This window comes from Bos indicus, chromosome 4 (assembly GCF_029378745.1).
Source record: "Bos indicus isolate NIAB-ARS_2022 breed Sahiwal x Tharparkar chromosome 4, NIAB-ARS_B.indTharparkar_mat_pri_1.0, whole genome shotgun sequence".
Classification (NCBI taxonomy): domain Eukaryota; kingdom Metazoa; phylum Chordata; class Mammalia; order Artiodactyla; family Bovidae; genus Bos; species Bos indicus.
Genome location: NC_091763.1, coordinates 89,654,743 through 89,726,831, shown reverse-complemented (window position 1 = coordinate 89,726,831; position 72,089 = coordinate 89,654,743). Strand labels below are relative to the sequence as shown.

The 72,089-nt window shown below is 36.9% G+C and overlaps 1 pseudogene; it reads left to right on the top strand.

Moving 5' to 3' along the window:
- Positions 1 to 22,015: 22,015 nt before the first annotated feature.
- LOC109558120 (motile sperm domain-containing protein 1 pseudogene) lies at positions 22,016 to 55,029 on the top strand (annotated as a pseudogene).
- The last annotated feature ends 17,060 nt before the right edge of the window (positions 55,030 to 72,089 follow it).

Below are 72,089 nucleotides of genomic sequence, written 5' to 3'. Positions count from 1 at the left end.
TCTCACCAAATGCCCTTCTCCACTAATGATTCTCTTTCTTCCTAATATTTAGAGCTTAGAATTCATTCCTTAAAGTTAACTGAGCTTTTGATTAAACATTAGATTTACTTATGTACTGGATTTTCAAGTTAAAATGATTATTGAGACTAGATAGGTAACGTAAGTCAAAAAAAAAACAGGTCAAGTGTGATAAAATAGAGAGTACATATCCTATCTAAAGAAAGAAGCATCCAGTGGATTATTCTTTTGGGAACTGAGACATAGTTTTGGTAGAACTTGATTTTTCACAACTCATAATGAAGGTAATTCAATAAAATATTTCAATTTTAAATGCTGGCAACCAATTCAAATTTAGTAAGAAACAAACAACATACAGTACACAGGAGCATACTTGTTGAATTAAACAATATACATTTGTTGATATATTCAGTCTTGTTTCTTACTTTTGTGCTTATACAGACATAACCTGCAGAATGTATACAACTATATCACTCTTTGTCTCATCCCACCTATTAAAATGTTTGTTTTTCCACGGAAGCAGGGAAACTATACAGTTTCCTCTTGTCAACAAGGAAATTTTAAATTGTGTATAATTTTACCTTATTTCTCCAGGTCTCAACAGGAGGCATTTTGCCCCCTCAAAGACATTTGGTAATATCTTTGGGCATTTTTGGTTGTCATAATAGGGAAATGGATATGCTACTGGCATCTAATGAGTAGAGGCATCTACAGTTCAGTTTAGTTCAGTTGCTCAGTCGTGTCTGACTCTTTGTGACCCCATGAATCGCAGCATGCCAGGCCTCCCTGTCCATCACCAACTCCCGGAGTTCACTCAGACATACGTCCATCGAGTCAGTGATGCCATCCAGCCATCTCATCCTCTGTCGTTCCCTTCTCCTCCTGCCCCCAATCCCTCCCAGCATCAGAGCCTTTTCCAATGAGTCAGCTCTTCCCATGAGGTGGCCAAAGTAGTGGAGTTTCAGCTTCAGCATCATTCCTTCCAAAGAAATCCCAGGGCTGATCTCCTTCAGAATGGACTGGTTGGATCTCCTTGCAGTCCAAGGGACTCTCCTGAGTCTTCTCCAACACCACAGTTCAAAAGCATCAATTCTTCAGCGCTGAGCTTTCCTCACAGTCCAACTCTCGCATCCATACATGACTACTGGGAAAACCATAGCTTGGACTAGATGGACCTTTGTTGGCAAAGTAATGTCTCTGCTTTTTAATATGCTGTCTAGATTGGTCATAACTTTTCTTCCAAGGAGCAAGTGTCTTTTAATTTCATGGCGGCAGTCACCATCTGCAGTGATTTTGGAGCTCATAAAAATAAAGTCTGACGCTGTTTCCACTGTTTCCCCATCTATTTCCCATGAAGCGATGGGACCGGATGCCATGATCTTCGTTTTCTGAATGTTGAGCTTTAAGCCAACTTTTTCACTCTCCACTTTCACTTTCATCAAGAGGCTTTTGAGTTCCTCTTCACTTTCTGCCATAAGGGTGGTGTCATCTGCATATCTGAGGTTATTGATATTTCTCCCGGCAATCTTGATTCCAGTTTGTGTTTATTCCAGTCCAGTGTTTCTCATGATGTACTCTGCATAGAAGTTAAATAAGCAGGGTGACAATATACAGCCTTGATGTACTCCTTTTCCTATTTGGAACCGGTCTGTTGTTCCATGTCCAGTTCTAACTGTTGCTTCCTGACCTGCATACAAATTTCTCAAGAGGCAGGTCAGGTGGTCTGGTATTCCCATCTCTTTCAGAATTCTCCACAGTTTATTGTGATCCACACAGTTGATCCTGTTAATTATCCCACAATGTACAGGACAGCCCCATAACAAAGACTTATCTGGCCCTAAATTTCATTGGTACTAAGGTTGAGAAACCCTGGTTATATCTCCCCTTTCCCCCCAGTTCTTAATACTTTCTAAAATTTTTATGAAAGCTTAATGTATGAGAAATGGTATTGAAAAGCACTGAATACAAATGTGTGAGGGGAATTAAAGGGTGCTGGATATGAAATGAATAGTTCCCATTTTGTCAAGTGTTTTAATTTATTCCACTTCTCAATTAGTGGAACTACCTGAAACAGAGTTCTTCATTTTACTTAAATTTTATTTAAAAGCAAAATAAGGAAAATCATTCCTATTTCTTTTTCTCTACCTTAAGCCTAGATGTTTATTTTAAAGTCTTATTCTTCCATCATGTTTAGACCTCATGCAATTCTATTTAAATATTCATGCTCAGTTGCTCAGTCATGGGATTCTCCAGGCAAGAATACTGGAGTGAGTTGCCAACTCCTCCTTCAAGGGACTTAAATGTTCAACTTACTATTACTATTAATACCAATAGCCCAAGTAATAGTCTAGTGTTTCAGACATTTATGAATATTTGTAACATATAATAAATACTCAATAAATATTAGTTTTATTTTTCAGTTATTGTTCACCTGCATTTTCAGTGACTTTTAATAGTAATTTTATTTTTCCTTTTCTTAGACTTTCTGGTTTTTATTTATCTTCATATGTTTTAGCTAAAAGTTGGAGATTTATTCCAAAAGGTTTGAGCTAGACAAAATAAACAATTACATACTAAAACTGAAATATCATTGCAGTAGGGTAAATTAATTCATTCAGATATATTTTCCCATCTTCTGGGTTATCGCATAATTATTAGGAAACATAAATTCTTCTAATAAAGATATATTTAAAAGAAAATTTCCTGATGAGTCAGCTATCTGGATACCTAATTAATGTGTATAGACCCAGGAGTTCTGCTCCTTTCTTGAGCTCAGGAATCATTTAATGGGGTAGTTCCCTATCTTGAAGTGTTTTTTTGTTTTTTTCATTTTCTAATTCATAATCACTATAAATTATTTGGAGAAGGCAATGGCACCCCACTCCAGTACTCTTGCCTGGAAAACCCCATGGACAGAGGAGCCTGATGGGCTACAGTCCATGGGGTCGCTAAGAGTCTGATACGACTGAGCGACTTCACTTTTCCCTTTCATGCATTGGAGAAGGAAATGGCAACCCACTTCAATATTCTTGCATGGAGAATCCCAGGGACGAGGTATCCTGGTGGGCTGCCATCTATGGGGTCACACAGAGTCAGACACAACTGAAGTGACTTAGCTTAGCTTAGCTTATAAATTATTTGCTTACATTCTCCATAGAAATTTATACTGCATGGTTCAAGGATACTGGATAGAGTGTTTGTAATATTTTTTCAGGTTTCAAGAGACCACCAGAGTGAATCAGATTTTCTTAACAACTTCTGACAAGCATCAAATTCATTTAGACTGAGGAGTTAGTCACCTTGAAAATTTCAGTTCATCTTAATCTATGGCCAAATACACCACCAATTTCATTCAATTTATTTGCTTAAAAGTAGGGTTGAAGAGTTTTAACTTCTTTAAAATATCTATTGGTAACTAGCTATATTTTTGTTTCTCTTATGTTGGTTTGATCTGTTGACACTATTTCATTGGATGAGCTGAAATTTTCATTTTTGCCAGTTTGTTTAAGCATTATATAAATGCAGCATTTATGTGATTTCAGATTATATACTAACTAAAAACCCTAACTACAAACTCAAGACTAACTACAAATACTAACTACGAACTACAAACCCAAGAAACCCTCTACTTCAAAGTTAAAAGATTTCATATTCCTCCATCTTTCTAAAATTAAAAGATTTTAGATTAGAAAATTATCATATTTTAGCCATGAATAAAAGTTATGGGAAAATTTTCTCTTACTCTGTAGCAAATAAGGAAATGCTTTAAAAAATCAAGAGGTTTATATGATTATTTCATTAACATTAAAAATAGTTATACAAGTATATACAGACATGTGGGTACAGTGTAGAGAGTTATGTATGGTTCCAAATGATTGCAGCTCCTTAAAACTTCTGAAAGTATAGAACTCATGGAGAGTATAATCACATACTTCCTGAACATATTCAAGAATACTAGCATTTTTTTTCCTGTTCTCTCAAGCTCAAGGGGATTTATTTAGGACAAATAAATGAATATACTACTTTGTACCATACAACTTTTGTGGTTAACACGCTGGAAAAACATTTCTTTACACATAACATCACTTGGTTTTTTTCTTCCCTTCCCTTCAAGTGATGTCACTAATTTACAAAGCTTCAAGTAAATGTGTCAATGTGTATGTATATATGTGCAGCTTTGTTAATTCTTAAATTATTATGAGTATGCAAACATAGTAACACTGAACATTGAAAATTATTATTAATACTTCATTAACTCAGCTTTAGTTATCTCCATTTAACAAAATTATTCTAGTCAACTACTTTAAAAGTTCAAAAGTCCTAGCATTTTAATTCGAGGACTGACCCAGTACTGCCTTTAGATCTGGACAAGTAGGGCCTCTGTTCTAGGCCCTGCAATGCAGAGGATGAATGCCCTCTCTATAATCTTCTAAGTCAATCCTGGGTCCCTGGGTAGAGCCAGCAGTGCCATCTGGGCATAGTCCCCTTGACCAGACTGGTACCTACCTTGGCCATAGGGCCCATTTCTCTACTTGGGCATTCTCTAACCCTCTATCCAAGTACATGGGCTCAATCAAATATCCATTAAGTTTTAGAACTCACTTAGTCTACAGAATCTTCTCTAGTCTCCATGGGGTTGAGGTCCATGTCTGGGAAGACAGCCTAGCAAGAAGATTGCTCCAGGTGCTCAGAAAAGTGTTTATTCTGTAGGACTTCACAAAACTGAGCTACTATTATGATGAAGACACATTGACTGGGGTGACTTTCACTCACGTTGGACACAGAGTGAATTCAGAGTTACAGGCTACTATGGATCAACACTAACCCTTGGTGACATGAGTTGAATGTGTGGACCTATGCATTAGCTCTTGTTCTCAATTCAACTGTAGTGCCACCTCTAGTCTTTGGCACACAATGGTGCCAAGGTGGTGGCAGGTGACTTTTACCATATATGTCCCTGCTGCTGACACCTGAAGAGAACAGAACCCCTCTTAGCAGGCTTTGTGCCACCTGACAGGCATTAAAGTCCACAAAGTTGTAGAGACTTGCTCACAAGACCTATCCTTCTGACTGGTCTTTTTCTGATCAATGTAGTAATGTTATAATCTCCTGGATCAGTCTTAAGCTTTGCCAGACAGGGACAGTTAACAGCATTGTTAGCTTTATTATCATGGTATGCCAGAAAATATGAATCTGTGCATGAATCTTACTTTGGAAACTAAAAACTTAAAAAATGTTCTGGATTTGAACTGGAGGGGATAGTGCGTAGAACCTATGAAGAAAGTTCTTGTATAATGAGTAGACAATCAACAAATCCCTAAAGACATCTCTAACCATAATTCTAATGTATCATCAATAAATTACTATACCTCACAAGGGCCTGTGGATTTTGCAACATTTTTTTTACTCCAATTATTTGTGTAGACTGGGGCCTAACACACCTTAGGGGATGCCCCAGAATAGCCATCTCTATTGCTGGAATTTGACAGATACTACTATGTAATTTAAAATACTTAAAAATGAGACCACAGACAAGAAATAAAGAGACAAAGTGAAACATACAGAAGACCATTTTGAAGATAAACCTCACAAATTCCAAATTCATCTTTTATGTGGCTTATTAATAAAAGATTGAAATTATTAACCTTTTTGTTAACTTTTCTATGTATTTATATTGTAGTTGTATATCTGTGGCCTTTTTCTTTTTTACTAACAAGCACAGGTCTTGAAAATAACATACTCTGACCATGAAAATATTACTGGTGCCAGATTAGCTGTGGCAAAAAACAGCTGAAAAAAATTATAAAATATATATGGCAACTGTTTTCAGAGGACAGCAGGCAGGGAATAAAACACAAGTAAGGAAGTACATAGGTAAGCAGAGCAATCACCCTGGCTTTGTTCCTGGGGACACTTTCCAGATTGTGGTGCAGAGAGTTGGAACCCAAACAGAGCACAGGGATGCTGCTGAACTGTGAAGGCAAGGATCAGGGTTCCAAGGTGCCAAGCTGGATAGACCCTGTAAAACAGAATATTACAGGTAAAGAAGAGCTACAGAAATTCTGTATGGGCTCCATCACTATTAAAACATATACTAAGCTTTGCTAGTATACTTTTTCCCAGGATAAAGTTCCATAAGGTTTATTAGAGAATAGCTGCTGGGGAATATGATGATCTCACATCCCAGCCAAAACTTGGCCTCCAACAATATGTTAAATTTTTAACTGATTCATCTTATGTGCTTGTGTAGTTTCACCAATTTCTCCCATGCTCTGCCACAAACAAGCCACTGTGTATGTTGTTACTCCCAAGAAGAGCCATTTCTGCTTTGTATTCCATGTTATTTATTTGTTCTGCTGCTTCAGTTCTTTAACAGTCTCAAGAAGTTATGATTTTACAGTATATCCAGCCATGAATAGTTGTTAGAATGGATAAGACTCTTTTCAGTTTTACATATGCTGGGCAGAAGCAGAAATAACTTTCAGTTTATTTTCAACAAAGGTGCCAAAGTAATTAAATTGGGTAAAGGAATGTCTTTTCAGAAAATGATTCTGGCATAATTGAATATTCATATAGAAAAAAACGCAGCCTCAATGACTATTTCACATCATGTAGAAAAATCAACTGGGGGTGAGTCACAAACTTAAATGTAAGTTAAAGCTCTAAAGCTTCCTGAACAAGGATGCCACAAAAAAGAAAACTACATGCCAGTATCACTGATGAAGATAGACGCAAAAATCCTCAACAAAATTCTAGCAAACAGAATCCCACAATGTATTAAAAAGATCGTACATCATGACCAAGTAGGCTTTATTCTAGGGATGCAAGGATTCTTCAGTATTCACAAATCAATCAATGTGATACACCATATTATCAAATTGAAAGATTAAAACTATATGATTATCTCAATAGAGGCAGAGAAAGCCTTTGACAAAATTCAACACCCATTTATGATAAAAACTCATCAGAAAGCAGGTATAGAAGGAACATACCTCAACATAATAAAAGCCATATATGACAAACCCATAGCAAACATTATCCTCAATGATGAAAATTTGGAAGCATTTCCTCTAAAATCAGGAACAAGACAAGGGTGACCACTCTTGTCACTACTATTCAACATAGTTTTGGAAGTCCTAGCCACAGCAATAAGAGAATAAAAAGAAATAAAAGGAATCTAGATTAGAAAAGAAGTAAAACTCTCACTGTTCACAGATAACATGATCCTCTACATAGAAAACCCTAAAGATACAACCAGAAAATTACTGGAGCTAATCAGTGAATATAGTAAAGTAGTAGGATATAAAATTAATGCATAGAAATTCCTTGCATTCCTATACACTAACAATGAAAAAACAGAAAGAGAAATTAAGGAAACAATCCCATTCACCATTGCAACAACAACAAAAAAATAAAATGCTTAGGAAAAAATTTACCTAAAGAAACAAAGGACCTATATATATATATATATATAAAACTATAAAACACTGACCAAAAAAAATCAAAGACTACACAAATAGAGAAATACACACGTTCATGGATTGCAAGAATCAATATGGTGAAAATAAGTATACTACCAAAAGCAATCTATAGATTCAATGCAATCCCTATCAAGCTACCAATGGTATTTTTCACAGAACTAGAACAAATAATTTCACATTTGTATGGAAACACAAAGAACTTTGACTAGCCAAAGCAATCTTGAGAGAGAAGAGTGGAACTGGAGGAATCAACCTTCCTGACTTCAGACTATACTACAAAGCTATAGTCATCAAGACAGTATGGTACTGGCACAAAGACAGAAATATAGATCAATGGAAGAAAGTAGAAAATTCAGAGACAAATCCATGCACCTATGGACACCTTATCTTCGACAAAGGAGGCAAGAATATACAATGGAGAAAAGACAATCTCTTTAACAAGTGGTGCCTGAAAAATTGGTCAACCATGTGTAACAGAATGGAACTAGAACACTTTCTAACACCATACACAAAAATAAACTCAAAGTGGATTAAAGATCTAAATGTAAGACCAGAAACTATAAAATTCTTAGAGAAAAACATTGGCAGAACACTCCCTGACATAAATCACAGAAAGATCCTCTATGACCCACCTTCCAGACTAAAGGAAATAAAAACAAAAATAAATAAATGGGACCTAATTAAACTTAAAAGTTTTTGCACAACGAAGGAAACTATAAGGTGAAAAGGCAGCCTTCAGAATGGGAGAAAATAATAGCAAATGATACAACTTACAAAGTATTAATCTCCAAAATATACAAGCTGCTCATGCATTTCGTATGCATATACCAGGAAAAAAAAAATCAAAAAGTGGGCAAAAGAACTAAACAGACATTTCTCCAAAGACATACAGATGGCCAATAAACACATGAAGAGATGCTCAACATCACTCATTATTAGAGAAATACAAATCAAAACCACAATGAGGTATCATCTCATGCCATCAAAAAGTCTACAAACAATAAATTCTGGAGAGAATGTAGAGAAAATGGAACACTTTTACACTGTTGGTGGGAATGCAAACTGGTACAGCCACTATGGATAACAATGTGGAGATTTCTTAAAAAGCTGGAAATAGAACTGCCATATGACCTATGTGTATGTCCAATCCCATCGCTGGACATGCACACTGAGGAAACGAGAATTGAAAGAGACGTATGTACCCCAATGTTCATTGCAGCACTATTTACAATACTAGGACATGGAAAAACCTGGATGTCCATCAGCAGATGAATGGATAAGGAAGCTGTGGGATATATACACAATGGAATATTACTCAGCTATGAAAAGGAAAACATTTGAGTCTGTTCTAATAAAGTGGACAAAACTGTAGCCTATTATACAGAGCTAAGTAAGTCAGAAAGAGAAACACCAATACAGTATATTAATGCATATATATGGAATCTAGAAAGACAGTAATGACAATCCTATAGGCAAGGCAGCAAAAGAGACACAGATATAAAGAACAGACTTTTGGACTCTGTAGGAGAAGCTGAGGGAGGGATGATTTGAGAGAATAGCATTGAAACATGTATATTGGAGAAGGCAACAGCACCCCACTCCAGTACTCTTGCCTGGAAAATGCCATGGACAGAGGAGCCTGGGAGACTGCAGTTATTACCATATGTAAAATAGATGACCAGTGCAAGTTCAATGCATGAAGCCGAACACTCAAAGCCAGTGCTCTGGGACAACCCAGAAAGATGGGGTGGGGATGGAGGTGTATGGGGGGTTCGGGATTGGGGGACACATGTGCACCATGGCTGATTCATGTCAATGTATGGCAAAAACCATCACAATATTGCAAAGTAATTATCCTCCAATTAAAATTAATTAATTAATTTAAAAAAATGAAGCTTCCTGGAAAAAAACACAAATGAATATCTTCATGGCTTAGGGAGCATTAAATATTGATTTCTTAGACTATGTACAGAAAGCAAAGCCCTCTCCCCCAAATTTTTAAATGTTAAATTATATTTCATTAAAATTAAAAATTTATGTTCATCAAAAAAGACACCACGTAGTGACAAAAAAACTGACAAAGGCTTGTACCTTTGTACAAGTTATTTATATATGGTATATGAATAATTCCTACAACTCATAAATAAAAAAAACACTTCAATAATAATGGGAAAAAGACTTGGGACATTTATATATGATGACTGATAAGCACATGAAAAGCTGTTCAATCATTAGTTTTTAGGGAAACACAAATCAAAATCACAATCAGTTAGGTATTTCCCTAGTGGTCCAATGCAGTGGTGGTGAAGACTCCACATGTCCAATGTAGGGCTAAGGGTTCTATCCCTGGTCAGGTTACTGAGATTTCACATGCCTTACAGTGCGAGGAAAAAACAAACAAACAACCCAGCACAGTGTTATTTAAAGATATCTAATATAACTAGAATGAATACAATTATAACAGCAAATATGAGCAAAGATGTAGAGATACTGAAACTTTCACAAACTCTTAAAAGGAGTGTGAATTGGTACAAATACTTTGGAAAATGTCTAGCAGTTGCTTATAAAGTTAAATGTAGATCTGTGCTGTGCTATGCTTAGTTACTCAATCATGTCCAATTCTTTGGGACCCCATGGACTATAGCTCTCCAGGCAACTCTGTCCATGGGGATTCTCCAGGAAAGAATACTAGAATGGGTTGTCATGCCCTCCTCCAGGGAATCTTCCCAACATAAAGACTGAACCCAGGTCTGCAACATTGCAGGAGGATTCTTTACCTTCTGAGCCACCAGGGAAGCCCAAGAATACTGGAGTGGGTAGCCTATCCCTTCTCCAGGGGATCTTCCTGACCCAGGAATCAAACTGAGATCTCCTGGATTGCAGGCAGATTCTTTGCCAGCTGAGTTACCAGGGTAGCCCCAACTCTTCACTATGATTCAGCAATTCTATTTCTAGATATTTCCCAAGAGAAACAAGCAAACAAAGAAAATAATCCCACAAAATAACTAGAATAAGGGTTCCTAGCAGGCTTTCTCATAATTGCTGAAAAAAAAAAGTCAACCAAAACATTCACTCCCTTAAGAATGAATAAACAATCTGTGGCTTATTAGTGAAATACTACTTAGCAATAAAAAGGGCAAAACCACTTATGAATCTCAAGAACATTTTACTGTGCAAAACAAGATGGACAAATTAGTATACACACTATTTGATTTCATTACTATTGAGAAAAATTTGAATACAGATTTTGATTTAGATAACAGTTTTGTTTCAATGTTAACTTTGAAGTAAAATGTCCTCCTTCTAGAAGAACATATTGGAATATTTAGAGGTATAGAAGGGCTAAACTTGAATATATTCAGCAAAGTTTTTGAGAAGTTAGTATGTCTGTGAGAGAGAGGGACAGAGAGACAAGGTAATAAATAATAAGGCAAATGGATAAAAATGTGAACAATTAGAAACTGCATAATTGGTACCAAGAAACTCCCATTTTGGCAACTTTTCTGTAAGTTAGAATAATATAAAAAGTTTAAGTTCCAAAAATTAGCATTCTCTACTTTGTATAATCAAAGTGCATACAAAAGTCTCTTACTACCAAAGTATTATGTTGTGCTCAAGGCAAATTATCTTACCTCAAATTTTGACTGAGATATTTATATATCATACTATCCATTTTTTTAAAAAAAACAGGCTTTTTAAAAATTGTATTTATTTATTTAGGCCATGCCACACCACATGTGGGCTCTTGGTTCCCCAACTAGGATCAAACCTGTGTCCCCTGCCACTGAACTGTCAGTTAGTTTCGCCATTCATTCTTAATAGCTAGTAGAATAATGGATACCTAAGATACTAGTGTAAGGCTATCTCCCACATAAGACCGGTGAAACAGCATTATAATAATTCTTTAAATCACCCTCCTTATGAATTTTGTTAAGATTTGAGACTAACAAATGAGACTAGAGAAGTAAGCCAAAGCTCGGTCACCAATGATCTTATTTATTTACCATGCTAAAGTGTTTAGATTTCATGAGGAAAATAGGAAGCCACTGAAAGGTTTTATGCAGGATTTTTAAGTTCAGATGGAAATTTCATTACATCACTTTCATAAATTTGAGGACTGCAAATTATTGGCAAGGAAAAGAACTAGAAATGTATTGTCACAATCTACGAGTAAGAAAAAAAAAGGGATTTAGAGTGCAGACAATATGAATACTAACTGTATCTGTAAAATATTTTTAAAAGGTGGAAGCATAGAGGTTTGTTGTGTATTCAGTGTGGTGGTAAAGAAATGGAAGAAGTAAAGCATTTATTTTGTAGGACAGAGAATATAACAGTAACAACAGATTCAAGAAAATAATTAGCTCTACTACAAGTTTCAGACCTCCATGTAATGGCCAAGTTGAAATGATCAGAAAAGATCTGGAGTTCAAGAAGGTGAACTGAGCTAGAGGTAGTACTTAAGTCATCAGCATATAGATCTATCCTCTTGCTGTGAAATACTGGGCAAATAACTCCTCAGGTATAAAATATTTTAAGTTTTTATCAATTTCATTGTTAAATGTCAGGTGGTGTCATGATCTTTCATTGTCTATTATCCAAATAAATAGATTAAAAATGTTAAAATGCAGATAAACCACTAGAAACTGTAAATAAACACCTATCACAGTTTCTTTGAAAGAAATTTCTCTTTCTTTTGATACTTTCTTCTAATTTCAAGCATTTATTTTTCTTGAATGTTAATGCTGGTTGTTATATGAGAAAAATGTCTGTAGGCCAATTTTCAAGTGGCTGATGCTTTAATTATCCAAATTATGTTACATTTCTTGACAGGCTCCATGTTAACAGAATGTGAAATATGAAGTTTTCTCCAAATACAAGATTCCTTTCAAGATTTTCAATAAGACATTTGAACCTGCCCAGAAAAGCAGAGGAAGGATAATGTAATTCTAATACATTTGAGATTCTTGATGGTATTAAAATTTTCAAGCCAAAATATGTGCCAATTCCCAAGACAGAAGGGTTCAGCAAAGCTGCTCTGATGAAAATATTAATAAAAGCCAAGATGAAAACTGGGAGAAAAATCAGTCATTCACTCCTCCTACAATCAGAATAACCTGTAGGAGTACATATGCATGTGTATATGTATACATGTGTGTATGTATATTGATAGATAGATATAGATGCAGCTGTATGAACACCAGTGGGAATGTGGGTTTCAGAACTATCTCAACTACTTACTAATAAGATAAAAGTAGGACCCTCCAAAGAAGTGGAACATCTTTGACCACTTGGCCATTTAAGTAGATCTTAAATTTCTGTTTTTTGGATTTGGCTACTGGTTAAAAAATTTTTGATTTTCAAAAATTTTGGCCTGTCGTAATCCATCCATTCTTTCCTTATTTGGTAGAGACACTTTTACCCTAACTATAACAATTGTAACCCATTCTGCCAATATTAATCACAGAAATATAACCATATTTATGTTTATAATAAAGTGATATTTTTTTAAAGTTTATTTCCCAACTTGCTACATTTTTAAATTTTCTTTTCATTTAGGAATTAAGATTATCAGTGTTGAAAAAATGTCATGAATGTAGATAATCTGGATACATTGTAAATTTGCTTACAAGACGTTATTAAGATATGCTAAATATAATATGCCCCACAATAATGCCTAATAGGTGAACTGGACTTCCAGAAGTACAAAGGAGTTCTGAATGTTTCCTACTATTCTTGGAAGATGTGAAACTATGGCCTTAGTGGATTACTTAAAGAAAATAAAATGTTCCTTTATTAAATGTAACTGATTATTATCCAAAACATCACTTTTCCAAGGAGAGCAATCTGAGATTTCCTCATTGACATTTAAATAATGCTTTACCACAAAACTAGAATTGAGAAAATAATAAATAATGCCATATGCTCTTATCTAGTTTGTGTCCCCAAAGGCCTAGGGAATGGGCTCAGTTTTCTAAAGCTAAACAAATTAAATAAATGTTTTGCACTTGTAACGCTGTTACCTTTTAGCAAAAAAAATGAATTACTGCCAGGGGAGCCACAGAATTAAGAGACCCTGTAAACAAAAGAACAGAAGGCTGTCTGCATCTTCACACTAAATTAACGAACACCAGACAAGTTACAACAGATTATTCAGTTTATCAAAACAGACAGCTAAGTCATTGCAGTTTATCTGCATGGACTGTATATAAAAATATTTATAAATATAGCCTTATTTTAATCATTAATGAGGAAACACACACAAAAAATTTCAGTTTCTCAAGAAATTAAATGCATTTTTAAAAGCATGATGTAAAAATCTTGAATATGCCTTTCTAAACCTATTTCAGATTCTGTATCTGCCTACAAACACAAATACTGATGTTACGTCTCCCTGTAATCATCTGACTATACACCAGCACATGTACATGAGCCTTGGCTATTATATGCCCCACACTTTGGGAAATTATAATTTTGTTTCCCTCAAATTCTACCAGTTTCATTTTGTTTTTATTTTTTTCACAAACAGAATTAGTCAAGTTTTCTAATTTTATACCATGAAAAAAATCAATGTAACATTAGAAGGATGGTCTTTCATTTTGCATGTTTACTTGCTAATCTTTTTTATCTTACTACTTCTGATGAATTTGTGTACTACAGATTATATTAATAATTCTTAAGAGTTATGCCAGCAAATTTGGAAAATTCAGCAGTGGCCACAGGACTGGAAAAGATCAGTTTTCACTCCAATCCCAAAGAAAGCCAATGCCAAAGAATGCTCAAACTACCGCACAATTGAACTCATCTCACACGCTAGTAAAATAATGCTCAAAATTCTCCAAGCCAGGCTTCAGCAGTACGTGAACCGTGAACTTCCAGCTGCTCAAGCTGGTTTTAGAAAGAGCAGAGGCACCAGAGATCAAATTGCCAATATTTGCTGGATCATGGAAAAAGGAAGAGAGTTCCAGAAAAACATCTATTTTTGCTTTATTGATTATGCCAAAGCCTTTGACTGTGTGGATCACAAGAAACTGTGGAAAATTCTGAAAGAGATGGGAATACCAGACCACCTGACCTGCCTCTTGAGAAACCTATATGCAGGTCAGGAAGCAACAGTTAGAACTGGACATGGAACAACAGACTGGTTCCAAATAGGAAAAGGAGTATGGCAAGGCTGTATATCATCACCCTGCTTATTTAACTCATATGCAGAGTACACCATGAGAAACGCTGGGCTGGAAGAAGCAGAAGCTGGAATCAAGATTGCCAGGAGAAATATCAATAACCTCAGATAGATGACACCACCCTTATGGCAGAAAGTGAAGAGGAACTAAAAAGCCTCTTGATGAGAGTGAAAGAGGAGAGTGAAAAAGTTGGCTTGAAGTTCAACATTCAGAAAACTAAGATCATGGCATCTGGTCCCATCACTTCATGGCAAATAGATGGGGAAACAGTGGAAACAGTGGCAGACTTTATTTTTTTTGGCTCCAAAATCACTGTAGATGGTGATTGTGCCATGAAATTAAAAGATGCTTACTCCTTGGAAGGAAAGTTATGACCAACTATATAGCATATTGAAAAGCAGAGATATTACTTTGCCAACAAAGGTCCATCTAGTTAAGGCTATGGTTTTTCCAGTGGTCATGTATGGATGTGAAAGTTGGACTGTGAAGAAGGCTGAGCGCCGAAGAATTGATGCTTTTGAACTGTGGTGTTGGAGAAGACTCTTGAGAGTCCCTTGGACTGCAAGGAGGTCCAACCAGTCCATCCTAAAGGCGATCAGTCCTGGGTGTTCATTGGAAGGACTGATGCTAAAGCTGAAACTCCAATACTTTGGCCACCTGATGCAAAGAGTTGACTCATTGGAAAAGACTCTGATGCTGGGAAGGATTGGGTGCAGGAGGAGAAGGGGACGACAGAGAATGAGATGGCTGGATGGTATCACCGACTCAATGGACATGAGTTTGAGTGAACTTCGGGAGTTTGTGATGGACAAGGAGACCTGGCGTGCTGCAATTCATGGGGTGGCAAAGAGTTAGACACAACTGAGTGACTGAACTGAACTGAGGAGAGTTACAGTCACCAAATCAAGACCAGTATTCTATTGACTCAATTATGTTTCTTTCCTATTTGGCTTACATATTGTCAAAAAGTGGAATTTACTTCTGGCCATTCATCACAAGTCATTTAGGGGAACCCATCCCCTCTTTTACTAACCATGAACCTCAAACGAAGTTTACTTCCAGAGCTAGTGGCATTAATGAACGTGAAAGAGGAGAGTGAAAAAGTCTGCTTAAAACTCAACATTCAGGAAACTAAGTTCATGGCATCTGGTCCCATCACTTCATGGGAAATAGATGGGGAAACAGTGGCAGAATTTATTTTGGGGGGGCTCCAAAATCACTTCAGATGGTGACTGCAGCCATGAAATTAAAAGATGCTTGCTCCTTGGAAGAAAAGTTATGACCCACCTAGACAGCATATTGAAAAGCAGAGACATTACTTTGCCAACAAAGGTCAGTCTAGTCAAAGCTATGGTTTTTCCAGTAGTCAGGTATGGATGTGAGAATTGGACTAAAAAGAAAGCTGAGCACCGAAGAATTGATGCTTTTGAGCTGTGGTGTTGGAGAAGACTCTTGAAAGTCCCTTGGACAGCAAGGAGATCCAAACAGTCCTTCCTAAAGGAAATCAGTAGTGAATATTCATTGGAAGGACTGATGCTGAAGCTGAAGCTTCAATACTTCCGCCACATGATACAAAGAACTGAGTCATTGGAAAAGACCCTGATGCTGGGAAAGATTGAAGATAGGAGGAGAAGGGGATGACAGAGGATGAGATGGTTGGATGGCATCACCTGCTAGATGGACATGAGTTCGAGTAAACTCCAAAAGCTGGTGATGGACAGGGAGGCCTGGTGTGCTGCAGTCCATGGGGTCACAAAGAGTTGGACACAACTAAGTGACTGAACTGAACTGAACTGAGTGGCACTAAAGTCCACTTAAATCTTTTTTTTCCCCAGGTAGGTCACTTAACTCTCTTAAACATTTGTAATTTTTACCCAAATTACTTCATAGCCCAATGAATATATCTCAGGAAAGAAACAGAAATCTCTACTTTAAAGGTAACTAATAATTTGCTTTTGGATCCTTAACAGTTCTATGATTGCATTTAAGCCACATTTTAAAATCACTCAGCAATAAAGTCACGTTCAACAAGAAGTTCAAATTCATGTTAACAGGGTCAAATAAAAAATTAGGACACTCCCAAATAGGACTTTTTAATGATGAGCTACTCAGTAAAATGTCAGTCTGTTGGGGGCCAGAGTGAGGTACTCTGCCCATGACAAAGGTCATGAGGAAGGAGGCTCGACATACGCAAAGGCGGGATCGAGCCTCAGGAGTCCCCCTGGAAATCCTCGAGCATCTACCCCCATAACCAGAGCCTGCCTACTTTACTACTTTGTGCTCTCACCTACACTTCTGACTTTACGGGGGGCTGTCCCCCACCACCTCTTTCAGAGAAGGAGTTAACCTAGAGCTCCAGTCAATAAAAACTCTTGGGCGTGATAAGAGTGTTTTAACCTACAAACTCCTCTGAAGGTTCTCTAGCCTGCCTGACAGTCTCGTCCAGCCACATGTGATTGCTCACAGCCTCCCAACCGTGAGAGGCACGAGATGCTTTAAACCTTCTAAAAACAGATTCCTTAGAAAAGTTAGAAAACTATTAGTATAAGTATAATGGGCTGATTAGAAATTGTATTGGTGAAGGGTTTTTAATTTGTTGAGCCAATGTTTGTTGCTAAGTCTCCACATCCCCTGCCCTTATACACATTAATGAATATATAGAAGAAATAAGTATTAACCTTTGATATTAATGACGTTAGACCTTAGGCTAAGTAAATTCTTTCCTTAACTAAAACCCACTACACCGTCACCCTATAGGAATGTAACTTTATTTGGGTGGTGTCTATTTTAAGAATAATCACCCCTGGAGAAATAAGTGTCCTGGTTGACTGACCGTTGTCACAAGGAGAGGGTCGTAAATTGTCAGCAGGCCCCCCCTGGCCAGAAGATGACGTAACACCCCTAAGACCTCTGTATACATTTGTGTGAAGCACCTGACTTTGATAAAGGTCAGGACTGCTGTCCCCACGTGACTTTTGCATGACATCTCAGTGTATAAAAGTAGACCATGGAAAATAAAGAATTGGGATCAGTTTCTCGAAATACTGGTCTCCCCATGTCTCTCTCTCTTTCACTCTGGCTGAGTCTCCATCTGGAGCGCGGAACCCACCATGCTTACTAATTATGCCTGGGCTTCTAAGATCCGACCGGGGAGGCCTCATTGTCTCCTCTCCTTCGGGAGAACGGAAGGACGCCTGTGGCCTACGTAAGTGGTGCAAACTTCTTGTCTTGAAGTTTTATTGGTCTCCCGCGTAAACCAAGCTACTCAGCCTCTTTTCTCCACTGAATTTTCCTACTGAGCTATCCTCATTCTATTACTCTTTATATCCTTAATTAACATTTAATTAAGCAATTGTTTCCTGATCTTCGCCTACGCCGTCTCTCCTTCGAATACCCTGGATCAGCTGGGGCTGGACCCCGGCATCAGTCAATTCAATTTATTCAACAAATTTAGAAAGCAGATATTACACCAAGCCTGTGGGCTGTTTCATACATTGATCTACTATTCTCAGTTCTCCCCTGTTAGTGGTGTGGTACTGTGTACAGCAATAAACAACATCCCAAAAGGAAGGAAAGACTCTCATCTGCTCCTGAAATAGAGGCAGTTAGAGGGGAGGGAGAGGAGGGCATGGCAACCCACTCCAGTATTCTTGCCTGGAGAATGGCCATAGACAGAGAAGTCTGGTGGGCTACAGTCCATGGGGTTGCAGAGTTGGATATGACTGAGCAACTAAACACAGAACACACAGCACAGAGAGGAAGGAAATAAGAACAGGAAGCCAAAATTCTCTCACCACTCCATAAATTCTTAAAATGTTCTCTTCCTCTTAAAAATACCACCACCACAACATTCAGGCCAGAAACCTAAGTGTAGAAGAATTGCAACATAATTTTTTTGGACACAAGTACCAGTATCTGTGCATTTCTCTTTCCTTTGTCAGGACAGCTCAATGGATTATGATAGCACACCTGTGCTACAAATGGGCTCCAGGTGTGATGAGATTTTTGTCCTCATTCTTTGCCCTACCTGGCTATAGCCTGGTATAAGATGCTCACAGTTAGCTGCCTCTACAAATATCATAAATTTTTATGAATCCATGACTTGTAAAAGGGATGGAAGTACCATTATATCCAACTGTCTCCATCTTCCTGGGCCAATGAAAACACACTGATTCTGTTTGATCTTGTATTCTTCAAAATTACTTTCTAATGCTTCATTCTCAGTGTCTTTTGGGGCTTTATTTAGTAATTCTAAAGCTAAGAGTGAACTCTTCTATCATCTGTTTTTATAAGGCAATGATTGTTGCTTACTGAATGGGAAAAGGTCTTGAAAAAACTACTTCAACTAAGTACACGTTAGTCAGCATATCACAATAATCTTCCTATCTTTAGGTAGTGTATTCATCAAGAATCAATCATGGTTGAAAATGAACTGAAATGTTTTCAAATTGGGTTCAGCAGAAAATAAAAGGGGTGTGGCTCTCTATCATCCACAAATATAAGAATCAGACAGAATAAATAAGACTTATGGGGGGAAAAAAAACTACCTACCCAAGGGCAAGAGGAGTAATTGAGCATTTTGTGAGACTAGAACCAAGTTCAGTCTCGCTGTCTCTCTATACCACTTGATCTTATTTCTAGGTTTCAGACTCATTCTTCCTTCACTCTCCTTTTGTGCCAAAGATTATTTTCCTAATTAATTTACTCTTGCATACTTCAAAAAGACAATTTTACACCTTTTCTCTCCTGATATCTCTAACAACCCTTTCACACTTATCAGTCTCAGATAAAAAAGTCCTCATACCCACTAAAAATAAGTAATCAGAAAAGCATTTATACATTCCCCTTACCATCATATCAACCAAATGACCTGTGTCTGTTCCTATATACTGACTTAATTCTTGTAACAATGAATGAATTGTTCCCTGTCTATGGTCAACCACTTTATTGGTGGACTAGATCACTTCCTCTTCTTACCTGAGCAAGAACATCAGTCCTGTAATTATCCCCTTCTTCTATGTCATTTTTCCACTTCACCAGATCATTCCATAGTCATCCTTACATTCAAATTACACTCTGAATTATCTATCTCCATTTGGGAAAAAAAAAAAAAAAGCCTAATCTAAAATCCCCTTATAGATTGTATCCGGTTTCCCCATTCCTTTTTCAAAACTTGTTGTGACATTTGTTTTTACTTATTTCTTATGTTCTCTTCAACTGAACTCATATGTCTTTTTGTCCTCCCTAATCCAATAAAACTGCCCTAGTTAATCTTCTGAAATCTAGACACATATATTAGCATCTATTCAATGTACTGACTTCCACATCTAATAGGCATCCTGTATTTAATGTACCCCAAACCAGACACTTCATTCTGCTGCCACTTTAACCCCAAACTAGCATGTTTCTCCCTAAGTGTCAACTTTTCCATAATCAACACCACATTCATCTAGTGGATTTACCCAGTGGATGCATCCAATAAACCCACTCCAAGGTGACAGAAATTTTGAATTATATATCAAAGATATATAACACCTCACATGCAGGCTTCCCTGGTAGCTCAGTTGGTAAAGAATCTGCCTGTAATGCAGAAAACCCTGGTTCAATTTTTGGGTCAGGAAGATCCCCTGGAGAAGGGATAGGCTAGCCACTCCAATATTCATGGGCTTCCCTGGTAGCTCAGATGGTAAAGAATCTGTCTGCAATGTGGGAGACCTGGGTTCCATCCCTGGGTTGGGAAGATCCCCTGGAGGAGGGCATAGCAACCCACTGTAGTATTCTTGCCTGGAGAATCTCCATGGACAGAGAAGCCTGGCGACTGTAGCCCATGAGGTCACAGAGAGTCGGGCATAACTGAACGACTAAGCACACACATCCAAACCAACAGCAAATCCTCTCAGCTCTACTTTCAAAATATATCTTGAATCTGGGGCTTCCCTGGTGACTCAGTGGTAAAGAATCTGCTTGCCAATGCAGGAGACACAGGTCTGATCCTTGGTCTGGGAAGATCCCAAACGCTGCGAGGTAACTAAGCCTGCAGGCCACAACTACTGAGCATGTACTCTAGAACCCTGGAGCTGCAACTAATGAAGGCCACATGCCCTGGAGCCCATGCCACACAACAAGAGAAGCCACGGCAATAAGAAGCCCGTACAATGCAACTAGAGAGCAGCCATCACTCGCTGCCAACTAGAGATAAGCCTGCACAGCAATGAAGACCCAACACAGCCAATAAATACATACATAAAAATTTTATATATATATATATACATATCTTGAATCTAAGCATCAGCACACCCACCAATACTACCTTACTCCTTGACCAGTATAACACTTTAATTTGTTTCTCAGTCTCCACACTTTGTCACCCATAATGTTATTTTATATATATATATATATAGATAGAGAGAGAGAGAGAGAGAGATCTATATATCTATATATATATCACTCTCTTTCTTAAAACTCTTTAAAAGGTTTAATAGCACCATTTGAAAAAATTCTGTCCTTACTTTGGCCCTCCAATTCCAAAGAATTTGGCTTGTAACTGTATTTCCTGTCACATCTCCTATCATCACCTACCTCACTCACTGTCCTCTAGCCAAACTGATCTCTTGCTTTTGAGCTTTTATGCTTGCTGTTTTCTTTGCCTGGATCGTTATTCTCCAAGTGATCCATATAATTTTTTCCTCACATTATACAGGTCTCTTTTCAAATGTAATCAACTCAGAGAGTTAGTCTAGTACTACCCTATGTAAAATAATACCTCTGTCTGCTATATATTGGGTTTCCCTGGTGGTTCAGCTGGTAAAGAACCTGCTTGTATTGTGGGAGACCTGGGTTGGATCCCTGGGTTAGGAAGATCCCCTGGCAAAGGGAACTGCTAACCCCTCCACTATTCTGGCCTGGAGAATCCCCATGGACAGAGAAGCCTGGCAGGCTATAGTCCATGGGGTTACAGGACTGAGCGACTTTCACTTTCACTTGTTATCTGTCATTTTGCCCTGCTTTGTTTTTCTCCTTAACACTAACTTCATAACTATTATTTACGTAATTATTTTAATAATCTATACACCCCCATAAGTGTAAACATTAAAGCATGCTTTATTGACTGAGGCATTCCTCTCACCTATGAGACAGTAAATAGTAGATAATCATTACTTACCCATTGAAAAAGTTTACAGAAAATAGCCCACATAGTATCACCCAGATCAAATGAAGAACACAGTTTCATGAAGTCTCCATGTTTTATCTCCATGTCCCCAATCTATATTTCTAGGGCAAAGAAATACTTGGACAAATTTACCCTGGACCCATCAGTTACACATCCCATTAGCCATGGCGAAAGGGTGGCAGTCAATACAGGTACCACTGTACACAGTTACAGCTATGGGAGTATTTAAGAAAAAGGGGTATGAATAGGCAGGAAAATTAAATAACTTGTCTTCACTTTCATCTATTCAACAAATATTTATTGAGTACTGAAACTGTGCCAAGAATTCTAGAAGGTAGGATACAATAGGAACTTGGCAAACAAGAACCTTTCTGTTATAAATCTTTCACTTAGTGAATGGAGCTCCAAGTATATATGACACTCTTGCCTCTGGTCCATGAAAAAAAGAATCAGAGTAAATGAAATTGAGTTCTTTTGTTGTGTTGCATGCTACAATTATTTAAATGTATTAATTAAAATAGGAATCCTTAGAAAACATCATGAAGTGAATATTGAATCATTTTCACACTGATCTTGATTATAATTTCACAGATAAATTCTTAGAATTTTTTGTCTCTTACATATTATTTAGAATTTATAAATGTGAGTATTTATTCCAAAAAGAATATATCTTTTTAAATGTGGTATACATGCACTTGACTCATTCTCATAACCTCTACCACAATATAACCACTACTAAATTTATTCACTGTTCAACCTTCAGCACATTGCTCAGCCTCTCAACCTTATTTTGTTATCTACAAAATTAACAGACTGGATTAGATGTTCAGAAAGCCTTTTGTGAGCTTAACATATTTTCAGTTCAAAAAGATGTATGGCAAAACCAATACAATATTGTAAAGTAAAAAAAAAAAAAAAGAAAAAGAAAGAAAACCAATGGAGACAGATTTCTGTATTCTAGAAAGATGTATCATTGGTGCACCATGGTCCACCATTCTCCTTTTATGAGAAGGTCCCATTGACTCTAAATGTTTTCGATGGTTAAGACTGCTGTTTAGAGGATATACAGTCAGGGACAGCAAAATAGATAACCACAGAGAAATGTTTTCTAAATAGTTCAATTATGACCAATTAAAGTTTTGAGCATTCTAGAAATTAAAGTGTCAAAATTCCTCTGAATCTGAAGACATAAACTGATTTACTATGGTTTAAATTCTTCCCTCACATGTGATGTTTATGTTTTGTTTTGGTCAGCTCAGTTTGTTGACATTGAATTTGAATGCTTTAGGACATACTCTAGTTCACTGAAGTCCATAATTTCCCATTATTCTACACTGGTTGTTCACAAATTTGAGCATAAATTACAATCACCTGTAGAGCTTGTTAAAACACATATTGATGGTCTCATCCTATTAATATGCATTATTTAAAATTTCCCTTGTGTTGCTAATGCCACTGGTCTCAGGTCTGCATTTTGACAACTACTGCTCTGTACTACTTCTGCACTTTATATTATTTGTCAAGCCTCTAAAGACATCTAAATTCATGACTCACTGCCAAAAACAATTTACTCTAATCCTAAGACTTTTTTTTAACTGTTAATGAGTAGACATCAAAAAGAATTGAACTGAGCTTGTCAATCCCCATATGGCCTTGGATGTGATTAACATACATGGTGTTCTTTAAAGCTGTTTGACCAGACAACAAACTATTAGAAAGAGTAACTCAGAAAACAATCCCTTTTATATATGTGCAGGAAAAATAAAATATCTAGGAATAATTTTAACTAAGGAGGTTAAAGACTTGTACCTGTTACAAGATGCTAATGAAAGAAATTGAAGATGACACAAACAAATGGAAAGATATACCATATTCATGAGTTGGAAGGATTAATATTGTTAAAATGACCATACTACCCAAGGCAATCTACAAATTTCATGCAATCTTGGTCAAAAATACCAGTGGTGTTTTTCATAGCACTAGAATAATTCTAAAATTTGTATGGAAATGAAAAAGACCCTGCATAGCTAAAACAATCTTGAGAGAAAAACAAAGCTAGAGGCATCACATTCCCTGCTTGCAAACTATACTATAAAGCTGCTGTAATCAAAACAATACGGTACTGGCACAAAAAAGACACATAGATCAACTGAATAGAATAGAGAGCCCAGAAATAAACCCATATTTGCATGGGCAATAAACCTATGACAAAGGAGACAAAGATATACAATAAGGGAAAGATAATCTCTTTAGCAAATGGTGTTTGGAAAACTTTTGCCAGCTACAGGCAAAAGAATAAAATTGGACTGCATGCTAAGTCACTTCAGTCGTGTCTGACTCTTTGTGACCCTAAGGACTGCAGCCTGCCAGGCTCCTCTGTCAACCGGATTCTCCTGACAAGAGTACTGGAGTAGGTTACTGTGCCCTCTTCCAGGGCATCTTCCTGACCCAGGGATTGAACCCATATCTTCTGCATCTCCTGCACTGGCAGGGGGGTTCTTTACCACTAGTGCCACCTGGGAAGCCCCAAAATTAAACTACTTCCTCATATTGTGTACAAAAACAGATTCAAAATGGATTAAAAAATGTAACACTAGAAACCATAAAACTTCTAGAAGAAAACATAACTAATACAGTCTTTGACATTGGTCTCAGCAATATTTTTTTGGATATGTCTCCTCACATGAGGGAAACAAAGCAAAATAAATAAATGGAACTATATCAAACAAAAGGCTTTTGCACAGTGAAGGAAACTATCATCAAAATGAAAAAAACCACCTACTGAATGGAAGAATATATTTTGGCAGGGAGAATTAGATGAAGGCAGTCAAAAGATACAAACTTCCAGCTATAAGATAGGTAAGTACTAAGGATATAATGTACATGATTAACAAAATTAACATTGTTATATGTTATATATGAAAGTCGTTAAGAGAGTAAATCCTAACAGTGCTCATCACAAGGAGAAATACTTTTTTTTCCAATTTCTTTAATGTTGTGTCTATATAAAATGATGAATATTCACCACACTTATTCTGGTAATCATTTCATGATGTTATGTAAATCAAGCCATTATGCTGTACACCTTTCACTTATACAGTAGTGTATGTCAATTATATTGCAAAAAAGCTAAAATAACTAGATAAAAATTTTTAAAACATTGTTTGATCTGGACTGTTATGTGACTATCTTATTCAGACCACACAACTAAACTATACACCTAGTCGGGTATGAGGATTCTCCTAAAAGGAACAGATATTCTCATGTTCTTAAACACTATATATTGGGGTACAAAAATCTGTAGTTATCAGATTTATCTTTAGACCTTGATAATGAGTTCATCTTAAGTAGTGAGAGCATAGGTAGTATCAATCTTCTATGTTATTTCTCACTATAATTATATACATATATAAAGCTATATATATATATATATATATATATATATAGTGTGTGTGTGTGTCTATATATATCCATATATATTCATCTACCTGTCCACCAGAGTGATTCCCACAGTAGATACATTATTTTTCATTCTTTTCCCTTATCCTCCTTAACTTGCCTAAAAAATCAGTACTGATTCCTCTTTTCCAAAACCTTCCCATTCTGCAAACTCTAAAGTACATTATTTCCTTACTGGACTCTGGGGGAATCTTACTGCAGTTGTGACACAGAGCTGTACTGCAGATACGACAGGAAAGAATAACTACTATAAAGATCTACTATTTGTCTGGATTGTAACAGCATTTCAGAAGAGAAAAGTTATTATATTTGACAGATAAAGCAAACTACATTGCCAGAGAATTAATTACTGTGGCCATGAAACCTATAACTTTTGTTTATGCTCTCTATACAAAATGTGTTTGTTTATTCAGAGAAATTGATATGTGAAAATGTCAAAACAATATTAAGCATCCAAATTGTATACTAATCATGATAAATATTGATAAAAATCTAAATTCCATATAGGTTAAATGGATCTTTGCTTCAGAAGTTTAAGTCTTTTATAGTGCAACATGTAATTGGTTTATTGTTAAATCATTAGAAATAATCAGCATCATATTACAGGGATTTAAATTTTTAAGATCTCTACCTAAAGAAACTAGCAAGTTGCATTTTTATTTCTTTACTTAATAAATAATTTGGCTGATTTTGTTTGATTGCTTTATTTTGTTATATCCATCAAGGCCCTCAGTCTTATAGCAAAGACTCAGGGACCAAGCTGAGAGCTTGTGCCCTGTGATGTAAAGGGAAGGGATCATCACTAGTCCCTGCCTCCAGCTCTCAGAAAGCAGGAAGTGGAGGTGACTTGTGAAGACATATAATCCTCAAGGAAGCTTTGCCCTTTCTGTTGCCTTTGCCTAAAGCATATTCACCCTGCCTCTTTGTCTAATTAACATCTATATATTCTTTTTCTCAGTCAGTTTGGGCATCATAGCCCCTAATTAAGCTTACTGTCCTTTCATAGGGCCACTAGGCTTCCCTTTATCGCACTTATTGCAGCTGCATATTATATATTCATTATTATATTATTTAATGGATGCCTCTCTCACCCCCAGAAATGAGCTTCCTACAGGCAGTAGTGTGTTTTTACACAGAAACAGTGTGTAACAACACGCCTGACATCCAATAGGTACAAAATCTATATATGTATATCTTATACATGCATATATGTGTTCAGTGAACAAATGTATGAAATATCTTTGCTCTTGGTCTACCACTTGAATTGAAATTTCCAAAGTTATAATCATTGATTATTATATAAATGAAATAAGAATTTTGCCCAATTGTTCCCAGATAAAATGAGAAATATTATCTAGGTTTTTCCTTTTTATATGGGCAATTTATTAGGTCCTATAGATATGGCTAGCTCATTAGATTAAATTTTAATTGAATGACAGGTGAAAGAGTAGGACTGTGCCTTTTAAAGCATATTGAAATGTGACCTGAGCTGAGAGCTCTGTGCAGCAAGCATGAGCAGTAAAGGAGAACATTGACCATCTAATCTGGTGGAGAGAACTCTGAAATGATGGAGAGGGCTCCCTGCCTTAGAGGACTTTTTAAGGTCCACTCTACTAGATGTTGTACAGGAGACAGGAATCAAGACATCCCAGTGGAAAGAAATGCAAAAAAGCAATATGGCTGCCTGGGGAGGCCTTACAAATAGCTCTGAAAAGAAGAGAAGCGAAAAGCAAAGGAGAAAAATAAGCATTTGAATGCAGAGTTCCAAAGAATAACAAGAAGAGATAAGAAAGCCTTCCTCAGCAATCAATGCAAAGAAATAGAGGAAAACAACAGAATGGGAAAGACTAGAGATCTCTTCAAGAAAATTAGAGATAACAAGGGAATATTTCATGCAAAGATGGGCTCAATAAAGGACAGAAATGGTATAGACCTAACAGAAGCAGAAGATATTAAGAAGAGGTGGCAAGAATACACAGAAGAACTGTACAAAAAAGATCTTCACACCCAAGATAATCGCAATGGTGTGATCACTCACCTACAGCCATACATCCTGGAATGTGAAGTCAAGTGGGCCTTAGAAAGCAGCACTACGAACAAAGCTAGTGGAGGTGATAGAATTCCAGTTGATCTATTTCAAACCTGAAAGATGATGCTGTGAAAGTGCTGCACTCAATATGCCAGCAAATTTGGAAAACTCAGCATTGGCCACAGGACTGGAAAAGTTCAGTTTTCATTCCAATTCCAAAGAAAGGAAATGCCAAAGAATGCTCAAACTACTGCACAATCGTTCTCATCTCACACGCTAGTAAAGTAATGCTCAAAATTCTCCAAGCCAGGCTTCAGCAATACGTGAACCGTGAACTTCCAGACACTCAAGCTGGTTTTAGAAAAGGCAGAGGAACCAGAGATCAAATTGCTAACATCCGCTGGATCATGGAAAAAGCAAGAGAGTTCCAGAAAAACATCTCTTTCTGCTTTATTGACTATGCCAAAGCCTTTGACTGTGTGGATCACGATAAACTGTGGAAAATTCTGAAAGAGATGGGGATACCAGACCACCTGACCTGCCTCTTGAGAAACCTATATGCAGGTCAGGAAGCAACAGTTAGAACTGGACATGGAACAACAGACTGGTTCCAAATAGGAAAAGGAGTACGTCAAGGCTATATACTGTCACCCTGCTTATTTAACTTATATGCAGAATACATCATGAGAAACGCTGGGCTGGAAGAAGCACAAGCTGGAATCAAGATTGCCGGGAGAAATACCAATAACCTTAGATATGCAAATGACACCATCCTTATAGCAGAAAGTGAAGAGGAACTCAAAAGCCTCTTGATGAGAGTGAAAGAGGAGAGTGAAAAAGTTGACTTAAAGCTCAACATTCAGAAAACAAAGATCATGGCATCCGGTCCCATCACTTCATGGGAAATAGATGGGGAAACAGTGGAAACCATGTCAGACTTTATTTTTTTTGGCTCCAAAATCACTGTAGATGGTGATTGTGCCATGAAATTAAAAGATGCTTACTCCTTGGAAGGAAAGTAATGACCAACCTAGATGGCATATTCAAAAGCAGAGACATTACTTTGCCAACAAAGGTCCGTCTAGTCAAGGCTATGGTTTTTCCAGTGGTCATGTATAGATGTGAGAGTTGGACTGTGAAGAAAGCTGGGCGCCGAAGAATTGATGCTTTTGAACTGTGGTGTTGGAGAAGACTCTTGAGAGTCCCTTGGGCTGCAAGGAGATCCAACCAGTCCATTCTAAAAGAGATCAATCCTGGGTGTTCTTTGGAAAGAATGATGCTAAAGCTGAAACTCCAGTACTTTGGCCACCTCATGCGAAGAGTTGACTCATTGGAAAAGACTCTGATGCTGGGAGGGATTGGGGGCAGGAGGAAAAGGGGACGACAGAGGATGAGATGGCTGGATGACATCACTGACTCAATGGACATGAGTTTGAGTGAACTCCGGGAGTTGGTGATGGACAGGGAGGCCTGGCGTGCTGTGATTCATAGGGTCACAAAGAGTCAGACACAACTGAGCGACTGATCTGAACTGAACTACTACTTGATTCAACAAGATATTTGTTCTTGTTGCTAGGAGGATGCTAAGTATTAAAAACTAATATAATAAAAAGGAAAATGAATATGATAAGACTTTTCATTCCCATTTTAAAATTCTTAGCAATTCATATTATTTGATTAGAATCCTCCACAATTTTTAATTCCATTAAATAGCCACTCATCCGGAGACGGAGGAAACTGGAAGTTCAAGATTTCCTTTTATAAGCAATAGAATAGCCAGTCTTGAGAAGTTTTGGAAAGATTGCCAAATCTCACCTTGTGGTCTGCATAAGAATTGATGTTGTTTTCTTTTGATTAGTTTTCTAATACTGAAACAGTAAGCACTGATTTAAATTTCATAGTGTTAGGTCTTTGGTGGATCAGATTATCAAGAGAGCTATCACAGGGCTTCCCAGGTGGCAAAGAATCTGCCTGCCAATACAGGAGACATGGGTTTGATCCCTGGGTCAGGAAGATACCCTGGAAATGGCAACGTGTTGGACATGACTGAAAATACACACACACAAGTTCATTATAATTTTTACAGGTCTATATTTAGAAAAATTTTTATTGTAAAATCTGTTTTTCATGCATGCTAAGTCACTTCAATCGTGTCCAACTCTTTGCAACCCCACAGACTGTAGCCCACTAGGCTTCTCTGTCCATGAGATTTTCCCAGAAAGAAATTAGAGTGGGTTGCCATTTGCTCCTCCATGGGATCGAACCTGTGTCTCCTGCATCTCCTGCACTGTCAGGGAGGTTCTTTATCACTGTGCAACCTGGGAAGCCCAAATCTATTTTTAAACTAAATAACTATAATAACTATATTTTCCTATTTAATGAGTTTAATAATGAGTTTCAAAATAAAAAATTACAGAAAAACTAGACTATATTCCTTGATATATTTAGAATATAACATATTTTATTTTCTTATGTTTTAGCACTTGAAAATTTTTTAAAAATGAAGTGAACCAACCCAATATTCTCTGTGTTTAGCATAACTGTATGCATGATTGCTTTGTTGTGGCAAGCTAACCAGGGATGAGGAGATGATACTAGAAATTAATACAGTTACTTAAGAAAAGCAACAAGTTACAATTTCGACTTCAATGATGATAATGAACATGAGTTCAATTATATGTGGGTTTAATTTGCTTAAAAGTTTGCTTCTGTTAATTCAATTTCGCTATTTTAAAAAAATCTTACTCAAAAGAGTAACTTAAATCAGATAGACTCACAAAGAAATGCAGGCTTGACTCTAAATCTATTTGAAAATATTTTAATATCAAGGCATCATTAATAGCTGCAGCTTCCACGACTTTGCATATCTGATAGCTGTCTAAAAACTTTAATTGTCTCTTGAAAAGTCAATGATGCTGAGCAGCACGCCCAGCAGCAGTGCTCTCTCTTGCTGCCTCCAAGTCTCACATTGTGAGCCACCAAAGCAATGCTACGAGTGTGCACTCCTGCAAGATCAGACTGGAGCTTGTTTTAAGGCCTGATACATCTATAGATGAAACTACAATTATAACCTGACAAAATCATACAACTTCCCTGGAGGCATGGAAGATGCTGTTACATGCAAAGTACTGGGAATGACTGGAATTGTCCTGGAAACTTTTCCTGTGTGTATATATTAACAGCATAAACACAGTGATTAAAGAACCTCTCTTTCATGAAGTTAATAAATATCAAGTATTTCTATTGAGTTTTACAATTGTAAATTTACTGGCATACTTCTGTAAACTTTCAGATATCACCACTTGGATAAATGTATCCTGATAAGGTAATCCTCTAAAACCTCCAAACTCATCCAGTTTAAAGCTAGTCTTAACTTGAAGACTGGGAAGAAATCTGAGAGTAAGATCGACTTTTCAGATATTGATGGGAGACGTGGGAGGTTACTAAGAAGCCCTCAGCAGCCTGATTAGAACTTGCTTTGTAACATTTCTTTCCTCATGATATCCTGGTGTCCTCTGCGGAGAACTTCCATCCTAATGCTATTATGTAAATAAATGCTGTGTGTTAATGCTTGAACTTCAATGTATACACAATCAGTAGTAACATACATATATATATTTTAAAATAATATAATCCACCGTAAAAATCATCCCTAGATAAGCACAAACAAGAAGAAAAATTTTCCTATTCATTAATAAGAGCAAATATAAAATATCAGTCAAAACTTTAGTAAAATGTACCTGTTTTCTTTTGATTGCAAAAGTAAACATTAAAACTATTTTAAAATACTAAAACACAAAGAGGAAAATAAATATCCTTAATAATCTCACCCTCAAAGATAAATGCTAAGAAAATGTTTGCGTATAGGCTTCCAGGATTCAACATCCTGTACATATATAAGTGAAGTTTTACAAAAACACAGTTGTTGAAAGTTCTTGAATTTGTTCTATTACATTCATAATGTTATGATTATTTCCCCCATGCCATTAAATATTCTAAGCGTAAGTCTGAATGGTTGTTCATTGTATGTTTGTAGGAGTATTTGTTTAACAAATTCCATGTTGCTTCATATTTAACCTTTGTTGTTGATCAGTCGCTCAGTCATGTCCAGCTCTCTGCCACCCCATGGACTGCAGCACACCAGACTTCCTTGTCCTTCACTATCTTCTGGAACTTGCACAATTCATATCAACTGAGTCGGTGATGCCATTCAACCATCTCATCCTCTGTCATCCCCATCTCCTCCTGCCTTCAATCTTACCCAGCAACAGGGTCTTTTCCAATGAGTCAGCTCTTCATATTAGGTGGCCAAGTATTGGAGCTTCAGCTTCAGCATAAGTCCTTCCAATGAATATTCAGGAGTGATTTCCTCTAGGATTGACTGGTTCGATCACCTTGCAGTCCAAGGGACTCTCAAGAGTCTTCTCCAACACCACAGTTCAAAAGCATCAGTTCTTTGGTGCTCAGCCCACTTTATGGTCCAATTGTCACATCTATACATGACTACTGGAAAAACCATAGCTTTGACTATACGGACCTTTGTCAGCAAAGTAATGTCTCCACTTTTTAATACACTGTCAAGGTTTGTCATAGCTTTTCTTCCAAGGACCAAGTGTCTTTTAATTTCATGGCTGCAGTCACCATCTGCAGTGATTTCAAAAGGGAAAATGAAAGTTACTCAGTTGTACCTGACTCTTTGCGACCCCATGGACTGTAGCCTGCCAGGATCCTCTGTCCACAGAATTCTCCAGGCCAGAAACTGAAGTGAGTTGCCATTCCCTTTTCCAGGGGATCTTCCCACCCAGAGATCAAACCCAGGTCTCCCACATTGCTGGCGAGTTCTTTACCGTCTGAGCCACCAGGGAAGCCCAATTCCAGCAGTGATTTTGGAGACAAAGGAAATAAAGTCTGTCACTGTTTCCATTGTTTCCCCATCTATTTGCCATGAAGTACTCTGCATATAACATAAATAAAGAGGGTGACAATACACAGCCTTGAGGTACTCCTTTCCCAATTTGGAACCAGTCAGTAGTTCCATGTCCAGGCACTAAATAACAAGAAAATCTGTTAGAAGGTTGTGTCTCATTCTAAAAGAAAGATAATAAGTCAGGATCGAAACACTGGCAAGGATCATGTAAAATAGGGGAAAAGAAAGGGATTTAATACATAGATTAGCAATCACATACTGAGAAATCAGCACAGAGGGAGTGGGCAGAGGTGGGAGTGATGGAAGTAAAAGTAAGAAAGAAACCAAGGATGATTCTGAGGTTTCTAAAGGACCTAGGTTAACATTTACCCTGTCAATTTATATATTTCATATGCATCCAAGCCAATTATTTTTATTCTGTGTGAAGGTTATTTCATGGACTAGAAAAACTTTCAAAAAAAAAGTCTCAGTGACTCAGGTGATATTAAACATCAGAACATCTAATAAAATGAGAAAATACTGAGAACATGTTATGATTTTGAGGACAACAATCGTTTCACTCTTCTAATTAGGAATACAGCCTAGAGTGTCTTGTTTAAATGGACCCCATTTATTATAGCATGCCTTTAAAGGAATAGTATTTTAGTCCTGACATTTTAGCAACAAGCTGAATAGAAAGTTAGTTAATTGGTTCTGCTATGGAAGCATGGCTTCCAATTAGACTATAGACTCTGAAAGTCTAAGTTTAGCTACACTGCAGGTGGAAAATGGACTCCAAGGTATTTTATGGCTTACTTCTTACAATAAATATATATAAAATAACTATGTCTCAAAACCATAGTTTCAGGCATGAATTAATTTATTTGTATTTAATCTGTATTAAATTGTTCATTTATATTAAGTAAAAATCCCCTAAAAATATTAGTGTTCTTCTTTCCCTTCCTCCTTCCCTCCTTCTTCTCTTCCTCTTCTACTACCTCCCTCCCATCCTTTCTCCCTTCCTTCCTTCCTTTTTTCTTTTCTTCCTTCCCTTCTTTGTTTTGGCTGACACATGCAAAAATCAGTAAACAGTATTAATGGAAGAGAGTAGAAAGGCAATATTGCATAACAGATTCTGAACTCCAACTGTCTTGGATTCAAATTCTGGCTCTGCTGCTAATCAGTATCCTGACCATGAATAAATTACTTATTTCTCTAAGACTCATTATTTTCTAAAATAGAGATGATGATGATAACAATATCTACTTTGAAGGGTAATTATAAAATTTAAATAAGAAAAGGAATGTACAGTAACAATGGGCCTAGCACATAGTATATAGTTAATACTGATTAGCTATTATTACTATTAATAAGTAGTCATGTGCACTGACATTAGCTACGAAGGAAAAAATCATGAGCGCCTGAAAGAGATACAAAAACGGTCAAAAACAGATTAGTGTCTTTTTTGAAGAAGTCTCTTTTTCTTAGCCCATCTTTACTGATGATTAATTGTAAAAAGGTCCCAATTCACCACCTTTTCCTACATCCACATTCTTTTCCTCATGACTGTGCAGCTCCTTCCTTCAGAAGGTATAGACTTTGGCCACAAGAATAAAATAGAAGTGACAAAGTGCCAGTTCCATGTGGGGGATTCAATAACCTTGAACACTTCCTCATGCTGCTTCCTGGAAAGGAACCAGTCTTGGCTGGTCTGCTGGAGGACGAGAGATCATGGGGACCAGAGAGCAGATGGCCAGCTGAGATCATAGATGAGCCAACCCCCAGCTGATCTACAGCTGTCCACCGATGGGGTTCAGAACAAGCTGCCCCAAGAGGTGTCACTCTGGTGTTCAGATTGTTTCGAGCCGAAAACAAGTAAGGCCCCAAAGACTCAGCATAACCCTTGAACTTCCCCCTACTGACTATAAGAATTCAAGATAGAAGGTGTGTTCCAAGGAGTTATCACCACAGATAACTGCAGTAAAGAAGTGGCACCCCACTCCAGTACTCTTGCCTGGAAATCCCATGGACAGAGGAGCCTGGTGGGCTGCAGTCCCTGGGGTCACGAAGAGTCGGACACGACTGAACGACTTCACTTTCACTTTTCACTTTCATGCATTGGAGAAGGAAATGGCAACCCACTCCAATGTTCTTGCCTGGAGAATCCCAGGGACGGGGGAGCCTGGTGGGCTGCCGTCTATGGGGCTGCAGAGTCGGACACGACTGAAGCAACTTAGCAGCAGCAGCAGCAGCAGGTGTGGTAGATAAGGAGGAATTTAGCAAAGCCCCACAGTCAAAGCCCTTTCTGGGTCCCAGTGTCTCTTGGTGACCAAGCAAACACTTGTTTATCAAACATTAACTTTTTTCATCTTCCTGTAAATTTCCTTATTCCTTTTTGAAGTCCCAAGCCCCTAACTCATTCTACTTAATCCAAAATTGTCTGTCTTTGGCATCCTTCATGCTTATGTGAATTCCCCACAGGCACATAAAAAATTTTATTTACTCCTGTTAATCTATCTTATGTCATTTTAATTATTTGACCAGAGGAAAGAACTACAAAGGGAAGAGGTGAGCTTGGGGGAGATATTACCTTCTCCCACTCCACAGACACAGTAGAGATTGGCCCAGTCTGGTCCAGATCTGCAGAAACAGCAAACCATGAACTTATAAGGAAAAATAAACGTGTATGTAGTATATCACTGAGGATTTTACTTGTTTGTTAGCAGGCATTATTGGGGCAGTAGATTCTTGGTAATTCCCTGCATATAGAAGAAATTGAACATATCTTTGATAAAAAAAAATGTTTGCTTGTGAATAAAGACTTAAAAATAAACATAGGAAAAGAAAAAAGCACAGCATAGCAATTTAGTTACCACTGGAGCACTTACTAACTGCCAGATAGTGTGCTAAACTTTATGTGTACATATAAATATATACTATTTATGCACCTATACATATGTAATTTCATTTAATTCTTATGAGAAACTTTTGAAGAAATTTATCAGAAGAAATCAAAGCTGAAAGAATTTAAGTAACTTACCTAAGCTTTCACTACGATTTCTGCTCGGGTTTGTCTGACTCCAAAGTGTATATCAATGCTCTTGTGATATTGTCTTCCAGTATAGATTTATTCATAAGTCACAAGGCCTCTGCATTCATTTACTGCTGCTGCTGCTGCTGAGTTGCTTCAGTGGTGTCCGACTCTGTGCAACCCCATAGATGGAAGCCCACCAGGCTCCCCCATCCCTGGGATTCTCCAGGCAAGAGTACTGGAGCGGTTTGCCATTTCCTTCTCCAATGCATGAAAGTGAAAAGTGAAAGTGAAGTCGCTCAGTCATGTCCGACTCCTAGCGACCCCATGGACTGCAGCCTACCAGGCTCCTCCGTCCATGGGATTTTCCAGGCAAGAGTACTGGAGTGGGGTGCCATTGCCTTCTCCGCATTCATTTACTAGAACTTGATTAATACACAGTTTTATCAGTGACGTATAATTTCTACGGTAACAATGAATTATTATTCTAAACACTTTTTGGCTCCTTTTAACAGAAGCAGAGAATCAAAATCAGTAATCCAGACAAGTGCAAACAAGGCAAAACACTTTCTAGTAAACACATTATTTTCTCAAACACATCCTTTTTATAATTAGCAAAATAATAAATTCTAAAGAAATTCAAAGCACATATACAATCTGAGGATAACTAAGAACTAATCTGGTCAATAGATTTACACAGACTAGGACAAATCAAGTGAAGGAATACCTAGTTTCTCCGTTTTCAGAGAACAACTTTTGTAAAGGTCTAAAATATAAATGCATAAGATAATTTTGTGGAAATCATTAGAAGGGACACGAACAATGTAAATTGTTGAAAAAAGAAAATGCACTCTCCCTTGGAAGAGATGGTTTTGAAATTTTATGAACATGGAAATATCACTGTAGACTGAACCTGGAAGAATTCGAGTATCCAACTTAAAGAAAAAGTGTCATCAGCTTTACTGAATGAAATGACCTTACGCTGCTTAGTCCTCAAAGGAAAGGAAAAACCAACCAGCTTTTATGTTCTAGAAGCTGCCAGTCATGCAGCAGTGAACATGAGCCGTCACATGAGTCACTTTTCTTTCAGCTATAATCTCTTTTCACAGTGACAAATGAATCACAGAAGTCAATCTCAACTCTGACTATGAAAAATCTTCTGCAGGGATTTTTATTTGAAAAGAGTAAAGACAGGCAACCTAAGATTTCACATTAGGAGGCAGACAAAATGAGTGTGAGCCTAAACTGGTTCAGGCGTGCACAGAAAGGGTTTCAGAGCCCTGCCTGGCATGTTAGAGAGAGTTCAGTCCTTGAGACAGAACAGGAGACCACATCCTGTCCCATGGCCTATTAGCTCAGTGAGTGGCTAAATTAGTCAACCTCTGCAAAACTTAGTTTTCTCATTCATCAAAAAAGAGAAGATAATAAAATCTACATGATAAGACTGAGATGAATGTTAAACAACGTACTGAGGCTTTTTTACCCACATTCCACTAAAAGCTCTGATACAAAATCAATTAAGCACAAAGGAATCCTAACATCATTTTATACTATATGACTTAATGCATAAAAATACCTTGCTGCTATTTTTCTGCAAGCATATGTTTATTTCATCCCCCTAATCAAACAACTATTTCCAAAAAGCATGGCTTTCTATTTCTTTAATGTACCCTTCAGTTCTGAATACTGTGAAGACCCTCTCTCTGCCCAAAGAAGGAACTCATTAAATAAGGTAGATAACTATTGAGCTACACATTCCAAACAAAAGAGTGAGATGTTGTGAATCATGTTTTTATATGGATTCAGAAGGCACTACATGAATCATACCAAAAGCAAAACATGTACCAATACTATTTCTGCTCATTAGTAAAGTTTTATATAATCTCCATGGTTTTTTCTCCTGCACTAGTGCCTTGTGGACAGTTCCAAGGCATACCATTTGTTTCTCAGTCATTAGTAAGAATTAATAAGGTAATTCTGGATATCTCAATGGAACTTTTGCTGAATACTCTGGTCTCTCTACTTATTAGACAAAATTATTGTCAGGTTAAGAAACCTCTTAGTGGTTGCTGAGCTCCTGTTGCTACTCATTAGAAAATTCTGGAGCCAGGAGGAATACAAAAGGAAGGGGTTTATTAAGGTTCATTTTTTATGCTGAATAAAATTTCTGCTATTAGCACACATTGCAGCATTTCAGTTTATACTATACTAGCTACGTTTTAAAAATACACCCATAAATACATTAAATACATTAAATGAAAGCATGGCAAAGGGATCCTTGCTCTGTTAAAACCTCTGATGAATGATGCTGCCTTGCTATAAACAAAATGCAACATAAACATGCCCCCAACTTGAATTTTACTGGACTACTGCTAAATGTACGTAATTTAAGTACAGAAGCTATTATTTTGTGGTTAGTCTCAGGCAATTATCACAGTTTTAAACCTTGCCTTTGGTTTCTATTATTCTGTTTTTTTCAGTCTCAGCACAGTAGAGTGTGTCTGTGTGTGTGTGTGCGTTTGTCAGCACATAACTTTCAAATGATTCAAGATATGTTATATATATTTAGTTTAAAGATCCACTAATTAGCAGTTTCATACTCAAGATGCTTTTATAATGTGAAAAGCAAGAAGAGAGAAAGCATGAGAAAAAAAAATGTGGTACTGTGTAAAACATTTTTAAGCCTTTCCCACCCGGATGCATAGCAAACTTATTTTACTACATAGGAATTAAAGATAAGGTGAGCACATCATCAGAGAGTTATTTGCCAAGCCCTAGGAATTGGTTTTAAATACTTGGATAATATTTATCTACATTCCATAAAATACAAAAGATTTGTTTATTGATATAGCGCCATCTTCTGGTAAGTATTATAAAGGTAGTTGGTTTCACACCAAAATAGTATTGAAATCATTTAAAGAATTTAATGAAAAATTGATCTATTGTAACAAATGTCTAGAATTGCATTCTACTAGGGCTTTCTTAACATTTTAGTGTTATACTAACTTGCTACTTGTTAACCTTGACTTTTAACCTTTTCCAAGAAGTTTAAAGTTATTGTCAAATGGCTACACATGGCATAAAATCAATACAAACTGTACGATTAAGTTATATATGAGTGTCTTTTATACATAACGTGTCATTTTATAAATTTATTTTATATGTAATATAAATACATGTCTATATAAAAATAAAAATTTACTTGGATAATCTAAAAATTAGAATTATGTATTCCACTGCACAATGGGATATAATAAATACATACACACACACACACACACACACACACACACACACAATTCTACACATAAAAGATCCAAAACATAGGAACTGGCTAGCATTAATAGAAATGCAACACGTCAAAAATGGACTGCTTGTCTAAATATACCTTAACAAAAATTAAAAATTAAAATGCAAACATAAAATTGAACAAAACTCTTAGCATGTATGAAATAAAAAGGGCCAGTAACTCTAAAATATAATCATTATAATTATTATCAATGACAAATGCTCACCTCCTTAAAATATTATAATTTAAGGAGCAATTTTTAAAAAGGCAGTGAGAACACAGAAAAATGAGATTAATAAAATTTTATAAGTAAGGAAATAGAAACTTAACAAAGAATAAGCTTAGTAAATAAACCAAAAAAATATTTTATCCTTATATACAATGAATTGTAAGCTAAAAAATATGTTTTTAACTAAAATTTGATAAAAAATTAAAATTGCAAATTCATAATTTTAGGAGTATAAATGCATACCATATTTCTGAAGATATTTGTCAATATGCACCAAAAGTTCATTTTAATGTATATAACCTCACATAATAAGGAAATGTGTGAGAAACATGTAAAAAAGAAAATTTAAAAATTTTAGTTTTGGGAATTCCCTGGCAGTCCAGTGGTTAGGACTCCATGCTTCCACCGCAGGGGCCAATGGTTCAATCCCTGATCAGGGAACTAAGCTCCTGCATGTGTGCTGAGCAGCCGAAACAAAAACACACACACAAAAAATTTTAGTTTCATTTGGTTTGTTTGTATTATACATTGGGAATATTTAGAAACAAATTAGACATCTTAAGAGGATTATTTATATTAACTGCAATGCCTTAACATGATAGAAAGATACTATTGACAGAATGATGGTCACAACATATTGCTTAGGAAAAAAAAAAGAAAAGAAAATGAACAAAGTAATATGTACATGATTCATGGAAAACAATGAATGGGGTACATCAGTTACTCACAGGTCATCTCTGGATATTAAAATTACATGTAAATGTAATTTTATATTAATCCTTATTTTCTGTATTCTAAATAGTAACTTATTTAGAACAGAACTTTTAAAAATTATAATTGCTAAAATTCTTTAATTTTCAAGCACATATAAAATGACATAAATCAATAAACAGTTATTAAGAGCCTGTATTTTGTGTAGTTACACTTAAGTATAAAGTGTACTGTGGAACTAAGTCACAAATCAGTAACATAGCAGGGTAGATGAAAAGCACTGTATAAGTGAATACATCAGCAGGATATTTTGACTTAAGACTTCAAGAAACTGAACGCAACCTTGTTGAATATGCTTAAACAAAAAACAAACAAAAAAATATGGGCAGGGGTGGGGGGGAAATTATTTGCTTACACATCTGGGCAGAGCAAAACTCAGGCTGATCTTAAAGATGACTGAAAAGAAGGATGTAGAAGCAGACAGATCTGGGCTCTGTTTCTGTCCATGTGACATCATTTTCTAATGTCAAGTTTTCTATATGGTGGAAGCAGGGGATGGTCCATAGCAACTTAGGGCTCATACCCATGTAACTCCATTAAAAAGACTACAGTTCAAAAAATTTTGACTGGTTGAGCTTGTGTTGCACCCACACTCTACAGCCCAGGATATAAGTTAACATAACTGGCACTCTCCACTGCTAAAAAATAATATTTGACACCTGTTAAAATAGTAAGTTAGACTTTTCTTTTGGGACTATTGTGATAAATATCAAGATATCAAGACTATCTGGGGTCCCTGGTGGCTCAGCCTGCCAAAAGAATTTGCCTGCCAAAGCAGGAGACCCAGGTTCTATAGGAGGATCCCCTGGAGAAGGAAATAGCAACCCATTCCAGTATTCTTGCCTGGGAAATCCCATGGACAGACAGGCCTGGCAGGCTACAGTTCATGGAGTCACAAACAGTCAGACATGATTTAGCGACTAAACAACAACAATATCAAGACTATCAAAACAGAGAAGAGAGATCAGCCCAAACTCCTCATACAGAAAAGACAACTGGAAATGTATAGTCGATGAGCAGAATAAGTGGTTATTGGATGAAAGTTACAAAGAGAAGACATCAAGGTGGGGAGGAATTCTTGTTAAACCCCCTTAACAGGGTTCTTGATGAAGACAGGCCAGGGTGATCAGATATCAAGGGTGGAAGGACTCTTAATAAGAAGACTTAGCAGGATTCTTGCTACAACTGAACTAGGCAGGCTATACAAAGGGCCCAAGGACAAGGACTAGTTAAAAAGTGGGCTCTGAGGACCCTGACTAAAGTTTGGTCAAGGAGAGAGTCTTCGTTACCACTAAAACCACATTTTTGAAAGAGGAAGAAGGATACGGGAACAGGGTTCTGCTCAAAACAAAGGATAAGAATTTAAACATCATAGTGCGACTCACTAGAGGCTTATAAGAAATCAGTCATGGGAAATAACTCCAGCTTAAAGATACTTAAAGAAAAGATGAGTATAAATGTGATATTGAAAATTAATTAGCATTTTATAGGCAGACATGAGAGCAGGAAGGAAGCCACTGCTAAGTCATGAACAAAGATAAGAAAGCAGGAGAAGAGAGATGAGCCTGTATGTGAATAAGTTCAGCAGTCTGGCTGGTATGTAGGATTCACGTAGAGAATTAACAGAAGATAGTTTATAAAAGTCTATTAAAGCTATATGTGGAGTATCATGAAATTCCAGCAAAAGAATTTGAACTCAGTCTGACTTTTCAAATCAGAGTACTTCTATCTCCATGAAAACGTGGTACAGCCAGGGAAACTTGGAGGCATATGGCAAATCTTCCTGAACATCAAAATCACCTCAAGATTTGGAATGAAATACTAGGCTCTTTAACCAGGAAGTATTTTTAATAACATGAAAACAAATGTTGATAGTGAGACAGGCCTGGGACCTAAGACCCTTTGAAGCAGTGCTGCAGAACTTCCCCCCGGGCACACCTCTCCCAGAGCAACAAAATACAAAGAAGCTGCATGGGGCCAAAAATAACTGTGCACATGTACAGCTGGGGCAAATTCTGAACCAAAAGACGTGAAGACAACAATAACAAAAAACTCAGCTGCCATTTCTGAAGAGCCAGTAACAAAAGAAAAGTGGGTGGCAAAAGCAGAGTACTGTGCATGCCTGCACTCAACAACGCAGAGGGGTGGGCAAACCACCTAAGCCATTCCTCTGCCCCGACCCCAGGATGTACCCCTATTCTACCCTCACTTCATATAAAGAATGGAACAGGAGGGTGTAGGGGGAGCTGTGAACAAAGGAACAAGTTACTTGTTTCACTTCCTCCTACTGCCAGGGCAGGAGCCCCAATAAAGCGTTGCCTGAAATTCTTATCTGACCTCTAGTCAATTTCTGTTACTTGGGAAAGACCAAGAACTCTGATTGGTATCAATAGTATGTGATTAAGAATGAAAAATTAATTTGCATTTTAAAACTGCAAGGCAAGATTGGAGGAGAATTGATAAATTCTTTGCCCCCAGGATCTTCCAGTCCTCTCCCATCTGCCATTTGGATAGAAATTCTTGAGAACTCTGCTGCAATTCAAGGATGTGTGAGCATGAAGACAGAATAATGAAAAAGCATATATTATATAAATGTTAGTGTGAAAAGTGAACGTGAAAGCCATTCAGTTGTGTCAGACTCTTTGTGATCCCCATGGTCTATACAGTCCATGGAATTCTCCACGCCATAACACTGGAGTGGGTAGCCTTTCCCTTCTCCAAGGGATCTTCCCAACCCAGGGATCGAACCCAGGTCTCTTGCATTGCAGGCGGATTCTTTACCAGCTGAGCCACAAGGGAAGCCCTAGTGTATACAGAATCAGGAAAGAAGGGTAAGAATAAAGAAATGGAAGCTAGTTAGAAAAATATTTTTATAATTCAGGTATAATACCATAAGGTAATGGCAATGGAGATGGGGAAAAAAGGAATAATTTAAGAAACACTATAAAGGAATTTAAAAATATGTACCATGTTTTTAAATAAAATTCTAACCACATTAATGAAAATAATGTTAATACTATGTTGTTAAGTCAAACTGACACTAAGGTCATGAAGAATGCCTAAGTCCACTGAGGTATTTGGTCCAGTGTACCTTTTTGTCACCCCTTTTTGCTTACCTGCCACAACATAGGGCTAATGATTAAGAAGGTAATATTCATGAACTCCCACAGACATTGTTCTCATCAGACTCCAAGACTTCCATGGCAAGAGGAGCCATAAGTCTAATGAGTAATTCTTCATCCCTTCCAATTTCAACAAGACTTCACTTTCCTTCTGGGATACTTAAAAATGGAAGCTAATTACAAGAGTTGATAAAAAGTCTGAACTCTTGGGTACAGTTGTTCTGGTGCCGTGCCTGAAGAAAGACAATATAAACTTTGAAGACAGGAGAAAAGGTAGTTAAAATCAAGAATATGTGGAAATTTTCATATAATGAAGTGGGAATCATGAATCACAAAAAGTAAATTTGAAAGGAAACATAACTGAATTCTATAAAAGAATGAGGACGATACCGAGGTAACTGATTCTGGAACAAAACAGCACCTACCATGTACTAAGAAATTGTATTTGCCATAATGCATTCTATTTTGAGAACAAAACTGGTTATTATTATTTTAACATTTCAAATAAAGAAACTCAGGCTCAAAGAATTTGAGGATTATCCCACAATGAGTGAATGAAATAGTGCCAGGTGATATCAAAGAAATTATCACTCATACCCCAGTGGATGAAGATAAGAGGTATCAGAGCCTAAAACTAAAATTAAATATAAGTGAATAAAAATTCAAGGAGAACTCGGATTCTTGACTACAGCTGTGCAGTGAATAGTGAGTATATATCATGAAGATTTTTGGAATAGAAGGCTAAACCCTTTGAGACCGAAGCATGGCAAATAATTGGGAAGCTTTTATAACACCACTGCCCTGTCTCTCTCAGAAACAGAATTAATGTGTAACAGCATCAAAGTTGTTAAAATGTGACAGATATTTATCAAGCACAATGCTTAGGATATCTTAACTCTATTAACATTCCTATGACATTATTACAAATAATCAAACATCTGTGTTTTAAAAAGATGTTTTTATATGTATAATATCATATATGAAACGAGTCACCAGTCCAGGTTCGATGCACGATACTGGATGCTTGGGGCTGGTGCACTGGGACGACCCAGAGGGCTGGTATGGGGAGGGAGGAGGAAGGAGGGTTCAGGATGCGGAACACATGTATGCCTGTGGCGGATTCATTTCGATACATGGCAAAACCAATACAATATTGTAAAGTTAAAAAATAAAATTAAAAAAAATAAAATAAACTATAAGGGGAAAAAAAAGTTGTTTTTATTTTATACATAATTGCTTTTCTTTGTCATAGAGACCCAGAACTATACGGTAATGTAATCCCCAGGATCCATGCCATGGGACTCTATTATAAATGAAGCCTTGGTACAGTGAGATCTTTTTGGTATTTCCAGTAATAAATCCCCTGAGATAGGGTCAAAAACACATCTACTTTATACTGAATTCTACATTCTCCACAGCAGTACTGTGAGGCTCTGGCCTTATATCATAAATGTGAAAGCAAACCCTCAAAAAAATTTTGATTCAGATGGAAAACCTAAGAATTATCTTTAATATGACCATGTAATGCTACAAAGAATTCTGAGCAGCTCTTGTCTAACAGCATTCTACTGTCTCATGAGATCTATGTACCAAGTAATAGCTGCCAACCAAGCCAAATCCAAAGCCAATTTCTAATTTATTATTTCATAGGGAACTTTGAAATATGCTCATTTAAAAATCTGCCACATAACAGCAAGTTCTGTACCACTCTTCTGTAATGTCAGTACAATATTGCTAAGCACAGGAAAGAAGCATGAATGTTGACACTCAATTATGGATATTAAATTCAGTCTCCCATTTCAGATCTATGTCAGATGTCACCATCTTCAGGAATTTATAAATGAGCAATTCTCTTCCTCTAGTCAATGTAATATGAACTATAGCTTGAGAAATATTATGTTACACCACTCTTCTTTGGCTACACACCTGTAAAATATTCTTTCGTACCCCAGAAGCTCTGGATCACAGAAATTTCCCAAATACTTCATCCATCACTGTATTGTAGTTACCTCTCGAGTGTGATTTCAGTATTCAGAGGCGAAATGGAGCATAGCAGATCATGACTTCTAACTAATTAATGATTTAAATTGTTATGCCTGGTAAGCTTGAGCATTTTTCAAAATAAGAATTGCAGTGGCCTATTTTTAGGAGCAGCACAGTCTAAATTACCAGCTATATATCTATACATGCATGACTTCACAAAATGGAAAAATATGAAAAGGTATGTTGGTGATAACAGGGACATTTAAGGTCATTGTTTGTTGCTACTCTTGTTTATTTGAAGAAACTAAAAAAGTAAGGCTTTATATTTAGCATTCTTTGACCGCTTAAACTGTGTGCTGAAAGGTTAAAAGTTATATCAAAAGTTAAAGTTTTGCAATCAATTGTGTCTTAAACTCTAACCTTAGAGCTCAGCTGCTGAAAACATTTTACTTTTCTCTGGAGACTTACTGTTCATGGGATTCACACTGCAAAATCATATTAGAGCTGAAGCATTTGTACAATTTTCTGTAATAAATGCCTTCAGACAATGGTCCCAGATTTAGAGCAGATTTCCTAACAGAGAATTCTATATTGGTTTATGGTACAGTGAAGGCCAAGATAATCAAAGAAATGTGGTTCACTTTCAAAGGAAAAGTTAAACATTTTGGTCCCTAAATCAGAAGTCATCTGCTTTTAGCAGTCATGATTACATGTAATAACCAGCAGGCTATGATACATTTTAAGAAATGTATGTATCACACAGTGATAACGTATATTGCCAATTCATTATTCCTAACTCTTTTACTTCCATTTTATCATTTCTGACTAATTGCATGTTCTGACAGTTTCTATGATATGTGTGATACTGAATAATAATCATTGACTATTCATCCAGCTGTGGTAGGAAACATAGCCAGGGGAAAATGTGTCCCAGATGATATATCAGTAAATGTTACTTAGACTTAAATAATTTCATGTTAATTTGGATTTCAGCAGTAATTAAGAAATTTATGCCTTAAATTTTTTTCACTTTTATTGACATTGTTAATACTTTTCAGCGGCTAATTTTTTTTAAAGTTTCTTATTGACCATTTAAACAGAGTTAGCTTATCAGTATAATAAACTTATAAGCTTTGGTTTTTTAAGGGAAATTTTCTACCAATAAAGAATGGCTTGGGATTTGTTTTCTCATAGAAGTTTTGTTTATTAGTGGTTAGTTTCTGCTTCAAAACAATTCAATCTTATTTCCTAGATTAATTTTGCATTTGAGTGCGATATACATACAGGAAGAGTCTTCATGTGGACAAATATTAAAACCAAACTGTAACCTGGAAATGCCATACCAGCAGCTCGTCATCTTCAATGATGCATTTCAACAGAGTTGCAATTTCATCACAAGCAACCACTTCAGTGGTTACACTTGAAACCTGAACAAAGTCTGGTTTTACCTGTGGCTGTTCACTGAAATTGCAAACACAATTCACTACACTTTTATATACATTCTAGGGCTTTAACTCAGTCATGCAAAGAACCCAAAGGCATCTGACCTGCTAAGTTGCCTGAAAATATGGGACTGAAAGTTTTTCTCTGAAATAACTCAAGTATGGCTTTAGTTTTATTATAGATTTCACTTGGAGGCAGTGAAGAAAATAACATGCTTCACAGGCTGTCCTTGCTAATCTAGCAATACCTGGTCTGAGGTTAAGGATGGAGTGAACACTTAGAAAATACATGTTAAATGAAAGAGCATTTGCATAGTTAAACAGTTTCAGTGACAAGGAAGTATCTGTAAATTCAAAATTCTGCAATGTCTACATAGATATTTTCTTATCTTAGACTATCATAAAAGTAAACAAGATTGAAACCTATGGCATCAAATCATTAATTTACTCATAACTGGTTGACCTATTTAGCAAATGGGGCCTTCCTCGTGGCTCAGTGGTAAAGAATTTGCCTGCCAATGCAGGAGATGCAGGCTTGACCCCTGGGCCGCGAAGATCCCCTAGAGAAGGACATGGCAACCCACTCCAGTACTCTTGACTGGGAAATCTCATGGACAGAGGAGCCTGGTAGGGCAGTCCACGGGGTTGCAAAGAGTCAGACATGACTGAGAGACTGAACTGAACTGAAGACTTAAATATGGCAAGCAAAGAAAAAAGGAGCTAAATGACTCTATTTTATTAAAGATATAGCTGTTCATGCCTGGGCACATTAAGTGCAAAGTGAAAATGATAGACAATGTCAGACTCTAGTATAAGCAACTCGAAATGGGAATTAGAGTATGAAAGAGCTCTGAGCCTCAGTTTCCTCATCCGTAAAGTGAAAGTGGTGTTTCTGTAAGATTTCTCAGATTGAAAACTGTTAAAGACAGGGTTAAGTGATTTCATACCCCTAAGTATCCAGAGCAACAGAGATGGCATAAAGAAGAAAAAAAATAAATAAATAAACCTCCAAAAAGCAAACAATGAAACCTCTCACTGATTTGCTGTCACATCCCATGGTACTTTAAGATTATATCTCTTATACATACTATACCTAAGACATTTATGCAATCTAGGATGAAATCATTTCATATGTTATTTCCTTCCCAAGAACATAAACTTGTTTTGTTTTTTTCTGTTTATATGAATATGAGCTAGAAAATCATCACACTAACCATGGTTAGAGTCTTTCTCAACATTTAAGTAATGGACAAATATCCCCAAATTAGCACATGCTAAATCATCTACAGAGAACCTTCCTGAAGTCTTACAAACGTGGAACAACATTTGAGCAGTAGTCCTCAGATGGAGAAGGAAATGAGCAGTGTTATTTCTGAACCAACAGGATTTTTTTTTCTTTCTAAAGTATCTTTTCACTTGGGACTGACATATACAACTGCTATGTATAAAACAGATAACTAAAGAGAATCTACTCAACAGCACAGAGAACTCTACTCAATGTTCTGTGGTGACCTAAATGGGAAGGAAAGAGATCTAAAAAAGAGTGTATATATATACACGTACAGCTGATTCACTCTGCTGTACAGCAAGAATCTAACACAACAAATATAAATCAAATATACTTTATACTGGAGTAAAGCAAATATACTCCAATAAAAATTAATTTTTAGAAATGCATTCTTTCACTCAGAATGATATCTTTACAGTCAGAATAGGGTTGTGGGTGGTGGATTTGTAATTTGGGAAAACAGGAATAATACATCATCATACACACATCTTCCTTCTTCTGCTCATCCACAAGAAGATCATCAAAATCACCCAGGAATTTCTGCAAAAACTCTGACAAGTAAGTGGAAATTCACAGATTAAAGCAATGTGGTGTGGTGTTGGGGAGTTTTTCTGAAGCGTGAGTACATTTGCCCGATTTCAGTTAGCCCCACCCTCGTAGGAGTCACAGCCTCAAAGCAGAAGTGGAAATAACATATATGTAAGTTCAAAGACTGCAGTCATCTGAAAGTGAAAGTTGTCCAGTCATGTCTGACTCTTTGCGACCCCATGGACTGAATTCTCCAGGCCATAATAGTGGAATGGGTAGCCGTTCCCTTCTCCAGGGAATCTTCCCAACCCAGGGATCGAATCCAGGTTTCCTGCATTGCAGGCAGATTCTTTACCAGATGAGCCACCAGGGAAGCTAGCACATTCCAATTTACCTATCTGGTCCTCTCTCACTGTAAAACTAAGTAATAATTTTCAGAAAGGGACTGGAGTCCCTATTTTGAGAAAACTACAATTTCACTTCTATTTTACTAATGTTTTAATATCATTTTACATCTTTATTTACATGAAAAATTGGTATCTCTTAGGCAGAATGATATTTTAAAATACACAGATGCTGCAAATAAAACATCTCGTGGCTGTTCAACAGAAACATAAGGCCACTGAAATATATTAATTTTTCAGTACACATGTAAATGTGGCTAAGCAAAAATTTGGCAGAAGAACAAATATTCTCACAAAGAAAATACAACACAGTAAAACATAAACACAATTAAATGAGCCAAATTATACCCCATCAATGGATGAGAGAGGCGTGCCATTGACTCTGTCTGCATGGTAACTATACAGTCAATTTTCTGGATTATTAGACAAAATATGCACAAAAGCTTTTGGATGATTAACTGTGTATAATAGAATCCTATTAATTTAGCCAACATTCATTGAACACCTATCATATTTCATGCACTATGATAACCACTGGAACTACCAAGATGAAAAGAGGCACAGTCCACACACTTAGAAGCCTGACACCTTAAGTCTTTTCTTTACTGTGTAGCTTTAGATGCATTATAGATCAGCTTACATTTCTTGAATACCAAGCAAAGTCTGATACAACATGATTCGTCAAAGTTCAGCAATGCTCTTGCCTTACACAAGCATGTAAAGACGAAACTCACTTTACAGTCTACGACATTTCAGCAATATATAGACATTAAAAATATATTTCATTTTAAAATGTCTTGTTCATTCATTTATTTCGCTCAAAAAATATTTATCAAGGGCTTATTCTGTGCAACATTCTGTAACTGGAGACACAGCAATGAAATATCAGCATACTCCTTGTTTTTCAGAACTGTAATTGTATATTATTCTTTTCACAATAACAAAGCTCCTTAGAGCCTTCCATCTGGACAGATTATTTCTTTGTTTCCCTGCTGTTAGAGTCTGCCCTTCTCCTGAGAATATCTACGCTTCACTCATCTCCACTCAACTTATTTGGCTCAATCTTTACTTCCTTGTCTACCCAACAAGGAAGTAAAGATTATTATCTGGTTATTATTATCAGATCTGATTATTATTATCTGACACACTAATATATGCTAATGAATCAATAAAATATCTGCTGCCTACTGAGTGACAGTTGTGCATTTGTGTAGTGTCCTTCTAGAGACCATGTGTTTAAATTTAAGTGAGTCTACTGGTAGGTATTTCAAACTCTTAGACAGTTCGAGGAAATGATGAGGTTGAATTCCTAAGCAGTTACCTGTATGGCTATGCAGGGATTATACTATTACCACCTGGTGTTAAGTCTTGTGAAAGTATTTTGGTATTTAACTGCATTGCCCATCTCATGGCGAGGTGTTCCCAATATGACACTCACACCTTCTGTTTTGGAGACTTAGGCATGGTCCTTTGATTGATAAATGTAATCATTTCATTAAAAGAGGTGTTTTTTTTTTTTTTCATCCTTCATCCTGCTGTGTCCTACTAATCATTTACTAAAATGAACAGAGGACATCCATACTCAAAAATCAGGTTTAACAGCCTCTATTTCAAATGCACTTTATCAATCTAGTCTGCTGTCAGAGTAAACCAATAATCAGGAATACTTTCTATTATATGCAATGAATTTCAGTGTTCTAAATGCAGTTAATTTAAGACCATTGTAGGAATAAAGAAGCTAAAGGCAAAGGAGAAAAGGAAAGATATACCTATCTGAATGCAGAGTTCCAAAGAATTGCAAAGAGAGATAAGAAATCCTTCCTCACTTCTCAATGCAAAGAAATAGAGAAAAACAATAGAATGGGAAGAACTAGAGATCTCTTTAAGAAAATTAGAGATACCAAGGGACTATTTCATGCAAAGATGGGCACAAGAAAGGACAGATGTGGTATGGATCCAACAGAAGCAGAAGATATTAAAGAATAGGTGGCAAGAATACACAGAAGAACTACACAAAAAAGATCTTCATGACCCAGACAACCATGAACGTGTGATCACTCACGTAGAGCCAGACATCCTGGAATTCAAAGTCAAGTGGCCTTAGAAAGCATCACTACGAACAAAGCTAGTGGAGGTGATGGAATTCCATTTGAGCTATTTCAAATCCTAAAAGAGGATGCTGTGAAGGTGCTGCACTCAATATGCCAGCAAATTTGGAAAACTCAGCAGAGGTCACAGGACTGGAAAAGGTCAGTTTCATTACAATCCCAAGGAAAGGCAATGCCGAAGAATATTCAAACTACCACACAATTGTACTCATCTCACACGCTACCAAAGTAATCCTTAAAATTCCCCAATTAGGCTTCAACAGTCTGTGAACTTCCAGATGTTTAAGTTGGATTTAGAAAAGGCAGAGGCACTAGAGATCAAATTGCCAACATCCATTGGATCATCGAAAAAGCAAGAGAGTTCCAGAAAAACATCTACTTCTGCATTATGACTTTGTGGATCACAACAAAATGTGGAAAAATTTTTAAGAGACGGGAATATCAGACCACCTTACCTGCCTCCTGAGAAATCTGTATCAGGTCAAGAAGCAACAGTTAGAACTGGACATGGAACAACAGGCTGGTTCGAAATTGGGAAAGAAGTACTTCAAGGCTGTATGTTGTAACCCCGCTTATTTAACTTATATGCAGAGTACATCATATGAAATGCCAGGCTGGATGAAGCACAAGCTGGAATCAAGACTGCCGGGAGAAATATCAATAACCTCAGATATACAGATGACACCATCATTATGGCAGAAAGTAAAGAGGAACTAAAGAGCCTCTAGATGAAAGTGAAAGAGGAGAGTGAAAAATTGGCTTAAAGCTCAACATTCAGAAAACTAAGATCATGGCATCGGGTCCCATCACTTCATGACAAATAGATTGAGAAACAATGGAAACCATGAGAGACTTTATTTTTGGGGCTCCAAATTCATTGCAGATGGTGACTGCTGCCATGAAATTAAAAGATGCTTGCTCCTTGGAAGAAAAGCTATGACCAACGTAGACAGCATGTTAAAAAGCAGAGTCATTACTTTGCTGACAAAGGTCCATCTAGTCAAAACTATGGTTTTCCCAGTAGTCATGCTGGAGATGGAAATGGCAACCAACTCCAGTATTCTTGCCTGGAGAATCCAAGGGACAGGAGCCTGGTGGGCTGCCATCTATGGGGTCACTTAGAGTCGGACATGACTGATGTGACTTAGCAGCAGCAGCCGCATGTATGGATGTGAGAATTGGACTGTAAAGAAAGCTGAGCACCAAACAATTGATGCTTTTGAATTGTGGTGTTGGAGAAGACTCTTGAGAGTCCCTTGGACTGCAAGGAGATCCAACCAGTTCATCCTAAAGGAAATTAGTTCTGAATATTCATTGGAAGGACTGATGCTGAAGCTGAAACTTCAATACTTTGACCAGCTGATGAGAAGAACTGAGTCATTGGAAAAGACCCTGATTCTGGGAAAGACTGAAGGCAGGAGAAGGGGATGACAGGATGAGATGGTTGGATGGCTTCAGTGACTCTATGGACATGAGTTTGAGCAAGCTCTGGGAGATGGCGATGGAAAGAGAAGCCTGGCATCCTGCAGTCCATGTGGTCGGAAAGTCGGACACAACTGAGCAACTGAACTGAACTAAATTGAACTAAGGAATAACTATCATTTATACACTGGGACCTGTGCTACTTCTCTTTATTTTCCAACTCATGTGGTTCCCTTTATAGTTTGATGAGGTGGATTATATATCTCCACTTCACAGTGAAGAAACTGAGATTAAAATCTTTGGCTTTGGTTGCATAACTAGTGAGTGTAACAACTTTAGACTAAAACTTTAGTTTTAGACTAAAACAAGCAGAACAGATTTCAACAGTGTCAGAAATAGAGCCTGACCAAAACTACTTCTGCCACTACCTACCACTGTGATTGAAAGTCTACTTTCAGAAAATCATTATTTGGAGTTCTTAAGATATTTTACTTGACTTGATCTTTTTTGCTGTTGTTTCATTTTAGAAGCTTATTAAATAAATGTGTTCCCCTAAGAGGAATAATGCCTAAAGATTTTCACCTAAAATATTACTGAACATTTAGACATTTTATAGGGAGACACTGTCTTTATGAGCGCTACACCTTATATCTAATCTTACTAAATCTAAGATGCCCTTAATTGGAAAATGCACCAATTTTCTATGTACTACTGAAAAAATGCCAGTTAATCATGACAGTGATAATGATATTTTATCACATCAACTAAAAGTTACATCTCAATTTCAAAGATGCTAAAATGTTAAAAATTCACTTTTTATGTTTGGCAAAATAATGTAGAACATCTGAACATGAAGAAAGTAAAATAAGATGGAATTCAAACTAATATTACCTGCTTTATCCATTTTAAAAAAGATTACTGAAATTACTAGTTAATTCCTTAAATGGGTTTGATACATCATATTTAAATAGTTCTGTGTTATTGCAGAATTAGAATATGCACAATCATTATATTCAGAGGAATACAGTTGCTATAGTTATGAGTTTAATTAAGAAAATAGTGATTTAATATCTATTACTTATACTTTGTTTTGTACAATGTAAAGGCAAAACAAGAAGAGGCACAATGTTCTTTGATTCTTAGAATTTCTAACTGAGGCCAAGATGAGGAACTGTTTCAGTTTAAGTGGGTCAGTCAGTCAGTCAGTTCAGTCACTCAGTCGTGTCCAACTCTTTGCGACCCCATGAATCGCAGCACGCCAGGCCTCCCTGTCCATCACCAACTCCCGGAGTTCACTCAGACTCACGTCCATCGAGTCAGTGAAGCCATCCAACCATCTCATCCTCTGTCATCCCCTTCTCTTCCTGCCTTCAGTCTTTCCCAGAATCAGGGTCTTTTCCAATGACTCAGTTTTTCTCAAAGTATTGAGAAAATAATGACTCAGCTGGTCAAAGTATTGAAGTTTCAGCTTCAGCATCAGTCCTTCCAATGAATATTCAGAACTAATTTCCTTTAGGATGAACTGGTTGGATCTCCTTGCAGTTCAAGGGACTCTCAAGAGTCTTCTCCAGTACCACAGTTCAAAAGCATCAATTCTTTGGTGCTCAGATTTCTTTATAGTCCAGCTCTCACATTCATACATGATCACTGGAAAAACCATAGCCTTGACTAGACGGGCCTTTGTTGGCAAAGTAATGTCTCTGCTTTTCAATATGCTGTCTAGGTTGGTCATAACTTTCCTTCCAAGGAGTAAGAGTCTTAATTTCATGGCTGCAGTCACCATCTGCAGTGATTTTGGAGCCCAAAAAATAAAATCTGACACTGTTTCCACTGTTTCCCCAACTATTTCCCGTGAAGTGATGGGACAAGATGCCATGATCTTCTACACCATAACTCTGTCCTAACATCATTTGTAAAGTGCTTCTAAGAACCTTCTAGGTATTTGAGTCCTCCGGTATCCCAGCAGGCAGTGCAGCCTAGAGATGCTGACAAAGGACTGGAAGGAGCAATCGCAGCTGCTTTCCGAGGAGTCGGTGTTGCCGAGATTGCCAAAATGCTTTGGAGTTTTTAACTGATTTTTAAGAAAAACCCCAAATAGATTTGAGACTGTAAAAACCGACGCCTCAGCGAGGGGGATTTAGTGCCAATGCATCAACAAAAAAGAGCCAGAGTTACTGGAAGGAAATCTTCCTGTCTTTGTGTTTCCCACAGAGCTAATATCTTATGCAGATGATCAGTCAACACATAAGCAAGTGTTGACACTCTATAATCCCTATGAGTTTGCCTTGAAGTTCAAAGTGTAATTCGTCATAGAGATGTCCGATCCTGTCACTATGGCGCAATAGACAAATTCCATCTCCAAGTTTCTGAGCAAAGCCAGAGGAAGGCTTTAAGAAGCAAAGAGGTTGTGGCTACTCTTCTCCCATCCGCAAAAGAACAACAAAAGGAAGAGGAGGAAAAAAGAGTAAAAGAACATTTAACTGAAAGTTTATTTTTTGAGCAGTCGTTTCAACCAGAAAACAGAACTGCCTGTCTTCCTGGCGGTGGTGTGTTTTACAGCTCTGATGCTTCCCACGCTGGGGGATGTGGAATGGCTGGTGCCTCTCTACCTCCACTTAAGTGTGAATCAAAAATCAGTGGCTGCTTATATCTTAGGTATTATCACAAGGGCTATATTTAGAACATGAACAAGGAGTTCAGTTGACTTCTAAAGTACATTTATCTTGAAAATATGAACGTGGACTGCCTTTTATCTCTATTTCATCCCATTAACATGCTACAAACTATAGAATGATTTACAATCATTTCAAATGTATAATATATATTTTAAATTACTCTATAATTTTATTCCAAGGACTCCAGCACATTATATTACAGATAGCAGGGAGGCTTCTGAGTGACACTTAGGAAATTATTTGAAGAAATTCTTTTTATATCTAAGCCACCCATGCAAAAGACTTTAATTAAGACATTTCTTTTTTTCTCAGCCTTTTCCTAATTCACTTTGATTGTTGCAGTCACGTGTCCTTCAAAGTTAAAGGCCTAAAAGAGCAAACTGACCAGTCTAAAAGTAAAAGTACATTTACTTCCTAGGTACGAACATCAATGTTCCTATGTAAACTATGCCTTGTCCTCTATTATTATAAACACTTGCCATGGTATTTCTAAAATACAAGTTTTACAGTTAATATGTAGAGAGTAATAAAAAGCATGAAGTTAAAAAAAAAGAACACTTCTGTATTCAGCTCAATACAACCATCATTGCCAATCCTGATTCCAGAATATCCAATCATCACTTCTAGTATAACCTGAAGTATCCTCTGTTTATCCTCTCCTATTACTGTGCCCTTTACTTCATCAACCACCTGAGCAAAATTTCAAATTAGTTTTTTATTTATTTCTTGTTTTTAAATATTATCCATTTATAATTAACTATAAAGTAAACATCAGAATAGACAGCAATAGAAATATCATAAACCTCAGAGTCAGAGTTGAATTTGGATTACATTTTCAGGCTTGATTTCTTTAGTTGCAAAACATAAGAATTAAAAGAAATAACATAAGTAGCTGGTATGTAATGAGTACCAATATACATTAGCTTCCCACAGACGCATGCTTTGTAAACAGTCAAGTGTGTTGATTTCTTTAAGGATGCCCTACGTCGTGACATTTTGGAGCTCTAGCAGTGGGTAAGAGAAGACACAACAGTTGTGGCTGAGGTTGAAAAGAAAATAAATATCCTAAAATTCTGGAGGACACCTAAGTAAGTAATAAGTGTAGTCACTCAGTTGTGTCCAACTTTTTGCAACCCCGTGAAGTAGCCGTGTAAACTCCTCTGTCCACGGGATTCTCCAGTGGAGTGGATTGCCACTTCCTTCTCAAGGGACACTTAGGGGGACATCTAAGATATGTTTAATAAGAAACACAATTTAATAATTTAATAATAAATATTTTACGTTTCTCAAATGGGCACAAAGCTACTTATTAATATACACATGTTTCAGAAGACTCTTAATACTTAACTTTTTAACAATGTGTTCATTTTTCCCTCCCACTTTCCTTCCCCACCACTTTTCTTACTTTTACTTCCTAACTCTGCTTCAAAGTCCCTATTATGGTATAGTTGTGGCTTTGTTAACTAGTGCTTAGAAGAATCCTTTCTAATTACTTTGTCCCTTCACCTCAATCTTTGGATGAAAATCAAATATGCAGAAAAGAGACTCCAATGGCTGTTTCATTCTCATCTCTGTAACGGGAAAAACCATAAACAGCTAACTTTGATTCAATGTTTTACAAAATTCTAGTCAAGTTTCAGTGCCTGTGTAAAATTAATTGAGATGAACATAAATTCTTCTTTGTTATTTCTGGTCCATGAATTAATTTTTCTAAAAGTTTCTACTTTGATTCTTCTATAGTAATCAGGATCCTAAGGTACAAGTTAGTAGCTTTTTGGTGACAATCCTCAAGCAGTAGTTTGATAAGGATCTCTCTTCCCCTCCACCATTCTGGAAATGTATCTGCAAACATTTAATCTCAATTTCACACTGAATTTTTACTGTGACTTCTTATGTTGGTTTTGGACAACTTTTAATTTGATAAATAAATAGCCACACTTTATTTTCCATATTTTAACTGCTATTTTATGCATCTTCCTACTTTGTACTAAGAAGGTAGAAGAAAAAATCAGTACTTATCAGTGAAAATTCATAGTTATAAAAAACTGAAACAAAGCAACACCTGTACTGTTTTATTTTTACTGTTTCAAGACAGGCAGAACTTTAATAATTAGTTTTAGGAAAAAATTTTAACAAGTCAACAAAAAATCGGAACACCTCAAATTCATTTTTCTGATGCATAATGACTAGTAACATCCCTACAGCTAGCTGTTTTTGTGTGATTGATTTCTCAGCACAACATATTTACTTTTAGAAAAAAGTTTTCTTTATATATTAGTTCTTTATAGGATTCTCCCATAACAAGGTTTTATTATACATTCACCTTAGCTAGGGCTTCCCTGGTGGCTCAGAGGTTAAAGCTTCTGCCTGTAATGCAGAAGACCTGGGTTTGATCCTTGGGTTGGGAAGATCCCCTGGAGAAGAAATGGCAACCCACTCCAGTATTCTTGCCTGGAGAATCCCATGGAGGGACGAGCCTGGTAGGCTACAGTCCACCGGGTCGCAAAGAGTCGGACACGACTGAACTACTTCACTTTCACTTTCACCTTAGCTATTGCTTCCTGCTCTACTTTCTTCATATTTATATTCTCAGAAGGAGTGCTACTATTTCCTAAAATACACACTAAACTGTTATCAGCTGGCAGTGAAGTTAGTCATAAAACTGAAGCTATTATATTTGAAGTAACTTGGCAATTAATACCAAATTACATTGACAGGTCTTATTAGGTAAATTATTCAACATAAATCCTCTGGCTCAATTAATTGCTGTATAACAAAACTTTTAACTTTAGGAATACCTATACTAAGAAGCCAATGATATCTTGTTTCAAATGAATATTTGTTTTTCTTTTAAGCAAGTAATAGTACATCTCCTATGGTTAGATTTACAATGGCACAACTCCTAGGTAAGTCCTTACCTTTCCAATCTTCTAATCTTAGCCGAGAGCCGTCATAATGAGCAGGGCAGACAGATTGTGAGGACTCCAGCTCTACAGCAGGGAAAGGTAATCTTAAAGAAGTATTTTCAAAGCAAAATAAAATACTTTAGAAGCACTGACTCTTGTCCATCACCTATTTTACAAATGAGGAAAGTGAAGACCCTTTCTTGTCCACAGTGACTTCTGTCCTAGTAATTTTCTTTAGCTGAGGAAAAACATTTTTTGAAATCAGATCTTTTCATACACAATGTTTATTTTCTCAGAGGGGAAAAAAATGTTTCCCAGCTTTCACACTTGGGAACTTACATACCTTGAAAACCTTTAAGGATTTTTGACTAAGTTTAAAATTTAAAATATTTTACTAATTATGAAAATTACCATTTCTAGCCAATAGTGCTAGATACTTGGGGCTGGTGCACTGGGACGGCCCAGAGGGAAGGTATGGGGAGGGGGGAGGGAGGAGGGTTCAGGATGGGGACACGGGTGTACCTGTGGCGGATTCATTTTGATGTTGGGCAAAACTAATACAATATTGTAAAGTTTAAAAATAAAATAAAATTTAAAAAAAAAGAAGAATTCCTTATGTATGTCAGGTATTTTGTTAGACACTGAGGATCTAGAAATGAAAATATATGGCTCTCTGACATGAAAGATCTTGCAGTCTAGAAAGGAGGCAAAGTGACAAATAACTATAATTCACTATACTGATGTCATAATAAAGGTGCATGTAATGTGACAAGAAGCACAGAAGATGGGAGTAATATCTGCCTAACAGTGTAGAGTAACTTTTACATCTAAACACTCTTTCTTCTAAACTTGCTTGCTTTTTAAATAAATACCATATAAATCCTAGTATTCTAAAATTGATGTTTTCGGAACTATGATATATGGCATTTCATCAAAAACATACTGAATCCATAATATATAACAAATTGCTCTCCAGTATTCTCTTACCTAATAAAGCCATCATTAATTAGAGAAGATAAGAGCAGCTTTAAAAAAAAAAAAAACTTTAATAAATTTGTGATGTTGATCACTTTTCAAACATTTTGTTCTCAAGTGGTCACATATCAATAGTATTTATTGGGTCATAAATTTAAATCAGTTCGTAAATCATGTGACTCAACTTTGTGTAAACTTTCTAGACTTTTGAACTATATCCATTCCAGAGTGGAAAAGCTTCACTCTAAACTATGTGCAAGGAGATCCAACCAGTCCATTCTAAAGGAGATCAGTCCTGGGTGTTCTCTGGAAGGAATGATGCTAAAGCTGAAACTCCAGTACTTTGGCCACCTCATGCGAAGAGTTGACTCATTGGAAAAGACTCTGGAAAAGACTCCGATGCTGGGAGGGATTGGTGGCAGGAGGAGAAGGGGATGACAGAGGATGAGATGGCTGGATGGCATCATTGACTCGATGGACGTGAGTCTCAGTGAACTCCGGAGAGTTGGTGATGGACAGGGAGGCCTGGCGTGCTGCGATTCATGGGGTCGCAAAGAGTCGGACACGACTGAGTGACTGAACTGAACTGAAACTATGTAGGGCGTTGAACCTAAAATGCAATCTGAATAGGCTTCTATAGCATTGTTTCTATTAAAAGTGTGATTATGCAACTCTCAGGTAAGCTCCTTCAAAGAGGAGGGATAGGAAAAACACTTAAGGCTTTCTGCTGAGGTTCCCAAAGGTTTTCACAGTAGTGTAAAGACAAACTGGAAATAGAACAGGACTCAAAAATTCTGAAACAGTTTAAATACATGCATGGCTAAAGGTGGTTTCTTTGCTAACAAAAGGAAATTAAATTCTCTTTGGAGAAAGAAATATCATATAGTCCTTCTATAACTGTCTAACTTTTCTCTATAACTTTTCCTAAAGATCTGTGGTATTCACTAAATGACCAAAACAGCAAGACCAAAATCCACATGACAGAAAAAGATCCACAGGTAGACCATTTATATATTATAGCAATCAAACAGGGACTTTAAAGTAACAATGATAAATGTGTCCAAGAAAACAAATAAGATAAAAAATTTTACTAGCAAAATGAAACCCATTAAAAATAGTCAAATGGAAATTCTATAAAAATAAACTTACAATAAGTTAAATTGTGAATTTAATAGATATGCTTACTGGATGATAAGATACTGCAGAAAAGAAGACTATTAACTTGGAAACAGAGGAGCAGAAAAATAAAGTTAGTAGAAGAATTAAAAATATATAAAAGAGAAGGAAAGTCATATGGGAATACTAAAATTATCTAACATGCCTGAAATTGGAGTACAAGAATCAATGGAATGAAAGAATATTTGCACATATATTGGACAGAGAATATTCCAAAATGGATAAAAACTAGCTGGCAACATCAAGCATAAAACATATTAAAAAGCTCTGAGATCAAAGAAGATAGGCACCTGAGCTGTACAGTCACTGAAAAAGGAAAGGAAAAAGAAAAAAAAAACTTAAAAGAAGATAGAGGGACAGAAAACAGAAAAGGAAACATTACCTTCAAAGAAGTGACAGACAATAAGACTGACAGCTTGCTGAGCAGACATGATGCAAGTCAGAAGACTATGAAATGACAGTTTAAAGTACTGAAAAAAATAAATGCCAACCTAGACACCTTCTGTCAGTGAACACATCCTTAGAAAGGTGGTGAGATGAAGAAATGTTCAGATAAATAACATATGAGAAAAGTCATTTCAAGGGCAACTGCACTAAAAGATATAACAAAATTGTTCTTTAGGAAGCAGAACTTCACAAAGCAGAAGCATAGTAAAGCAAAGGATGGGTAAGTTTTGAAAGTATTAACCTGAGGGTAAATCTAAATAAATATTGACTGTTCTAAATAATAATATCTAGTGCTGTTTGAAGTGTGTGTATATGTGTGTGTGTATACACATATATGTACTTGTATGCATATATGCATACAAACACACATATATATGTATCTGTACTTGTTTTTGTATATATCATTAAAATATATAACAATAGAAAAAAGTTTAGGAGGTAGGCAAATGAACTTAAAATGTATAAAGTCCAGGAATTAATAAAAAATATTAATAAAAAGTAGACCATTGAAACCTCTGGTGCAGCAATCCCCATCCTTCTTGCCACCAGAGACTAGTTTTCTGAAAGACAATTTTTCCATGAACTGCAGAGAAGGTAACGGTTTCAGGATGATTCAAGCATATTATATTCATCGTGTACTTTATTTCTGTTATTATTTTATCAGCTCTACTTGAGATGATCAGGCATCAGATCCCAAAGGCTGGGGACTCCTGCCCTATGGATCCTGCTCTATGGATATCACTTCAATAATAAATATACGTATATAATTAAAAAGCTAAGAGAATAAAGAAAATACTTTAAAATTATACAATTATTCTAAAAGAAAATAAGAGTGGAGGGGGAAAATAAACAAACAAAAAAAGCTGAATATATAAAGATAATAAATTTAAATTCCACATGTATCATTACTTATATTTATTATTTGAAATTTAAATGGATTAACTACTCCAAATTTTTTAAAAATTGTCAGACTGAATAGAAAAAAATCAAACTATACACCGCTTACAATGGATATGCTTTAAATATTAAAAGACATAGAAAGTTTGAAAGAAAAAAGATGAAAAAGCATGCCATGAAAAACTATACATAGAGAGAAATATCTTGTAATAATTGTATTAGGGTTCTCCAGAGAAACAACCAACAGGGTATAATATAGAAATATATAGATATAGGGCTTCATCGTAGCTCCGTGGGAAAAGAATCTGCCTGCAATGCAGAAGATTTGGGTTCAATCGCTGGGTCAGGAAGATCCCCTGGAGAAGGAAATAGCAACTTACTCCAGTATCCTTGCCTGGAGAATCCCATAAACAGAGGAGCCTGGCAGGTTCATGGGGTCACAAGAGTCAGACCATCACCACCACAGAAATAGAGAGACTTGGCTCATGCAATTATGGAGGATAATAAATCCCTAGACCTGCAAGGCAACTAGGCAGAAGGAGTTCTCTATTACTCTGGGAAGAGTCAGACTTTCTGTTCTATTGAGACCTTTAGCTAGTCAGTTGGGGTTCACCCACACTGAGGAGAGCAATCTGCTTTACTCAGTCTACCAATTCAAATGTTAATCTCATTCAAAGACATTCTCACACACACACCCAGATTATTGTACCAAATAACTGGACACCCATGGCCTAGTCAGGTTAATATGTAAAATTAATTATCACAACAACAAGAAAAAGATAAATTCAATTGAAATATATAACAATCTTAAATTTGTGTGGACTTAATACTACAGCACCAAAAGAGACGAAGAAAACTCTTACAGAATTGAAAGGAAAAACAGACAAATTCCAAAAATACTGAAAAACATTAATATAAATTCTTCTTGTAATTAATAGAAAAGAAAAGCAAACAACCAACAGAAAAACATAATCGACAAAAAACATAATTAACAGATGTGGAACACTGTCCCTAACAATAAAACAGTACACTCTATTTCTGCCTACTGCTGCTGCTAAGTCGCTTCAGTCGTGTCTGACTCTGTGTGACCCCAGAGACGGCAACCCACCAGGCTCCCCTGTCCCTGGGATTTTCCAGGCAAGAGTACTGGAGTGGGGTGCCATTGCCTTCTGCCTAATAGAAATACTTTATATAAAAGGTCATCTATGGGTTACAAACCAGTCTCTACAGATTTATAATGATGAAACTAACATACAAGTCAGTCCCCTATATATGAACAAATTCTGTCTGAGAGCACATTCATAGGTCCAATGAGTCTGTAAGTCCAACAAAGTTAGCCTAGGTACCCGACTAACATAATCGGCTATACAGTATGGTACTGTAATAGGTTTTATAGTATTTTTCACATAAAAAAAAAAAAAAACATAAAAAACAAACACACAAAATAAAGAAAACATTTTTAATCTTACAGTATAGCACCTTGAAAAGTACAGTAGTACAGTACAACAGCTGGCATACAGAGGCTGGCATCGAGTGAACAGGCAAGAAGAGTTACTGACTGGAGGAGCGAGAGAAGAAAGAAAGGAAAGGGAAGTCGCTCAGTCAGGTCTGACTCTTTGCAACCCCATGGACTGTAGCCTACCAGGTTCCTCTGTCCACGGGATTTTCCAGGCAAGAATACTGGAGTGGGTTGGCATTTCCTTCTTCAGGAGATCTTCCCAACCCAGGTCTCCAGCATTGTAAGCAGATGCTTTACTGTCTGAGCCACCAGTGAAGTCCAGGAGGAAAGAGAGAAGGTAGGATATGGTAGAGCTGAAGGATCATCAGCAATAGGAGAAGGAGGGCAATCTGCAATTTCACTCATGCCTGACATTGATGGCACAGGTTCTAGTTCCTTCAATTCTGGATTCAATTCTATCTAACCTCTGGAAAAGCGATCCAGAAATGTCTGGATAGTAGCTCTTAGTTGTTTTGGTTTTTTTTTTTCTTATCATAGATGATATGGTAGCACTGTATTGCCACATTCTGAATTGTTGTTGCAACCTTTGTGTACCATTCTGCGTTCAGGTCCTGTTCCTCAAAAAATAATATTGCCTCCTCAGATAAAAAAATTGCGCTTGCCATTTCCTGCATCATGAATCCCTTTGGCTCTTCAATTACTTCTTCTTCCTCTTGTCTCTCTTCATTCTTTCTCTTTCTCAACTCCTTCAGGTCTTCTTCATTGGCAAGCTCTTCCTGTTGTACAGCAAGGAGTTCAACAAAGCCATCTTCTTGCAGTTCTAGCTCCAGTTTTTAGCTGAGGGTCACAAAGTTACTGAAGACTTTTTTTCAGGGTAATGGCTGTAACCCTCATGCTAAGCAAAGTCAATGGTTTTTATGGCCTTGTAGATACTATCAGATCAGATCAGATCAGTCGCTCAGTCACGTCTGACTCTTTGCGACCCCATGAATCAAAGCACGCCAGGCCTCCCTGTCCATCACCAACTCCCAGAGTTCACCCAGACTCACGTCCATCGAGTCAGTGACACCATCCAGCCATCTCATCCTCTGTCGTCCCCTTCTCCTTTTGCCCCCAATCCATATTATAGTCCTTCCAAAATTGCAACAAGGTTCTTCCTGATTTGTCACTCACCTTTACTGCCTGCTGAAAAGTGTGATGTAAATAATATTTCATGAAAGTTGCTACAACTCCCTGGTCTGTAGGTTTGATGAGTGATGTAGTATTTGGTGGAAGATGAACTCCTCTGACGATGGGGTGAAAGTTGTCCATGAATGGGGGTTGGCCTGGAGCACTGACAAGCAGCAAAAGAATGTTGAATCAGATGTCCTCCCCCAAGCAATGTTTCTCTACCTCTGAGATAAAGTGGTGGAAAAACAAGTCTTGGAAAATGACCTGTGTGACCTAGGATTTGGGGTTACTCTTCCACATAATACGAAGCAAGCCCTTTTCTATGTTCTGGGGTTCTCTAAGTGATAAACTAAGAGAGGCTTCAGTTTCATATTGCTGAGGACTGCCACCAAACAACAGCATTAGCTTATCCTTTGCTACCTTATAGTCTGTCATTAACTTTTCCTCCTCACTGATATAACTTCAGTCTGGCATCCTCTTCCAGTATAGTCCTAGCTCATCCACATTAAAAAGCTGTTTGGGTAAATACATGTCTTCATCAATACTTTCTCAAAGACTTTCAGGAAATTCTCAGGCATCTACCATGTCTGCACTCACTGTCTCGATACTTACTTTTATGTTGTGAAGTTTGACTCTAGCCTTGAACTAATGAAACCAGTCATGGCTGACATTAAAAGATGCACCCTCTGATTCTTCACTGTGTTTCTTTTTCAAGTCTTCATACAGGCTTTTATCTTTATCTTAAATCAGCATTAAGTTGAGCAGGACTCAACATTGATGCTGATTCTGCATCCACACACTGAGAAATTTCTCTATCTTCTCCACCATTTTTCCATGCTCCTTCTATATTATTGTTGACATCACTGGCACAGCACACTTTACACGTTCAATGATTTTGTCTTGTTCTTTAGAATCATGTTGATGGTTGAACAACTTATTTTATGAGTGACATCTACCATCTATTCCCATCACTCCACTCAATCATTTTTACTCTTGTTTTCATTGTTATCACTTGGTGCTTCTTAGCAGTACCAGCTTCATGACCACTGCTCTCACATTTGCTTCTGGACATTTTGGGCTTGAAATAAATATACTGTACTACTGTACTATACAGTATTGTAAAGTAAAGTACACAAAAGCACAATTATAGAGAATGCATGGACATGACAATGTATGCCAGACACATGAACCAACTTATGTGATTGGATATGTCAGTGCACGTTCACATCTTTGAAAGTTTCCCAACCTAAAGGTTCATTGGTAGGGGGACTCACTGTATAACATACAGAATATTTTCTTTAATTATAGTGGAGTTAGTGAGAAATGATCAAAAATATATATATCAAAAATTACCAAATTTCAGATACTTAAGTACCACATTTCTAAGCACCTACAAAACCAAAGAATTAGTCAGAATAGTAATTAGAAAGTATTTTAAACATGGAATACCAAAACGTGTGGGAAATACAGAAGGCAGTGCTTAGGAGGAATTATGTAGCCCTACTTGAAAGTATTAGAAAATAAGAAAGGCTGAATAGTAAAATTACATCAAGAACCAAGAAAAGGAATGACATACTAAAATTCGCCAATAAAAACTAGATAAAACTGAAAAAGAAATCAATTAAATAGAAAATAAACACATAACAGAGAAAGTCAAGATTAGGGATAAAAGTCAAGGTTAGGGATAAAACTGTTCTTTCAAAAGACTAACAAAATGATGAACCTCCAGAAACACTACTCAAGGGGAAAAAAAAAAAAGAGGAATACATAGAATAACAACATCACAAAAGAAAACGGGCAATATTACATACCCCACAAACATTAAAAAAAAATAGTAAGAACAATTTTATGTCAATAAATTTAAAATTTTAGAGGAAGTGACTGGACAAATTTGTTTCAAAACTCAACTTTTAAAATATCAGGTGGATGAAATTGGAGGAGGGTTCAGGATGGGGAACACATGTATACCTGTGGCGGATTCATTTTGATATTTAGCAAAACTAATACAATTATGTAAAGTTTAAAAATAAAATAAAATTAGAAAAAAAATAAGAACAGAAAAAAAAAGAAAAAAGAAATTGGAGCCTATTAAACAGAGTGAAGTAAGCCAGAAAGAAAAACATCAATACAGTATACTAACGCATATATATGGAATTTAGAAAGATGGTAACGATAACCCTGTATGCGAGACAGCAAAAGAGACACAGATGTATAGAACAGTCTTTTGGACTCTGTGGGAGAGGGAAAAGGTGGGATGATTTGGGAGAATGGCATTGAAACATATATAATATCATATAAGAAATGAATCGCCAGTCCAGGTTCGATGCAGGATACAGGATGCTTGGGGCTGGTGCACTGGGATGACCCAGAGGGATGGTACGGGGAGGGAGGTGGGAGGGGGGTTCAGGATGGGGAGCACATGAACACCTGTGGCGGATTCATGTTGATGTATAGCAAAACCAATAAATATTGTAATTAGCCTCCAATTAAATAAATTTTAAAAAATAAATAAACAAATAAAATATCAATAGGCTTTCCACCTGTTAAAGTAGATGAATCCATAGCAATCCCACCACTGGGCATACACACCAAGGAAACCAGAATTGAAAGAGACACGTGTACCCCAATGTTCATCACAGCACTGCTTATAATAGCCAGGACATGGAAGCAACCTAGATGTCCATCAGCAGGTGAATGGATAAGAAAGCTGTGGTACATATACACAATGGAGTATTACTCAGCCATTAAAAAGAACACATTTGAATCAGTTCTAATGAGGTGGATGAAACTGGAGCCTATTATACAGAGTGAAGTAAGCCAGAAAGAAAAACACCAATACAGTATACTAACACATATATATGGAATTTAGAAAGATGGTAACGATAACCCTGTATATGAGACAGCAAAAGAGACACAGATGTATAGAAAAGTCTTTTGGACTCTGTGGGAGAGGGAGAGGGTGGGATGATTTCAGAGAATGGCATTGAAACATGTATAATATCATATTTGAAATGAGTCGCCAGTCCAGATTCGATGCAGGATACAGGATGCTTGGGGCTGGTGCACTGGGATGACCCAGAGGGATGGTATGGGGAGGGAGGTGGGAGGGGGGTTCAGGATGGGGAGCACGTGTACACCTGTGGCAGATTCATGTTGATGTATGGCAAAACCAATACAATATTGTAAAGTAATTAACCTCCAATTAAAATAAATTTAAATATTTTAAAAATTAAATTCCATTTGTTAATTCTATCTATCTAAATCGGGTTCTGATGATTATTTGTCTCCCCAGATAATATTTCTTGCCTTTAACATGTCCTATACTTTTTTTGTTGAAATGTGAACAAGATAGGATACACTAGAGATAAATGGGACTCTTCTGTGAGAATATTTTTTTTCTTTCATGTCATCAGGATCAAGAGTTTCTAAAAACTTTATTGGAATATAGTTGATTTTCAATGTTGTTAGTTTCAGTGTACAATAAAGTGATTCAGTTATACATATATATAATGTATTATTTTTCTAATTTTTTCCCCATATAGGTTATCACAGAATACTGTGAAAGGTTCCCTGTGCTCTACAGTGAGTTCTTGTTATCTGACTCATATCTTAGTGTGTGTATGTTAATCCCAAATTCTTGATTTATTCCTCTCCCCCATATTTCCCTTTTGGTAACTGTACATTTGTTTTTTTTTATATCTGTAAGTCTGTTTTTATTTTGTAAATAAATTTGTGTCATTAAAAGAATAAATAAATAAAATAAAATAAATAAAATTTAAAAAAAAAGTTCTAGGTGGAAACATAGCATGGAACAAGAATGTTCATGATCATTATATCTATTCAACGTAGCACTGGATGGTCTATAAGGCAGTAGAATAAGGCAACAAATAGTAAATACACTTCCCAATTCAACATTTTGTTCTGGATTTATGTATAAAATCATGCCATTTGCAAATAATAGATTTCTCTTTTTCATTTCTAATATTTGCAACTTATGGCATCTTCCACTAGCTTCCATTTTCTAATCTTAAACCTAGTTATTGGGTCTTCTACAGGACTACCCAGAAAACAGCATGTGTCTCCTGAGGTTAGAGGTGGCATAGTTGACCAGAAAGTCTAAAAGGCATAGAGATCAGATGGCTGTGCCAAATGAGTAAAATGAGCATAGCAGAAGTTACTGTCATGTTAGACATCACTTACACGTCTAGAGTTTGCTCCTGGTAAGAAGGCATGAGTTTTTTCTGTGGATCAATAGAGGAACATGTGAGAGAAAGTAGACAGAGCCCACCATAAATTTTCTCACATTGAAAACAATAATAAGAACACTAGATCCCCTGGAGAAGGAAATGGCAACCCACTCCAGTACTCTTGCCTGGAGAATCCCATGGAGGGAGAAGCCTGGTGGGCTACAGTCCATGGAGTTGCAAAGAGTAGGACACGACTGAGTGACTTCACTTCAGTTCACATTATGTTTACCATGGGATTAGTGGATAGATAAATAGAGGGCTAGATAGGCAGGCAAGTAGGTAGGTATATAGATGTAATTTCCTCTCAGGAGCTCTATGATGTTAGTTCTATTTATTATCATACCTCTTCCAGATGACAAAACTGAAGCAAGAGATATTAAGTAACCTGCCCAAAGTCACATGGCTAGTAAGTGGTAGAACAAGGATTTGAACTCAGACAGCCAAGTTCAAGACCTTCTTTAGCACCATGCTTTGCAACATAAACAAAAAAAGTCTAGGAAAAGTACATCTCCAGAAAACTAGGAGGTAGTAAGAGGAAAGGTTGAATCCAGAGAAAATTACACTTCTTCATCACAGAAACCTATGAAAGAGCACATGAAAGAAAGAGCTTTAAATACCTATCAGCTCAAAAAGAGAAAGTTAACCTGGCAGAATCAAGTAAGTACATCTATTTGACAGCCCCCTCCCCCCCCACCTTTTATGCCTCTGTCTTTCCCTAGTTTGACCCTAGAGGGGTTTGGAACTTCTAGTTCCAGGAATAAAATATTACCTTCTTTCGCTTTCCTTTATTCATTTAAAACACTAAAAACAAAAAAAAAGGAATCACAGTTTTAAAAAAAACAGCTAAACTCATATTTTTCAGATTATTCTCTTTTTCTGACTTCACTGTAAGAAGGATTCACACCATTTCTTTTAGTTCATTATAATTTTCAAATTTCTAGTCTCTGCAGGTGTGTGTCCTCTGTTACACAAAGGATCCAATGCTCATATTTGGGAATACATGATGAAAAAGAAGAGACCTTAGTTGTTGCTTTCCTCCTAACAGTTTTTTTCTTGCCAAACCAATTAAGTAAATAAGCTGTAGTTTCTACTCTAAAGATAAAAACACACATTTACAGTTGCCCAAATATGTTTTCCTTTTCTTACATAAAAGGAAATACTCAGAGGATTTAATTATAACAAGACTTGACATTTGTGGCATAAATATGATAGGTTCGTTAATGTTTGTGTACTTTCTTTAAACACAGAAACAAATTAAAGAATCTAGCAAGCTGGCTTAAATGCTGTATGGCAGCTGACAAGCTGGAAATGTGCCACATGGATACTATAATTGTTGCAATTAGCTAGCGCCTCTTGGACAAAAATTTTGTCTTTCCTTACGGGATTTTTTTAATGCAGAGGAGAAATATTGGGAAAATTAAGACAGTCTTATGGAAGTGATAACTGTTAAAAGAAAAGAAAGATTAAGACCAGCCTATATTGTGAACCTGCAAGAATCTTCAAAAGAGGGCCTAAAATATTGCTTTCAAAGGAATAATACTGAAGGGCCTCAGCAGCAGTTTTCACATTAGCCTAGAGTCATTTTAAACTTACAAAGTTCAACTGAGGTAGGTGCTGGGCAGACAAAGACTGGAAGGATCCTGTTGAGAAATGATCACAGCAGGATAGTTACTAAGAATAAGAGGAAGAATATTAACCAAAAAGGGTTTTCCAAACAATTTTCCAAATTCTGAAGGAACATCAGCCAAAGTATTATATTTTACCCTCTAACTCTAAATTTGATCTATTTGATCTACCATTTTTCACAGAGAGAATATTTTTTAAAAGCATTTCCCACCTCTTCCTGCTTCTGAAGTCAGTTCTACAAGGGGTTAACAAAAATCTAAATAGTGCTTCTAAAATAAAAGCTTCACAGATTCACTCGGCTGATGGATTCACAAAACGGTAACAGAGCAACAAAACTCATTCCTCCACCAATACTATGTTCTTTTGCACTTTCTTTAGCCTGTATATACTATCATGAACAGTTACTTCAGCTGGAATTAGAACACATTTAGTTTGAGCTGAATCTCAATTTAGATGTTCCTCCTTCTAGGCATCTTCTCATGATTCTTCCAAATATTAGAATCCTCAACACTCCCCAAACTATAGGACTTGTGCTAGGACACATTGAAAGTGAAAGTGTTATTTACTCAGTCGTGTCCAACTCTTTGTGACGCCATGAACTGTAGCCCGCTAAGCCCCTCTGACCATGGAATTCTCCAGGCAATGACACTGGAGTGGGTTGCCATTTCCTTCCCTAGGGGATCTTCCCAACCCAGGGATTGAAAGTGGGTCTCCCACATTGCAGGCATATTCTTTACCATCTGAGCCACCATGGAAGTCCACACTAGAACATATTAGAAGAATCTAAATGTTTAATGTTCTTAATATGTTTCCATAGTATCCTATATTTCTCCTCTCATAGTACATACTTAGCATGTACTGTATTGAATTCAATTATTTTTCTTCCTGTGCTAATCTTATAAAATATATAAAAGCAGAAGACCTGCCTTTACTGTTCACTGTTACATCCCCAAAGCTCAGTGCAAAGCCTGACACCACAATGACAACATTGAAAATACATGGATGGAAACAATAGCTAAACTAAAATAGAGCATACACAAAAATTCACATAGTGAAGCTTTGACTCAGACATATATATGTGGATTTTGGACAGCACTATAACATTCAGGTATGACCTAAATCAAATCCCTTATGATTATACAGTGGAAGTGAGAAATAGATTTAAGGGACTAGATCTGATAGACAGAGTGCCTGATGAACTATGGACTGAGGTTCGTGACATTGTACAGGAGACAGGGATAAAGACCATCCCCATGGAAAAGAAATGCAAAAAAGTAAAATGGCTGTCTGGGGAGGCCTTACAAATAGCTGTGAAAAGAAGAGAAGCAAAACGCAAAGGAGAAAAGGAAATATATAAGCATCAGAATGCAGAGTTCCAAAGAATAGCAAGGAGAGATAAGAAAGCCTTCTTCAGCGATCAATGCAAAGAAATAGAGGAAAACAACAGAATGGGAAAGACTAGAAATCTCTTCAAGAAAATCAGAGATACCAAAGGAACATTTCATGCAAAGATGGGCTCAATAAAGGACAGAAATGGTATGGACCTAACAGAATCAGAAGATATTAAGAAGAGGTGGCAAGAATACACAGAAGAACTGTACAAAAAAGAGCTTCACGACCCAGATAATCACGATGGTGTGATCACTGACCTAGAGCCAGACATCCTGGATTGTGAAGTCAAGTGGGCCTTAGGAAGCATCACTATGAACAAAGCTAGTAGAGGTGATAGAATTCCAGTTGAGCTATTCCAAATCCTGAAAGATGATGCTGTGAAAGTGCTGCACTCAATATGCCAGCAAATTTGGAAAACTCAGCAGTGGCCACAGGACTGCAAAAGGTCAGTTTTCATTCCAATCCCAAAGAAAGGCAATGCCAAAGAATGCTCAAACTACCGCACAACTGCACTCATCTCACAGGCTAGTAAAGTAATGCTCAAAATTCTCCAAGCCAGGCTTCAGCAATATGTGAACCGTGAACTTCCTGATGTTCAAGCTGGTTTTAGAAAAGGCAAAGGAACCAGAGATCAAATTGCCAACATCTGCTGGATCATCGAAAAAGCAAGAGGCTTCCAGAAAAACATCTCTTTCTGCTTTATTGACTATGCCAAAGCCTTTGACTGTGTGGATCACAATAAACTGTGGAAAATTCTGAAAGAGATGGGAATACCAGACCACCTGATCTGCCTCTTGAGAAATTTGTATGCAGGTCAGGAAGCAACAGTTAGAACTGGACATGGAACAGACTGGTTCCAAATAGGAAAAGGAGTACGTCAAGGCTGTATATTGTCACCCTGCTTATTTAACTTATATGCAGAGTACATCATGAGAAACACTGAACTGGAAGAAACACAAGCTGGAATCAAGATTTACAGGAGAAATGTCAATAACCTCAGATATGCAGATGATACCACCCTTATGGCAGAGAGTGAAGAGGAACTCAAAAGCCTCTTGATGAAAGTGAAAGTGGAGAGTGAAAAAGTTGGCTTATAGCTCAACATTCAGAAAACGAAGATCATGGCATCTGGTCCCAGCACTTCATGGGAAATAGATGGGGAAACAGTGGAAACAGTGTCAGACTTTATTTTTCTGGGCTCCAAAATCACTGCAGATGGTGACTGCAGCCATGAAATTAAAAGACACTTACTCCTTG